The 61,849-nt window shown below is 42.4% G+C and overlaps 2 protein-coding genes across 3 annotated transcripts; one reads left to right on the top strand and one right to left on the bottom strand.

Annotated features, from left to right (window-relative positions):
* Window positions 1–7,439: 7,439 nt before the first annotated feature.
* MBOAT4 (membrane bound O-acyltransferase domain containing 4) lies at window positions 7,440–11,252 on the bottom strand. The gene is made up of 2 exons (XM_008146252.3): window positions 11,050–11,252; window positions 7,440–8,452 (listed from the first exon to the last, which is right to left on the bottom strand). The coding sequence occupies exons 1-2, from the start codon at window positions 11,226–11,228 to the stop codon at window positions 7,489–7,491; spliced, it is 1,143 nt and encodes a 380-aa protein (XP_008144474.2). The 5' UTR covers window positions 11,229–11,252; the 3' UTR covers window positions 7,440–7,488.
* A 4,268-nt stretch (window positions 11,253–15,520) lies between these two features.
* DCTN6 (dynactin subunit 6) lies at window positions 15,521–39,419 on the top strand. Of its 2 annotated transcripts, XM_054720076.1 has the most exons (8): window positions 15,552–15,599; window positions 16,709–16,819; window positions 19,094–19,158; window positions 31,688–31,793; window positions 33,222–33,310; window positions 34,789–34,836; window positions 36,382–36,524; window positions 38,956–39,419. In XM_054720076.1, the coding sequence occupies exons 2-8, from the start codon at window positions 16,803–16,805 to the stop codon at window positions 39,052–39,054; spliced, it is 567 nt and encodes a 188-aa protein (XP_054576051.1). In that variant the 5' UTR covers window positions 15,552–15,599; window positions 16,709–16,802; the 3' UTR covers window positions 39,055–39,419. The 2 variants fall into 2 exon arrangements, with proteins under 2 accessions (XP_008144430.1, XP_054576051.1); XM_008146208.3 differs by lacking the exon at window positions 16,709–16,819 and having other exon boundaries at window positions 15,521–15,599.
* Window positions 39,420–61,849: the final 22,430 nt, after the last annotated feature.

The raw sequence follows: 61,849 nt of genomic DNA, 5'->3' as shown, positions 1-61,849 counted from the left end.
ACACAACTGGATATCCACATGCAAAAGATTGAAATTGAAACCTTACCTTACACTGTATTCAAAAATTAACTCAAAATGAATCGTAGACCTACATGTACAATCTAAACTATGAAAATCTGAGATTTACAAAAGTATAAATCTTCATGACCTTGGATTAGGCAGTGGTTTCTTAGGTATGACAAGCAACAAGCAGCCAAAGGAAAAATATATAAATTGTGCTTCATCAAAAATGTAAGCCTTTTGTGCTTCAAAGGACACTATCAGGAAAGTGAAAAGACAACCTACAGATAGAAGGTATTTTCAAGTTATATATCATAAGGATTACATATCCAAAATATATAAATAGCTCAACAGTGGAAAGACAACCTGATTAAGAAATGGGAAACATCCAAATAGCCATTTCTCCAAAGAAGATATAAATGCCAGTAAGCACATGAGAAGATGCTCAACATTATTAGTCATTAAGGAAATCCAAAGGCAAACCACAAAGAAAACACCATTTCACATCCCCTAGGCCCATGGTTGGCAAACTGCGGCTCGCGAGCCACATTCGGCTCTTTGGCCCCTTGAGTGTGGCTCTTCCACAAAATACCACGGCCTGGGCAAGTCTGTTTTGAAGAAGTGGCGTTAGAAGAAGTTTAAGTTTAAAAAACTTGGCTCTCAAAAGAAATTTCAATCGTTGTACTGTTGATATTTGGCTTTGTTGACTAATGAGTTTGCCGACCACTGCCCTAGGCTGGTTAGAATGAAAAAGATAATAAGTTGGCGAGGATGCAGAAAAATTGGAACCTTCATACATTATTTGGGTTTTAAAATGACTTAGCTGTTATGTAAAACATTTTGCAGTTCCTCAAAAAGTTAAACATAGCCCTAGCTGGTTTGGCTCAATGGATAGAGCATCAGCCTGTGGACCAAAGGGTCCTGGGTTCGATTCTGGTCAGGGACATGTGCCTTGGTTGCAGGCTCCTCCCTGGCCTTGGCCCTGGTTGGGGCTCGTGCAGGAGACAACCAATCGATGTGTGTCTCTCTCATTGATGTTTCTCTCTGTCTTTCCTTCTCTTTTCCACTCTCCCTAAAAAAGCAATGGAAAAATATTCCTGGGTGAGGATTAACAAAAAAAGTAAAAAATTAAAAAAAAAAAGGTTAAACATAATTACCATATGATCCAGCAATTTCACTCCTAGACATAACCCAATAGAACTGAAAATACCTACACAAAAGCTTATACATTATTTATAATAGCTAAAAAGTGAAGTATGTTCTTTTGTGAAGTGTATATTCAAATTTTTGCACATTTTTATTGTGTGGCCTCACTGAGTTGTAAAGTCCTGTGTCAGATTATATGTATTATGTTATTTTACTCCCATTCTAAGGTTTGTATTTTGCTTTCATAATGTCTTTTAAAAAGCAGAAGTGTTTTTTTTCCTTTTGATAAGTCAGTTACCAAATTTTTTCTTTTAAAAGTTGTTACTGCTTTTTCTGAGTTTTAAGCATGCTTTGACTACCTCTAAAGTCATGAAGATTTTTCTTCCGTTTCCTTCTAGAAGTTTTATAGACTTACCTCTTATAGTAAGGCCTGTGATTCATTTCAAGATATGTTTGTGTGTGGTATGAAATAAGAGTTGCTCCTTTTTTTCTCCACATGAATTTTCACTTCCATCACTTTATTGTTAAGACTATCCTTATCCCTTTCAAGCACTTTGGCACTTTTGTAAAAAATAACCATGTAAGTGTGAATCTACTTTTTTAGTAAGCCTGCCTACTCTTCAATTTTTCCAAAATTGTTTATCTATGCTAAGTTCTTAGTACGTTCATATAAACTTTAGAATTAGCTTGTTAATTTCTGTTTTTAAAAAGCCTCTGGGATTTTGATTGGGATTACATTGAATCTGTCGATCAAATTGGAGGAGAATTAAAATCTTAAGTTAACTATTGCTGCATAACAAACCACCCGCAAACCTATTGGCTTAAATCAACCATCAGTTATATAACGCACAAATCTGCAATTTGGGCAGGGCTTAACAGTGAAGGTTCATTTCTGCTCCATGTGGTCAGCTGAGGTGGCTCAATATGGAACTGGTGGATCATCTTCCCAGATGGGCTACCTACATGGCTGGCAAATTGGTATTGGCTGTTAATTGGGAGCTCAGCCAAGATGAGGGCCAGGCGCCTTTGTTTCACTTTCTCTCTATGGAAATTTGGCTTCCTCACAACGTGATGGCCAGACTAGAACAGATGTCCCAAAACTATTCATAAGTGTATGGCAATTTTATGACATACATTGGAAGATATATAGCATCACTTCTGCTATAATCTGTTGGTCAAGCTAGTCAAAAAGTTACCTTCCCCTCGCCCAGTTTCAAGGGAAACAGCCATAAACACTCCATGGGAAAAGTGTCGATGTTATTTTGTAAAAAAAGCATATGGAAAGGAATATATTATGGTATCCATCTTTAGAAAGTATAATATGCCACAATATTGTGTTTTTCAGTTGATGAGCACAGTATATCTATTTTGGTTTTTTAATTTTTCTCAGCAAATATTTTATAGTTTTTACTGTATAGGTCTTATACTCATTTTACTATATCCCAAAATATTTCAGCTTTTCTGATGCCATATTATCATATTCTCTCTCAAACCTAAAGTACAAAGTATGTTTGCATGGTTTCATGTCTTTCCTTGTTCCTGTTTAGGAAACTCTATCCAGGCCTTTAATTTATTTAACTATAGATACCATAAACAGTAGAATTTCAATTCGTGAAAAGTCATGTAAAGCAAACAAAGCAGGGTGAAGAGAAGGGAATGATGAGGTGGACAGAACGTTTATTTTTGTTGTTGTTGTTAATCCTCACCAGAGGATCTTTTTCCATTGATTTTTAGAGAGAGTGAAAGGGAGAGGTAGAGACAGAGAGAAACATTGATGTGAGAGAGACACATGGATTGGTTGCCTCCCACATGATCCCTGACCAAGGCAGGGGATTGAGCCTGCAACCAAGGTATGTGCCCCTGACCGGAATCGAACCTAGGACCTCTCAGTCTGCAGGCTGACGCTCTATCCACTGAGCCAAACCAGCTAGGGCGAGGGCATTTATTTTAGATGACGTCGTTCTCCCTGGTGAGGTGTCACTTGAGCAGAGACATGAGTTATGTGAAGAAGCAGCCACATGTAGATCTGAGCAAGCACATTCTAGATGGAGGAAGCAATTTTCAAAAGCTCAAACTTACTGTCTTAGGGAGATAGAGAGTAGGTCAGAGGTGTATAACTGGTCTGCAGTGAAGAAAATGTCAAAATGTGAAGATGCTAAGATTAGCTGGTGAACTGCATTATCTTTTGTGAACTAGTCTTAGAGATGACGTACCATCACCTCTGTCATGTAATATTTGTCACACAGACCAATGTTGGTTGAATGTGGGAGAATGTGAATTCCAGGAAGAGACTCATTGGGGGTTATCATTAAGGATACTCATCACAGTGATTTTTACAGTTTTTATTCTTTTCATAAGATATTAGGGAAGGGAAATTCCTTAATTTGGCTTCACTCTGCCCTTGGTACCCAGTAGTCTTTTGCATACTTGTTTACATGTAAGTTTTCAAACCTACACAAAAGTAGAATATGTTGAACACCCATGTCCCCATCACTCAGGTTCAACGATTTTTAACATGTCCTGTCTGTTTTGTCTGTGTGTCCCCTATTTGCCATACCCCAGATTACTTAAACACAAGTCCATGATACCATTTCATCTGTGAGTATCCCTAAAATGTGACTATTTTTTAACAAATATTATACCTGAAAAAATTAAAAATAATGCTATAGTATCCAGTTAGTGTTCTAATTTCCCCTATAAATGCCCTTTTACAGTTGGCTACTTTGAATCAGGATCTAAACAAAGTCCACACATTTACATAACTATAAATAGGAAAAAAATAGAAAAATAAAAGGTGCTTAGGTTCACTTATAATTTAAGAAATGAGGAATTTATCTTTGTTCTTTCCTTCTATCCTGAACAATGTGACCTTGAATTCAGATCATTACAATGAGTGTCACCCAGTAGGAGTCAATATAATGTTCTTTCTATAGGAAAATACAATCTGAGTTCCAAACAATTTAGAGGCAAAGTTGTAGAAAATATCCCATTAGTAAGTTGATGCCAGAAAATGCCACCCGTATAGCTTCACACTAGTGAATTCATCTAAGTCACTCAATTTAACATACTCAGGTTGGCCATGCAACTAAACTAAGGTAACACCTGTATTATATACATAAATATATGGCTCTCAATTATAGCTTAACAGGTGGTTCTAAAAAAATAGATGCAGTAAAAACCAAGCGAGGCAAAGATACTTCCTTAGAAACAGTCTGGGATCTCAAGCTATTCTTACACATTGTTCCAGGACACGAGGCCCAAAGCAGATTAATATTATTAGTATTCAACAATTATCATCTGCCAAATACAGGCTGAGAAATTAAAACTATTACTGAGGAAGGGCAAGTCAGAGTAGTTAATGGTGTTTTATTGGTACTAGAGAAATACTCCTTCAGGTTTTTAATGAGCCACAAAAATATGACTTAGTTATTTTTATATGGTGGGAAATAAGTGTAAGAAATTTAATATGCCAGTTGTTTATAAAGAACCTTAGGCACTCAGCAAGTTTATTTCTTCCTGCAAAATTCTTGCTGGATAAGTAAATGCAGGTTGAGAGGAAAATGCCTTACTCTTTCCTGTGCTGAAAAATTGACAAAGCACTTATCTTACCTTATAATAGACAAATATGCAAATTGACCGCACCTTCGCTACCCCCAAGCCACTCCCACCAACGAAGCCATGCCCACCAACCACGCCCACCAGGAAAACGTTGCAGGGAAGCACCTGCTCCGATCACAGGAGCCAGCCAAACCCGCTCCTGCGATTGGGTCGCAGGGAAGCTGGGGTGCGGGCGGAGCCCAAGGCCCGGAAAGCCGCCCGGGGCTTTCCTGGTCTTGGGCGCCAGCGGGGTGCCTGCTCCGATCGCAGGAGCCAGCCGACCTAGGGTGTCGGCTCGCTCCTGCCATCGGGTCGCAGGGACGCTGGGGTGCAGCGGGGCCCAAGGCCCGGGAAGCCGCCCGGGGCTTTCCGGGCCTTGGGCGCCAGCCGGGTGCGTGCTCCGATCGCAGGAGCGAGCCGACCTGGGGGGTCGACTCGCTCCTGCGATCCGGTCACAGGGACACTAGGGTGCAGTTTTCACCTGCACCAGTTTTCTGCCGGCACCGGGACCCTGAAAGAAGGTAGAAGGCGGTGGCCACAGCCAAGGCTTGGGTCCCCGGTGCCGGCAGAAAACTGGTGCAGGCAGCCAGGTGAATGAAGGTCTATTGCACGAATCTTCGTGCAAACGGGCTACTAGTGTAATCATAATGCCTTTGGGTTTAAGAGTAAAGGCTATTTTATCTGCCTCTTGTGTTGTTACACTAGGAAACTTGGGCCTGGAGAGGGGATGGCTGGGGTCACACAGCTGCTTAGTGCTAGTTTGGGACTAAACCACACCCTCTGCCTCCTGGACAGGTGCTCTGGCCACTTCACCACAGGACAGCCTGGCTAGCATCACAATCAACAGTGATTATGAATCAAATACTGAAGTGGTATACCCATTTTACTAGAGCATTTCTTTTGAGATGCTTTGGAAATAGGCGAAGTTGAGAAAGGTCACATAAATATCATCACTACCTCTTCACCCCTTAGTGCCAAACCCTGAAATGATAGGGAACCAAGTTTTCCACACCATCTGTTGTTATAAACATGTAAAGAAGAGTCTGTTGGAAGTGACTTGAATCTGCAGTCTAGTAGTTGGCATTTTAATCCGGATAAATTACTAATGATTGCCATTTGTCCTTTTATAGAAATTAGTCATTGCAGTGCCTATAACCTATTGATCTCTACAGTGCCCCTATGAGTACAATGTCAAGTCTGTTCTTTCACACCTACCGAACCTGCTTCGCCACCAAACTGGTCCTCAGAGGCCGTCTGCTCATTGCCTCCAGGAGATCAGGCACCTAGGCTGAGTAGCATCCTTTGGGCAGAAGTAGAACTTGGCTTTCTTGGCACTTCCCTAGTTGGAAAGATCTAAGACTTGCCAGGACAAACTCAGAACTCTCCATCTGAGGCTCCTTTTCCATGCCGTGGAATTGAACAAGGATTGATGAGTCTACAGGCTGGATGAGTATCAGTGAACTTTCCCTGTGTCTGCTTTATAAAAACTACTTGGGTGGAAAATAAACACGAGTGGATTGTCTCCTTTAGAGAAGTTTAACAGGTGGGGTGGATTGCTAAACCTGGATTACCTATTTAGAGCCACTGGCTGCCTCTTGGTCATAGTAGCAGCCAACAGAGTAAGGCCAGCACCCGGCAAGTGGCTCCCTGTGCATCGGGAGACAGAACTGCCCTGTGAGCCTGGCTTATCCAAAGTAATAGGTCAAGAGATGACATGAAGTTTTCATGGAACATTTACTAGGCAATGCCATTTCAGACTATAGAAATGATCCCTGAAAGAGTATAGTCTTGCCAATGCCATTTCAATACACAAGTGGTCTCTATCATTCCTTGGTCCTCTTGGGAAGGCAAATTGTGTGACTTTCTGTTAAATGTTTTCTAATTAACCTTTGCTAGCATTCTGGGCTTTTCAATATGGCTTGTCCCATTTTCAGAGATTTTTTAAAAACATATATTTTTATTGATTTCAGAGAGGGAGAGGAAGAGAGAGATAGAAACATCAATAATGAGAGAGAATCATTGATTGACTGCCTCCTGCATGCCCCACATTGGGGATTGAGCCTGCAACCTGGGCATGTGCCCTGACCAGAATCGAACCATGACTTGCTGGTTCATAAGTCGACACTCAACCACTGAGCCATGCCGGCTGGGCCTGTTTTCAGAGGTTTCTTAATCTCCAGAATCTCACACAATACTTTCAAACAACTTGATGAGGTCCCTTGTGGGTCTATAAGGGTCCCTATCAAACTCTTCAGGGTAATTTGGCTGATAAAAGGTGGGAGGCCAGCGGTCAGGATAAATCAGTATAGTATGACTTAGATACTGTTTTATTGTTGTTGTCTTGCTAAACATACATTCCAGGATCAAGCAGACCAATAGCACTCAATTTTTGGATATCCATGCATATACCATTTGGCTCACAGTATCTTATGTTTATATGTATTGCTTTAACTTTGCTTCCACACCAAAACCATAAACCCTAAGGGAAGAAACAATGGCTTTTTCTTTTGTGGATCCAGTATAATAGCTGGAAGAAATAATGGCTTTTTCTTTTGTGGATCCAGTATAAGCAGATAATACAAATTTCTATAGCAAGACGTCAGGTATATTAATCCAACATTTTTTTAAAACTTTCATTATAAAAAGGTATAAACTTTCATTTCAAATATTTGCATCATCAACCACCATCTGGCACTTTCTAAATTCTGTTTCATGGGTGTATAAAATGAAGGCTGGGGAAAGATGTCAGTTAACTTTATGCTTTCTCTTTGCTAATAGAAAAAGCAAAATGCAGTATACCATGGGAAAGACACTGTTGTAAGAATCACACAGCAGCCAGAGAGAGGAGAGGCTCCTGCCCTCCACGGCCAGCATTATATAGGCAATGATGAGCTGGGTGTGGGCCCAGGTGAGAGTTCTGTAGAGGAGCCACATCGGCCAGGATCTGATAAACAACTTGGCAAAGGTGTGAATCAGGTAGTCAGCTTTCACCATCACAGCCCAGCATAGGAAACCAAACACCTGTCCTGGATGGAGTCCGTGCCACCAGGCGGAGAAGGCGAATGTCTGCAACAACGGCCAGGCCCTGCCCTGTTGGAATATGAGGCGTCTGAGCCACCGAGCTGTGCTTTGGTTCCATTTTCTCGTGAACAAGGATATCCTGTGGGTTGTTTCCAGCATCCAAATGTCCGCATCAGGGAGGTACCCCTCCTCGCCAGGGCTCTCGCCAAACTCAGATCCAAAGCCCGCGGCACAGAGGAGGGAGTCATCCAGGAGCCAGTGGGAGTAGTAGGTGAGTTTGAAGAGCCCAGCGGTGGACCACATGACATAGATGCACTGGAGTTGATGGCAGTCGGACAGACCCGCTCCTGCACTCACCACCCGCCTCAGGACCACCATTAGGCACTCCAGTCCCAGAATCTGCAGACCCTTCCAGGTGAAAGCCCAGAAAGAGTACCTGGGACACAAAGAGCTGGACCCTTGAACACGAGCCTGAAATCTCTGGAAAGAACACAGAGGGCCTCCTAGGAGACCAGGGAAAAAGAGCAAGTAGCTGAAATAGGGCAGTGCCTGACACAGATGCTCAGACAAAGAGCTGCTGCTCCTGATGTCTCGGGATGCTGCCTCCACCTTCCCCTCACAAATGTCCAGAGAGAGGGATGTGACCCTCTGGGTCAGGAGCATGAGGGAAGAAAGAGTGATGCAGAACCTGAAAGAGATACAGTTTTTCATGTAAAAAACATTCCATATTTATTTTATCCCATTCCAGCCCCTCACACATGACCCTATGAGCAAATGGGGGGTTCTAAACAATTAAGACCAATCTCATGGCCTGGAATACCCCCACAAAGACTCTTGCGTTAATTCAGAACCACAAGCTACTCTGGGAAGAATCAAAAGATAAATGGGGAAATTAATCAGTCAAAGAGGCAGATAAAAGAATGACAAGGAATATTGTGGGGAGGTATTGATTATATCTCTAAGAATGGCTTCTAAAGATCAGGATCAGGGGCCTGGAATAAATTTGCCTTAGAAGAAACAAAAAGTAGTGAAAAGATTATAGAAAATTGAAGATTGTAAAAATGAACCAATCCCTGACCTTTTTAAAAAATATGTTTTTACTGATTTCAGAGAGCAGACGGGAGAGAGAGAGAGAAACATCAGTGATGAGAGAGAATCATGATCGGCTGCCTCCTGCACACCCCTCCTTGGGATTCAGCCTGCAACCCCGACATGTGCCCTGACTAGGAATTGAACAGTGACCTCCTGGTTCATGGGTTGATGCTCAACCACAGCCATGCCTGCCAGGCCAATCCCTGACTCTTGTGATTTGTGCTGAGGAACGGTGAATCAACCTAGAGGTTCAGTGTGTGCGCTGAGTCATTAACAACCGAGGTGTGTTCTTAACCAATCATCTGAACTGTCCTTGCTTCACCATCACAAAGTGGAGAAGATCCCACTGGCAAGATTATTGTGGTGAAAATGAAAATTACAGTGACGTACTTGACAATCAGGAATGCTGTCCTATGGAGAGAAAATAGCATGTTTCCTAATCACTGTTGTTTTTATCTGTATGTCAGGATTTAAGGACAATGATCTCCTCATTTGATTTATTCTAACAATAAGCCAAGTAGCCTCCAAATGCCACCAACCCCTGTTCACTCACTTTCTGGTAAGTGCCGAATGTGTCCCTTACAGATTTACATGTTGAAGTCCTAACCCTGGCAACTCAGAATGTGACTGTTTTTGGAGGAAGGGTACTTAGAGAGGTAGTTACGTTAAAATGAGGTCATTAGGGTGGGCCCTAATCCAATACAACTGTTATCCTTGTAAGAAGAGGAGATTAGGACACAGACACACAGAGGGAAGACCATGTGGAGGCACAGGGAGAAGGTGGCCCTCTGTAAGCCAAGGAGAGAGGCCTCAGAAGAAGCTGAACCTACCAACACCTTGATCTTGGACTTCCAGCTTCCAGAGGAAATAAATTTCTATTGTTTAAGCCACCCGGTCTGTGGCACTTCATTACGACAGAGCAAACTAGTAAACCTTCCATTTCAGCTCTGGCTCAGCCTTGCTTCTGTCAGGCCAGATCCTGCTCAACTTGTTCCTCCTACTGAAATCCTACTCCATCACATCCCCATCAGTATCCACACCCCGCCCCCCCATCCACCTGCCATCTTGCCTTTTCTTCAGAGAAGCAAACCCTGAAGCTTTGGTAAATCAAATAAAGAAAAGGATTCTGCCCTGGCCCGTTTGGCTCAGTGGATAGAACATTGGCCTGCGGACTGCAGGGCCCCAGGTTCGATTCCTGATCAGGGCACATGTCTGGGTTGCAGGCTGTCTCCCCAGTGGGGGGTGTGCAGGAGGCAGCCGATCAATGACTCATCATTGATGTTTCTATCTCTCTCTCCCTCTCCCTTCCTCTCTGAAATCAATAAAAATATATTTTTAAAAAAAGAAAGAAAAGAAAAGGATTCTGGGTTTGGTAGGGTTGGCAAACTGAGTGAATCAATGACAGGTTGGAATCAGAGAGGTGACACATCTCGACAGGTCAAAGCCCCATTTCTCTGACTGACCATGGACACAAAGCAATTGTGCTAACAGAGGGAGCCCGAAAAATAGGCTCAAGATCGCAGAGATATTCTTCCCCCTAATCTTGGTGATGTCACTGACTCATGAAAACACTTCTCTAGGCTGTAATTAGCACCGATTTTTTCTAGATTGGGTGACTTTCCTTCTTCTGAGAGGATGGAAAGGTGAGTCCCAATGATAGTACAACTCTTACACAGCAGGTGCCATGGGAAGGCAGCAAAGGTTTACAGTGGATTTATACCTTCCCTGTCCTGCTAAAGGAGAGGGCAGGCTGCTGGCTGCGTGTCTAAACCACCCACACGAGGTGAGCAAACTGTGCTTAGTCACTTCCAGGCAGCCTCGTCTGTGTGCCCGGGGACTCCTGGGTCAACCTTCTTCTCTGGCACAATGGTAATTACAGCTAAGTGCCAGACTATGCTTCATAGGTGACACCTGGTAGTTATTAATAGTCATATAATTACATTTAATTTATTATCTCTAACATAAAAGGTCTTGCAAGATAGGTGTTTTTTTACACTCCACCACCACCACACACTTTTTTTCTTCTTCTTCAGAAAAAGAAAGAGAAGCTGGGAGAGGTTAAATGACTTGTTCAAGGTCACACTGGTCAAATGTGGAAGAATTTGGATTCAAGCTCATTACCCAGTTCTGCCACCACAGCGCAAACAACCCCCTTGGGCGGTTCAGTACAAGCACATGGCTGAACTGCTTTACCTCATGGAAGGCGGTTCCTGCAGATAATACTCAGTATAGTGCAAACCCAGGTGACATAGCGTCTGCCAGCTCATCTGGAAGAAGAAAGTCCACCTGTGAACCTCCTGTGGGCCGAGTGAGGAGATCAGAACCACAGTGCCCAGAGCAGGGATGAAGACAAGCACAGCAAAGGAACCCATAGCAGCCAAGGCCAGGGCCCCTCCTCCAGCCAGGAGAAAGAGGTGCCTGAAAGAAGGACAGACAGCCCGTGAGACTGACTTAGAACAGTGCGACACATGAGCCGCTTCCGTCACTCTGGGTGACTCAGTTGAAGCAGGCCTCACAGAGCACCTGAAGAAGTCATACTGTTATCCCTCCCAAACCTTCCTTTCGTTCTGAAGGGAAGAACCATGGGAGAAAGAGCCAGAGTCCATATGTGAACGATTACCCTAGGAGACCAATCTTGACTCCTGCTTTAGTGACCCTGGGAGCCTCTCTTTGATGTTCCCCATTCAAGTAGGAACGACACCTGCCCCCTAACAACTCTGGGTGACAGGTCCAGGAGGTTTCCTGCTGGGAACATCTTCGAAATCTACTGGTATGAAAGTGAGGTCAACCTGGTGTTGAGGATCTAGGAAATCTCTCTAGATGTCATCTCATCAAGAAGTACAAACTGGTAGTTACAGGATAGTCATGGGGATGTAAGGTACAGCATAGGGAATATAGTCAATAATATTGTAATAAGTATGTATGGTGTCAGATGGGTACCAGATTTATTGGGGTTCTAACTTAGTGAGTTACATAATGCCTAATCACTGGGTTGCACACTTGAAGCTAATATAATATTGTATGTTAGCTGTAATTAAAAAATTAAAAAATATATTTAAAGTAAAAAAAATGATTCTCTCTCATCGTTGGTGTTTCTATCTCTCACTCCTTCTGCCTTCCTCTCTGAAATCAATAATAATAAAAAAAAGTGTGATTATATTTAATCTGCACTGCAATCTATGCTATTTAACCTACTATAACATTCATAGATGTCTAGACAAAATCAGCCATCACACCTACCTGGCGTGAGTGGAAAATGAATCCATACTGCAGAGATAATTAAACAGAAGTGCAAGGGGAAAAGCAGTCCCTTGGTAAAGTGAGACGGGATGGAGGAAAAACAGCCGAAGCCAACCCATTAGGAACCGGCGCAGATGATCCTGTCCTTTCCAGAGTCCTTAACTGGTGCCTTCCTGCAGCAGAATCCTCAACCGGGCTCTCTGATCTCTTTATAAGGTACAGGAAGGCCTGGGTGAGCAAAAGGCAAACAAAAGCACTAGGGATCGCAGCATAAAAGTTGGTTTTCTGATAAAAGGAACTGCACTATAGAAACCAAAACATTATTTGTGGTCATATTACTTAATAATGACATGTACTAAAAACCCTGCTTTCCAAAGTTCTGGTTTTGTTTAGTTTACATATCACAGTGTTTGTCTTTCCAGCCATCTGACTGTCATATTTTCTTCACTAAGTTAAGGAAAAATCCTATTTTCCAGTTGTGGACAGACAATTCTGCAGACTGGGGGAGGGGAGACAAGAACATGAGTATGAGGAAGGGAGGTGGGTTCTCAAAGAGTAAGAAGATCCCTCCTCCCAACTCCCACTGTCCTCTTTATGTTCTTCTTTCTTTTTTCTTTTTTAAAAATCCTCACCTGAGGATTTTTTTTTTTTAAGAGAGTGGAAGGGAGGGAAAGAGAAAGAGAGAAACATCAATGTGAGAGAGACATATCAACTGGTTGCCTCCTGCATGCGCCCTGACTGGTGCTGGGGGTGGAGCCTGCATCTGAGGTAGGGCCCCTGACCAGATTGAACCCAAGACCCTTGAGTCTTCAGGCCAAACCAGCTAGGGCTCTTTTTATTTCATAGTATCTGTCACCACCCCCTTATAAATCTACTTCTCAGTTTATTGCCTGCCCCCCTGCTACAAATGTGAGCTCTACAAGGAAAAGCCTTTGTTTTCTTTATTGCTGTCTCCCCACCACATAGAACAATGCTAGGCACATACTATGTACTCAGTAAATACTTGTTAAAAATAAAAAGGCAGAGAAACCTCTAACTTGCCTGCTTCTGCGTTAAACCACCTGCCTGCACTATTTCCGTCATCTGAGCCAGCCCTTATGAAGGAGTTCCAGTCCTGTTTCAACCAATGGGACTGAGACTTTCCCCATGCACAGTTCTGACCAATCAGAGTGGCTCCAGGGTTTCATTTTTCACTGAGGACTACCTTTCCCCAGGTGGAGCGGAGCAGAGCTGCCTAGCTGAAAGGGGGCCTGACCTCAGGGCCTCCTGGCCCCCCAGCAGCCTCACGGCCTTGCTATAGCACTACTTAGCTGTTTCTCAGTAGTGCTTTTTTTTTTTTTTTACAGCCATGCTGTACTGCCGTGGAGCTCTATGAAGTTTCCTTCTTCACCGCACCCCAAATTGAGGATTCTTGTTGGCTTTGAATTGGCACCAACTAACTTTGACATAAGGGATCAAAAGTTCCTCATCCCCCACCCTTTTATACTTTCTTTTCCCAAATCACATGTCCAGGATTTTAGCAAAATCTGGTTCACTGACACCAACTATATAATGAAAAAAACTGAAATACAGAGTATGTGACATCTGAGACATAAAGGGTCAAAAGGGAGTGGGCAAAGGACAGGTGGAAGCCATCTGGGGTGGAAAGTCAGCTTGGCTTCTTTGAGAATGAAAGTGTGATTAGAGAAAGAGGAAGAGGAACATGAAATTAAAGAAGAGAGAAGTAGGCAAGTGTAGGATCTAGCCCAGAGATTGGTTATGGAAGGGAGTTCGGATTTTTTTTTTTAATTTTTAAATTGATTTTAGAGAGGAAGGAAGAGGGAGAGATAGAAACATCAATGATGAGAGAGAATCATTGATTGGCTGCCTCCTGCATGCCCCACACAGGGGATCAAGCCTGCAACCCAGGTATGTGCCCTGACCAGGAATCGAACCATGCTGGTTCATAGGTCAAGGCCCAACCACTGAGAGCAACCTAGGCTGGCCTGGGTTTTATAAGGAATAGGAAGTAAAAACCAAACTGGATTTGGTTTTTAAAGGATGATTTTAACTACAGGGTTGGGTGGGGTGTGGGTGGGCATGGTAGGGTGACTTTAGAGGTGAAGGGTGGAGGGAGCAGACAATAGGGGAGCTGAGATTGCAATAGAGAGGTGATAGAGTAAATGATGCAAAGTGGAATGACAGACACCAGATATAGGACCAGCAGAACTTGCTGGTGAATTATATGAATGGAGAGGTGAGGAGTGCTTAGAACACGCATGTCAAACTCGTGGCCCGAAAGCCGCATGCGGCCCACAACGAGTATTTCTGTGGCCCAGTCAATATAACGGTATGTAAGAAACGTTTTAATAAAAATTTTGTAACTTAATTTTTACACTATCCTGTTATACATAATTATTAATAACAAACTACAACGTTCGCTAATGACTGATTACTAGAATCATGATGCATTCATTTCCCTTCCATGCCTTCCGCACAGGCGCACCATTTCTCTCCACTAATACCAGCAGTGAATATTTTAGCAGCCGATTGCCACGTCATTAGTCTTGTACTGACTTGTTTGGTGTGCGCAACAGGAAATATTTCGCTTTCAGAGAACAAGAAAAATAGGTCTATTTGCATTACGCTTATTAATTTGTGCAGTTATTCAGTGTCTGGTGAGTTAATGTTCAAGAAAAATATTAATTTTCATTAAAATGTTCTATTATTTTATGTTAACGATGACTCATTTATTTCAGCCCTTTGTATTCAGCATGTCTCTATCAAAATAAACCTGTGTTTCTATGAAAATTGAAGCTTTTGTTTTTTTTGTGGCCCACATAAACTTAAACCTTGTTTATTTGGCCCGTGTTAGCCTTTGAGTTTGACATGCTTGCTTTACTGAGATGGAGATCAAAGGACCAGCTGGTTGGAGAGAGAGCCAGACATGAATCGAAAGCTCCGTTCTGGACTCTAGGTTTGATAAGACTTTGAGGCAGTAGGCAATTGAATAATTAGGTGTGAAGTTCAGTAAAGGATTAACCCGAGAAAGCCAGCAAGTAAAGGTACTTAATTTATGGGATTGATGAGCTCACCGAGAAAGAGGTTAACTCACTGAACAAGAAAGGGGCCCAAGGGCCTAGCAGGAAGAATCCTAAAGAATGGAAACTGGAAAGAAGACTAAAAAGGAATGGTGGGGTATAATGAGGTCATAATGATGTATCGTGGATTGGATTAAATGACTGTTTTAAATCTGAGCCTATCGATCCCTAGATTGAGTTGAAATCAGCGGGTGGCCATACACCTCCGCCCAGAACAAGCTGACTCACCCAGGCAGCAGAGGAGGGGCGAGCCCCACTCTGGCCCCGCCCCCGCGGGCAGGCCCCGCCCGGGCCCCGCCCCCTCCCAATCCTGCCAGGTTATCCAATCGCTTGTCGAGATCATCGCTTTTTCTCAGGCGCTTGTGTCGATCTGGGTTCCAATTGGAGACGGGGCCAAACCATGGCGGAGAAGACTCAAAAGAGGTGGGTCTGCTGTTTGAGAAAAGCCTGCTCTCAGCTCTCTGCAGAGATGGAACCTGTTCTGATCGCCAGTGGTGGGGACTGAGATGGAGTGTTACCCCCGGCACTCGGCCTGAATGCTCCCTAGAGCCCAGGCCTTGCTTCCGCGGAGGGAGGAGGCGACCGAATAGGGATCGGGAGGCCTGGGAAGAGACGCGGAAGCGGGGCCGGGAAGGGTTTGGTCCTCCATCCCTAGACCACCTCGCCGTCTCTCCCCCACGCGCCTGCGCAAAGGGGTCGGGGTGGGGGTCGTGGGTGAGGGAGGCGGGGGCCTTGAGGGGAGAGGGGTCGCCTCTTCCCTTCCGCTGCGCTGGGTGCAGCAGGTCACCGACGGCTCGGAGCTGCCTGCTCGGGTGTGTGTTCCCAGACACCCACGTCAGGGCGGGCCGCACCCCGCCCCTGCCTCCCTGTCGTGGGCGGGGTGTTGGTGTAAACTGATCCACGGTCACTTGCCCAAAAGGGGCCGCGCGTGGTTGGAACTGAGACATTCTGCCCTGCGTGGACCGGCTGCTTTGTAAACGCGGGGGACAGGAGTGGTGGCTTCGCCGGCAGTCCCATTGCTGGGAGCTGGTGGTGGAGGAGAGGAACAGCTTAGGTGAGACAAACGCTTAGGTGAAGCTGTGTCCAAAAGCCGCAGTGTTACGCACCCTCTGTTTCTGGTGCCATAAATTTAAAATGTAGGTGGTTCTACTTAAGCAGGTAACTTTTTAAAATATATTTTATTGATTTTATTACAGAGAGGAAGAGAGAGGGATAGAGAGTTAGAAACATCGATGAGAGAGAAACATCCATCAGCTGCCTCTTGCACACCCCCTACTGGGGATGTGCCCGCAACCAAGGTACATGCCCTTGACCGGAATCGAACCTGGGACCCTTCAGTCCGAAGGCCGATGCTCTATCCACTGAGCCAAACCGGTTTCGGCCTAATTTTTTTTTTTTATAAGCTACAGAGGAACAGATCTATGACTATTATGTGCATTATACAGTAGTGTACGGTGGAGATGACGGTATTTCTTGTTGACTTATTTTTTTAAAATATATTTTGATGATTTTTTTTTTTTTTTTTTTTACAGAGAGGAAGGGAGAGTGATAGAGATTTAGAAACATGGATGATAGAGAAACATCGATCAGCTGCCTCCTGCAACACCCCCTACTGGGGATGTGGGGATGTGCCCGCAACCAAGGTACATGCCCCTGACCGGAATCGAACCTGGGACCCTTGAGTCTGCAGGCGGACGCTCTATCCACTGAGCCAAACCGGTCAGGGCTTGTTGACTTATTTTAATAGACCTTGGCTAAGCCTCCTCCCTGCTGCCTGCTGCTTCTCTGCCCCACCACTCAGGGGCAGTGTGTCTACCCGGAGATGTTTGGACCATTTATTTATTTATTTATTTATTTAGTTGATATAATGGTGAATTTAATGACTTCCTGCGGCACAGAGAAGTATGCTGATTGTGACACAAACTCTACCTGGGGCGCTTAGGCATAAAACTGAAGACAGAGGGGGACTTGTGAATTGCTCCTGTCTTCACTTGTCCAGGACAAATCAAATGTTAGATAATGCTCTTGTCATAAAAAATAGAGGGAGGCTGAGGGAATGGAAAGTTGGAATGGGAAATAAGGTCTAAAACAAGAGGCATTTATATATAAAGCCTAATTTGTTTGACCAAGGCTTAATCCAATACATAGTTTAGCACACAAACCCACTCTAAATGAAAGGCATTAGAGAATTGCCATTTACAAATGGTGATACATTCACGGATCACATCTCTCAAAGGAAAAATATCCAAAATGACAGGTTCTTTCCAGAAAACTTTCAACAGAAAAGAGATGATTGGTGCTAGGATAGTGATGCCCCACCAGAGAACCTACCAAAAAAGCTACTTGAACTGAGTGGGTTTAGCAAGGTCACAGGACACAAGGTCAATATACAAAATTATTGTATTTTTATAATGTACCAGCAATGAACAACTAGAAATCAAAATTTTAAAAAATCCAAATAGAATTCTAAAGTCAAAATACCTAAAATGGTATTATTTCATAGAAGCTGAGAGTAGATTTAATGCCATGAATAATAGCATTGCCACTAAGAAAAATTCTTTGCATAATGTGAACAAGTTACTTAATGACTGTCAATTTAATGGGAAAGTCATTCGGTACAGTTTATATCAGCACAAGACTTGGCTAGGGCAGCATTTAGCTAGATTCAGCTGTGTCAAACAAAAGATCAGGGCAGAATATCAATATTTGTTTTGAACAGTTTGAACTATAAGTTATATCATTCGCTAAGCAGTTTTATATACAGTTAGAAAATAAATAGGAACATGTATGCATTACACTGATTTTTATATTAATATTACCTTGCTGGTTAAATAATTTGAATATACATTCTTTTCCCCCTTTTTTTTACAAAAGTAGTGGCACAGCATATAAACTGTCCATTTTCTGGCTTTGCTTTTTAATTTTTATTTTATCATTATTATTATTTTTTTAATCCTCAAGGATATTTTTTCCACTGTTTTCCAGAGAGAGAGAGGGGAGGGAGGGAGGGGAAACGGGGGGAGAGAGAGAGAGAGAGAGAGAGAGAGAGAGAGAGAGAGAGAGAGAGAGAAACATTGGCATGAGAGAGACACATTGATTGGTTGCCTCCTGTACACACCCCTACCGGGGCTGGGGAACCTTCAACCAAGGTATGTGCTCTTGACTGGGAATTGAACCCGAGACCATTTGGTCTGCTGGCTGATGCTCTAACCACTGAGAAACTAGCCAGGGCTGGCTTTGCTTTTTTTACTTCATTTAGTCTGGAGATCATTTTAAATCTTTACGTAAAGAATTATTCTTTTTGCCCTAACCAGTTTGGCTCAGTGGATAGAACGTTGGCCTGCGGACTGAAGGGTCCCAGGTTCGATTCCGGTCAAGGGCATGTATCTTGGTTGCGGGCACATCCCCAGTGGGGCGTGTGCAGGAGGCAGCTGATTGATGTTTCTCTCTCATTGATGTTTCTAACTCTCTCTCTCTCTCCCTTCCTCTCTGTAAAAAATCAATAAAATATATTTTAAAAAATAATAAAATATGTTTTTTTAAAAAAGAATTATTCTTTTTTATGATTGTGTGCTAGTCCATAGTGTACTATAATTTATTAACCAGCCCCCTACTAATGGATATCTATGTTTTCAGCTTTTTGGTGCTCTTGTTGAAAGAAAAGGATTCAAGCTTCTTTTTCTCTCAAGCATTGTAATTAATACAGTAAGGGCTCATATATGATTTTAGCCTAATGTATAATATGCCAGCTGAAAAGTTTATATTATATTAAACCGTACCCTCTTACAATTTACTTTGCATTTACTAGTATCCATCAATTTTTTTCTTAGCCTTTTTTCATCACAGTGTAGGATGGCTTCTATAACAATATTTGTAAACCTCACCCATGCTAAATGTTACCTTTTTTCTTCCTTCAGTGTGAAGATTGCTCCTGGAGCAGTTGTGTGTGTAGAAAGTGAAATCAGGGGCGATGTAACTATAGGTAAGAAAGTAGTTTACTAGTGTTGTTTCTCAAGAAGTGATGTGATTTAATTTCAGTGTTTTACAGTAATTAGGTATTTTGTCTTGTTTCGCTGACAAAACAATCTATTTTCTCCCATAAGTGTTTTATGTGTCTAAAAGAATGTAATGTGGTGGAGTCTCTATTTACACTTCTATCTGATAAACTAATGAAGCAATTTAAGTTATTCACTTTACATCTCTTGTGCGCTAGCATAGGGATACAGCAGTGAGTATAGCAGAACAATTTACTGCCGGTTTTGGAGCTTACATTCTACTGGGTGACTGTTAACAGTGTGAACCATGAAGTGTGACAGACTTGGGTGAGCATCCTTGCACTTTACTTGCTGGGTTAACCTGGACATATTGCTTAACCTCAGTAGCCTTCATTTTCCCCATGTGTGTCTCAGCACGGGTTCAGCTGCAGGTAGGGGTGGCTTAAACATGCAGAGGTTTGCCTTCACCGGGTTGCTCAGTTAGTTGAAGTGTTGTCTCATATACCAAAAGCGTCGCAGGTTCAACTCCCGGTTAGGGCATATACCTAGGTCTCTCAGGGCGCATGTGGGAGGCAATCAATCAATGTTTCTCACATCAGTGTTTTTCTCTCTCTCTTTACCTAAAAATTAATAACATATCCTCGGGTGAGGATTAAAACAAAAACATCTAGAGGTATAGGCAATTCAGGGCTTGTCAATTGATTGTCCAGGAGTCCCAACCTTGCAGGCCAGAATGTGATGACTTAAAGTACCAAGTGTGACGTTAAGAAAGGGGAGGAGTGGAGACAAAGGAGTGTACCTCTCAGTTGAGTCAGCTCCCTTTAAAATGTCATTCTGAAAGTTCCACGTAACCCTTCTTGTGGTCTAATGCCTTGGACTTAGTCTTATGGACACATGTAGCTGCAGGGGAGGCTGGGGAATATAGTCATCCTTTTGCTTCCCTAATAAAATAGGATTCTGTTACAAGGAAAAGGGAAGAATGGATATCTAGTGGCAATTACCTGTTACTGTCACAGGCAAAATAAGAGTTCCTACCTCCTCCTAGGCCAGTGGTCGGCAAACTCATTAGTCAACAGAGCCAAATATCAACAGTACAACGATTGAAATTTCTTTTGAGAGCCAAATTTTTTATTTATTTATTTTATTTATTTATTTTTTAAATATATTTTATTGATTTTTTACAGAGAGGAAGAGAGAGGGATAGAGAGTTAGAAACATCGATGAGAGAGAATCATCGATCAGCTGCCTCTTGCACACCCCCCACCGGGGATGTGCCCGCAACGAAGGTACATGCCCCCGACCAGAATCGAACCCGGGACCTTTCAGTCCGCAGGCCGACGCTCTATCCACTGAGCCAAACTGGTTTTGGCGAGAGCCAAATTTTTTAAACTTAAACTTCTTCTAACGCCACTTCTTTAAAATAGACTCGCCCAGGCCGTGGTATTTTGTGGAAGAGCCACACTCAAGGGGCCAAAGAGCCACATGTGGCTCGCGAGCCGCAGTTTGCCGACCACGGTCCTAGGCTTTTGAAGGATTAAATAAGAGAATATTTGGGGAAGTGGTTGCCTGAAAGCCTAACATATAGTGAGCACTCAATACAAGTTAGCTAACATAGCGAACTGATAAATCTTGTCAGTGTAGCCTTGCTAGAGGTCAATTCCAACATTTAAAACAAAGAACAATTCAACCTGTGGCAACTTATATGCACATGACTAAATTCCCCCAGGTTCTTTTACATGTTTTTACTGGATATGGTCCCCAGAGTAGAGGTAACGTGACTTAAGTACGTTTTCAGAGAGAAAATATGCCTTGTTCCCTTATAGTATCTTTCTTTAATAGGAAAAAAAACTTATAAATTTTAGTAAGTCTAACTTTTCAACCAATTTAGGCATCATGTCGTATAAAACTAGTAAAGATTGTTCTAGTTGTTAAGGAACATCATTAGGAATTTGCCAGGTTGGATTTATCTTAAATTGACTGAATTTCAAAGTTTAGAAGGTGACCCTGTTTATTTTCAGTGCTATGTTAACTCTTGGTTAACTCTTCAACCACCTGCAAACTCTGTATGAGGAGAAATTATGAGGCCATATGTTTATCAAAACAGTCTTCTGCATTATTTCTATTCTGGTCTTTGTATGGTTTTCGTCATGATTCGAGGAATAACATCTAATATTAGCTCACAAGATATTCTATAATTAGGAGGAAAATAATACTAAAATAATGTAGTTATTTGTATAAACTTTTCCTTTCATTCTACTTGCCCATTTTAAAGAATAAGTATACATTATCTACTATTGTATGATATCTCTACAGGCATACATGCACAGACAAGTATACCTATATATGTTTGTGTGTGTATTTCAGATTTGAAATAACTCCTGTTTTTTTGCAGAAGCTTCTCTAGAATAGCAGTAAAGGCTTTACCCTGTGAAAAGAAAAGGTCGACCACTGGACCACTGCGTAGGATTGGGGCATGAGGGTCTCAGGAGTCAGCACTCCCTCTTCTGTTTCTCCCTCTCTCTTTTACTACTTTGTGCTCCTCTCCTTTCTTTATCCCTAGTATCCTCCTACTTCCCCTAAATGTTGAAATTATGTAAGTCAATACAGTAACTAAATCTTTCCATATAATAGTTGACCACTAGCTGATAGGAAATCTGATGGTTAAAACATAAAATGACAGTTCAACACAGATTTTCAGTGATGGATTGTAACATAAGAAGTAATAATTTTTTAAACAATGGGTCTAAGTTAATATTTGTTATGTTTACTTTGACCCTTTTTTAGAACAAGAAAATTTGCTCAAATACTTTATAGAAATATATCTACTTTAAAAAATTAAGGAAAGATTCAGAAGTGATATAGTTACCCATTGTCTTATCTTCCACAATTCTGGTCTCATTTTCATTATATGTGTTTCTTATCTTTAATTGTACATATATAAATATGGAAATTTCCCAGAATCTATATTTAGATAGTCATTTCTATCATTGTTATATTTGGTATAAAATATCTTCATCCTTTGGCTACTATTTTTTAAATAATTTTAAAAATTGACTTTAGAGAGAGAAAATAAGTGGGAGAGGGAAAGAAAGAAAGAGAGAAGCATTGATTTGTTGTTCTACTTATTTACACATTCGTTGGTTGCTTCTTTTTAAAAAAAATTTGTTTTTAATCCTCACATGAGGATATTTTTTTAATTGATTTTTAGAGAGAGAGGAAGAAAGTGAGAGAAAGAGAGGAACATCGATTGGTTGCCTCCCATATGTGCTCGATCTGGGTTCAAATCCACAACCTAGGTATGTGCCCTGACCTGGAATCGAACCCCAACCTTTTGGTGTACAGGAAGCTCCAACCAATTGAGCCACCTGGTCAGGGCCATTGGTTGCTGCCTATATGGCCCTGACCAGAGATCACACCCACAACCTTGACGTATCAGGACAATGCTCTAACCAAGGTAGCTGGCCAGGGCATCCTTTGGCTACTATTAATTCATCTTTTTTATATAATACATCAGATTAGAAAGCTCCTGGGCAATCTATATATATAAAAGCCTAAGTGACCGTCCGACCGGTAGCTGTGATACGCAGTGACCACCAGAGGGCAGACACTCAACGCAGGAGCTGCCGAGCTGCCGTGACTTGGCAGCTGCAGTTCTCAGGTGATGCACTGGGAACCAGAGAGGAGGGAGCCCGATTCTGGGGTGCATCACCCGAGAACTGCCCTCTCGCAATCTTGGACCCCTCCGGGGGTGTTGGAGAGCCAGTTTCCGCCCCATCCCCGCAGGCCAGGCCGAGGGACCCCACCAGAGCATGAATCCATGCACTGGGTCTCTACTATAATTATAGAGTTAAATCAAAACACAGAGTAGAGATAAGTTATCTAACTAAAACTCGCTTTCCCTGCCGTGTTTTATTTTTCACTTTATGGCTTTTATTGTTTTTGTTTTGTATTAATTTGCCAGAAGAATTAGTTTATCTTTTTTCTGTTGTGCTGTGGATATGGAGATTTGAGCATTTAATACAGCTGCTTTCTGGGTTAAGTGGCAATGAACTCAAGTGTAGTTTAACTTACAGATTTTTCAGGATGTTATAAATAACTTTTTATCTCCTCATTGGTTATATACTCTTACTATATTATACCATTCTGAAATATTTTGGGGAAAAATTGTTTTCCTTTGCTGTGTTTCAGTGTAGTAGAACCCAATCTTCTATTTCCCTAGAAAATCAGGTATTTGGTTAAACAAAGAAACTAGTCCGAAGCTTTGAAGTATTTTCCTTAACCAGAAACCCCATGACTCGAGGTGGTTCTGGAGCTGCTTCATTAGAGGCTGCTAAGAACAGACCTTGGGAAAAATAACAGCTCTCTTGTTAATTGTAATGTGGGTAAGTACGGTTTCATAACACCAAGCCTGTTTTTAATTAGGCTGCCTTGATTTATGGGCCATGCATTACTTCCTGTAGATTTTATTTTGAATGCTGAAACTATTTCAGAAAAGTACCATTAAGCACAGTCCTGTAGTCCCATAATAGGGTTAAAGGCCATCGTCTCCTGGGTCAGGCCCGGGCTTGGCTGAGACATACAGTGTGAAGGCAGAACTTGGCACCGTGTAAAAGCTCTGTGATGGAAGCACTTTGTCCCACTTTATTCTGTCTTTCTCTTCATTATAGTTTTTAATTTAGATCAAAAGCTTCCCTTTTATTGTGGAAATCTTTTTCCATAAGGCAGAACAGTGGCTTTGACTTGAGAAATTCATGGACTACAAAGCAGTCCTTACAGGTACTTCAACTTACAGGTCAAAGGAATCGTTTTAATTTTCAAAAGAAAGCTTGTGGCTTTTCCAACTATTGATTGACATATGAAAACGAACTCAAAGATTGCTTTCTGTGGCAAGGATAGAGAGGAAAAATGTCCTTAACCATATGAGGAGAATGGAAATTTGATGCAAGGAATGTCTCTCTGGCTATGCTGCATCAAGCCCAGCCAACCATTTAGAAAAATATTTCATCAGCCAGTAGGGCAGCTCCAACTCTAGACACGTTTATCCAAACAAGGAGATAAGCCAAATAGGGCTTCACCACATGTGGTAAGAAAATACACAGACTACTCTGCCAGAAAGAGCCCAAGAAGGTTCACAGCAGCTTTTTTTTTTTTTTTTTAAACTTTCCATGGTGACATTTTTATTTTTAAAGCATTTTAACCTCAAGACCCTTAAACTTGGTTTGAATTCAGACCCATTCTAGGTAAAAGTGCTTCTTGCATTCAGAAAAGCATGGAGCAAACTGTGTCCACAGTTCAGCATGCTGTCGCTGTCCGGGTGCCAGCCTCCAGCACAAAACCACGCGGAGACAGAGTTGCATTGGACGCATCACTCACCTGAGTCAGAGCGTTCCTTTAAGAAGTTCACCACTCCAACATGTCGTCACTGGTCCGAATGTACGACAGTAATTGATACCATATTTACTATCAATTTATCAGCTGGAATAGAAACGCCCAGGAGCCCGGGGTTTGACCGGTGAGAAGCAAACACAGTCTTACATACTGGACAACAGTAAATCCATGCTTGGGTTTGCAATCCTTCGCTCCAACTGGCCCTCCAAAGTCAGTGCAAGAGCTCTGCTCTCTGGGCATGCCACACAGGGCAGACAGGACTGGCCTGACAGTTCTGAGCACAGACATTGCAGACTTACCACAGGGGGTGATGACTGCCACCTGGAGTGCTCACTAGTGCATGCCTATTGGGGGCGGGGAGGAGGAGACAGGGCCTGTGCTCCATGCAAATTATGTTGTACGTGGGCAAATTTGGACTTTCTTTAAAAACAGGAAAGACCATTTAAGCTTTCTCCCAAATATGATAATAAGTGCATACAGCCAGTAAAAAATTAAAAGAAGTTCACCAATCTAATATTTTAGCAGTCACATTTACTGAAGTTCATGTATTCTAACATTTCTAATCTCTGCCCACAAAAGACCTACAAGAGGCTTAGGGGAACGATTCAGTTTTTTGTGGCCCATGGCATTTGCTGTTACTTCACAACTCAAAGTTGGTAGTTTGACCTTTTATGTTATTTCAGCCCGGAAGCACCGGGACTTGTAGTTTGGCAGTGCTGCCACCAGGTGGAGGTAGTGTCTTAAGCACGGATCTCACCCAAGTTTTTGATAAAGCTCTACTCCCAGGGCAAGGCCCTCAGATTTAAAACCAGCTTTCCAGTTATGTACTAACTTATTAATAATGATTAAAAATCATAGTAAGAAAACACCTGGCTAAAATAGTTCAGGTATTTTTAAATATCGTGTAAGAAGACATGACATGGGATTAGTTTAATTTTTTAAAATGTGTGTTTATCTGTCTTGTTTTTTGTATAATTAGCATGTATTATATCATCTTTGAAAGGGGATAAAGCAAATTCTAAAGAAACGCAGGTCCCAGTGGCACCTTTGTCATGTTAGTCCATTCTGGGGAATCTTCTTGCAAGTCTGCTTGTTATCAGAAGCTACCACTTGAGGACCAGCTGAATATCCAGTGCTTCCGGCTACTTATCTCACAGTGGCAAAGGATCTGCTTTTTGTCACAGTCCCGATGATCTCCTCGTCCTGTCCACGATTTTTAGTGCTAGTGTAAAAGATACCCGTATGACTCTTTTTACTATCTTAAAATAAGGGGCAGAAATTTCTCTCCTGGTTAAAAGGAGGCACTGCCCTGATGACCCGAGTAAGGGAGTAGAATAGACCCTTTTCTTCTGTGTCCCTGACCAGGAGTTACTTTGTTGACTATGATAAAGCGATTTGCTAGCTCTCAGTGTCAGATAGGGATGAACCTCTATTTTTTAAGAACTATGGACCAGACCCCATGATCTCCCTTTCAAACATTATTTCCTGTAATTCACACTTCAACCCCATGATGTGGTTATAGATCTCATCTTTTTGTAGATGGGAAAACAGGCTTTTGAGAGATGAAGCACATGGATGAGGCTAGAGTCTAGACTTTCTAGACAAGGGGTGGGGTGCTGGCTGGGGCTTTAATTACAAAGGAAACTCAAAATAGGTTGTGCCCCTTTACCATAGAGCATTTTGAAGTAAAATGTAAATCTAGGATTGTGCAAACTACATGTTTAAATTGGTTCACACAGCTGGAATGTCTTATTTCAAAGAGACCCAGTTTGTTTCAACATTGTTTAACACTTCTCCGCCCAGAGTGATAACATCTAAATGCCCATTATGAAGGAATTGGTTAAATAAATTATGGCATATTCATATGATGTGAAATACTATTCAGCCATTAAAAATGATATCTACTTGGGTGTACTTATATGGGAAATGACCATGACTTATTAAGTGAAAAAAGCAAATTATCAAATAAGTAGTATTCCTTATTTTTTTTTAAAGTATGTGCTTTAATCCATATTTTTTCTCCTTCCAGTTGAATTTACTTTTTACCTGTCTAATGAGATATGGTTTATATACAATAGCACTTAAGTCTGGAATATACCTCAGACTTTTACCTAAGAATAGTTACCTCTAGGGAATGAGATTAGCATGAGAGGATCTTTTCACTATTTGCTTTGTTTGAATTTTTTTTTTAATGAGCATGTATTCCTTTAATAAATTGGGTGTATTTTCTTTTAATCCTCACTCAAGAATATATTTTTTTGTTGTTGATATTAGAGAGAGAGAAAGTGAGAGAAACATCAATCAAATACCTCCCATACATGCCCCAACTGAGGATCAAACCCGTAACCAAATTGTGTGTATTTTTTTTTAATTTAATAAATCTTTATTGTACAGATTATTACAATTGTTTCTCCTTTTTTCCCCCCATATCTCCCCTCCACCCGGTTCCCACCCCACCCCCCATCCTTACCTCCCCTCCGCTGTCCTCATCCATAGGTGTATGATTTTTGTCCAGTCTCTTCCCGTACCCTCCACACAGACACCCCTTTCCCCCTGGGAATTATGAATCCACTCCCATTCTATGCCCCTGATTCTATTATGTTCACCAGTTTATTCTCTTCCTAAGATTTTTAATTCACTTGACTTTTAGATTCACTTGTTGATATATATGTATTTGTTGTTCATAACTTTTATCTTTACTTTTTTCTTCTTTTTCCTCTTTTTAAAGAATACCTTTCAGCATTTCATATAATACTGGTTTGGTGGTGATGAACTCCTTTAGCTTTTTCTTATCTGTGAAGCTCTTTATCTGCCCTTCAATTCTGAATGATAACTTTGCTGGGTAGAGTAATCTTGGTTGTAGGTTCTTGCTATCATCGCTTTGAATATTTCTTGCCACTCCCGTCTGGCCTGCATAGTTTCTGTTGAGAAATCAGCTGATAATCATATGGGTGCTCCCTTGTAGGTAACTAACTTTTTTTCTCTTGCTGCTTGTAAGATTCTCTCTTTGTCTTTTGCCCTTGGCATTTTAATTATGATGTGTCTTGGTGTGGTCCTCTTTGGATTCCTTTTGTTTGGGGTTCTGTGTGCTTCCTGGACTTGTAAGTCTATTTCTTTCACCAGGTAGGTGAAGTTTTCGGTCATTATTTCTTCAAATAGGTTTTCAGTGTCTTGCTCTCTCTCTTCTTCTGGCACCCCCATAATTCTGATGTTGGTACGCTTGAAGTTGTCCCAGAGGCTTCTTACACTATCTTCAACTTTCTGAATTCTCTTCTCTTCTTGCTTCTCTGGAGGAGTGTCCTTTGCCTCTTTGTATTCCAAATCTTTGACTTGATTCTTGCGTTCCTCTAGTCTGCTGTTGGGTCTCTGTATAATATTTTTTATTTCAGTCAGTGTATGTTTAATTTCTAGTTGGTCCTTTTTCATATCCTCGAGGGTCTCATTAAATTTATCGGCCTTTTCCATGAAATTCTTGAAAAACCTTATAACCGTGGTTTTGAACTCTATGTCCATTCGTTTGTTCTCCTCCATTTCTTTTGTTTGTGATCTGTTTCCTTGTCTCCTCATTTTCGCTGCTTCCCTGAGTTGGTAGGGTAGCTTTGTGTACTAGGTGTCCTATTGGTTCAATGGGTCAGCCTCCCAGTTACCTGAGGTGGACACTCTTGGTGCACCCCTTTGTGGACTGTGTGTACAGCCTTGTTGTAGTTAAGTCTTGATTGTTGTTGGTGTCACTGGGAGGAATTGACCTCCAGGCCAATTGGCTGTGAGGACCCACTGTGTCTATAATGGAAGAATTACTGTGCTGGAGACACGTTTATGGGGCAGGACTTGTTCCAGTAGGGCTTTGGTGCTCACTAAGTCTGCCTCCTGAATGTGTCCCTTATGAGAGTGGTTGAAATCTGGTGTCGTCTCACACCGACCACTAGATACACTAGTTTCTGGATCTCCAATGGGGTGTAGGTCAGCTACTGTCTGAGGTCACCCAGCAGGAGCTACAGCAAGAACTACAGTTTTCTCCTCTTTGCTTGGGGTTTGGCGGTTTTGGAGTAGTCTGACTGGAGCTGCAGTTTATTTGGTTAAGCTTCCACAGAACAGGCCATTTATATGAAAAAGCTGCTGTGTGGAGCCTGGGAAGGTTTGTAGAATGTGCGGGGCAGGGTCTCTGGGTGTCACTAGGCTAGGGCGTGGCAAACGGCGATGGTTGCCGCCAGCCGTCTCTGCCTTTCCGCGTTTCCAAGTCCCTGCGTCCCATACTCCAGCACAGTAAACACTGATTGCTGGGCGCACCTCTGCAAAAAAGTCACTCTCACTTTCCGACCCGATGGCCGAGAGTCCAGCTTCTCCCTGTAGGCGTCTGGGTCCCCCGCATGTCCCCAGAAACTGGATTTCAGAGTGATCGGGAGCTTGTCTCCCTTCGGGTTGAAAAAAAGCCGCGCGCCCAGTCGCCCGCCACCAGCCCGATTCATGCACCTCCTTGCCTTAGCTTTTCAGCGTTTGTTCTCCTTTCTCTTTCCTTCTTAGTTGTAAAACCTTCCCTCAGCCAGCCTTCCCGTGGTTCTGGGTGGTAGACGTTTTGTCTTTTAGTTGTAGTTTTGAAATTGTTGTGCGAGGCGGCAGTTTCGTTGTTTACCTTTGCCGCCATCTTGGTTCCTCCACTTCATTCTCTTTCGAATTGTGTGTATTTTTTAACAAAACAAAAAAAGACTCAGATGTTCACAATCATGGTCAAGTTGAGAGGCTTCCCAAGGATCTGAGAGATGCCATCTTCTTTCCTGCAATCTATCCTGAATAGGGAAATTTACTTCAGCAGCTGAAGATTTGGGGAGCCGGGGTTGATACTATTGTAATTACCTAGTTATTAATAACAGGAACGAAGCAAAGGAAAGGCCAGACATTATAGGATTGTTCCCTGCAAACCATTGGGACTGGGCAAAGGGGAGAAAGACACGTGCCCAGTAAAGTTGGGGTGACAAGGAAGGTGCTGTGTCAGTCACATCTGGGAACAGAGGTCACTGGCCAGAATGGGCGTGGCCACAGCAAGTGTGTGAAGAGTTGGGATACTTAATTCCCTGAAAAAGGAGTTCACTGCCTTGTGCCCTTGGCTCTCCTGGGACTCGTGTTACTCGGTGCTGGTGGGGCTCTTTTGCTCCTGCTTTCGCACAGCCGTGTGGACCCCACACACAAGGGACTAACGGACTATAACTAGTCTGATGTTGAACTGGACCCAGCGCCACATAGAAAGAAAACTCTGGACACTGGCTGTGGTTTATTATTATTTTTTAATCCTTACCCAAGGATATTTTTCCATTAATTTTTAGGGAGAGTGAAAGGGAGGACGGGAGGGCGGAAGAAAGAGAGAGAGGGAAACATCGATGTGAGAGAGAGACATCGATTGGCTGCCTCCCACACACACCCGGTCCAGGGCTGGGGATCGAACCTGCAGCCCATTCACATGCCCTTGACCGGGAATTGAACCCATGACCCTTTGGTGCCCAGGCTGACACTCTGACCACCGAATCATACTGGCCAGAGCTGGCTGTGGTTTTAGCTCTATTAAACCCTCAGCTGCACATCTCCCAGGACTGGATTAAGGGAAATGGAACTTTGGAAACCCATAGGTGTAATTCCATGCAAATAAAGCTTTCTACGATATCTCACCCTCCTGTGGGGGCCTCTGGATATGATTATTCCAGTGGAACCCCAAGAATCCCACTCCCACTAGCAACGGGAGGAGACAAGCCACATTTTTCTCCCATAACAGGGTGACAGAAATAGCAAAGCCACTCTCATGTTATATCTTACCAGACCGTGTGTCCTTTGACTGTGCATCCTGTTGTAGCCCCCGCACCCCACCCCTTTGTCAATCTCCAGCTCCTCGTTGTTTGGGGAAAAATAAGCTGCGCTGAGGTTCCTTCCGAGGCTTTGGGCACCTCATTCATTCTAGTGCACTTGTGAGTGAGTATGAAGTACTCCCAGTTTTTAAGATGACAAGCTCAAAGGGCAAAAACAAAATGTCCTTTTGTTTCCGAATAACATATAGCACTGAATCTTGCCTGTCACAAGCAGATAATGATTATTGAATAAATTAGCAATTTATACAATTGAATTTCATGGCCAGTGTCTCCCTCCCCACTTTCTGTCAACACTCTGCCTCTCTCTTTTACTCCCATAATCCGTTACTTCCTGTCTGCTGGTTTACCAATAAAAATAGCTTTGGAATTGGGGATGGGCAGAGCGGGTGTTGGAGGGCGAGACTAAAATGAGGTTGTTTTCTCATCAGTGGTTTCATTATCACCAGCATGGGGGCACTGTGGGTGGATGAGAGCCGGGAGAGGGAGTGTGTTGGCAGTCCAGAGCCTGTGCTTGGGCGGTGCAATGGGGAAGTGGATGTGTGAGAGCCCCTTCCTGCCATTTGAGCTGGGAGTCACTGCCTCAGGTCTCCCGGCATCAGAGTACAGGGCTCCAGTGATCACATTCGGCTCCTTCCACTGTCTCCCTTCAACCTTTTACTGGTTAAAAATCACGTCCTAGACCAGACAACAGAAGCTCTGCTTCCTCCCCATGGGTAAACTTGTAATAGGGATAGTGGCAAAGTAACAAAGCTAAGGTTAGTTTCCATATTTTCTGACTCCCATCCCGCCTGTATTCCCTCTTAATCATTTAATAGACAGACCGACCCTGTAGTACACTAGCCTAAGAAAGTGTTAGGTGGTTCACCTTTATGAAGGAAAGGAAGCTAGAGAATTAACTTTTATTGCCAACTATGTGTCAGAATACCGGGTCTACAAATATTATCTCATCGAATCCTTACAACAAACTGCAAGACCGGTATTTTCACCACCTCCCTTTTGCCACTGAGATAACAGGGGCTTCAAAATAGAGGGCGAGCCAGGGCTGTCTGGCTCCAACGCCCGGGCTGTCTCCACTCACCTTGGTTTGAGATTTGGCACTAACTACTAACGATAACAGCTGCGGAGATAACATTTGCAGCGTGCCTTGTGTGGTGCCTGGCACATACTTTAGAAAATGTTCCTCCCCACAGCCTCCTCCCTTCCCCCCTTAGTCACCTCCTATGCTGTTTGAAGCATAGGTTCCACTGATCATTTCTTCCCACCCTACTTTTAACAGGACCTAGGACAGTGATCCACCCTAAAGCACGAATCATTGCGGAGGCTGGACCCATAGTGATTGGTGAAGGTAACCTAATAGAAGAACAGGCGCTGATCATAAATGCGTGAGTAAGACCCTTGCACATACTCTGAACGAAGTGCCACAGATAGTGTTTTTATTAACTTCAGCTAACTATAGGAACCTTTTATAACTGACTTCTGGAAAGCCCATTGTTTTAGAACTAGAGAAGCATTAAGGGTCATTTGCAACACAAGGGATTAGTAAATGAGGAAAGTAAAGACCCCATGAGTGAAGAGACTGGTCCGAAGGGAGGTAGCTCCTTGGTGGGTTGCGGCTGACTAGACTCTCAATCTGATAATCTTCCCCTTACATAGCACTACCTCCTCTATTCCTTAAGCAAACATTTCCCAGGTACCTCCAATGTCCAAGTGCTATGCTGACCCCCCTGAAGAGAGTCTTTTGGTTGGATTTCTTGGTTCTAGCTGAAATGTTATCGTCATATTCTTTGTAGGGGTTTTATCTATATTTGAAAAGTTGGGGTCCTAGAGGCAATTTTAAAGATTAAAGAAATAATAAAATATTAGAACATATACATGATCTTAGTGAGCTAGAGTGTAATACCTATGAAAATTTCATAAGCATTTATAAAGCTTTCTAGAAAAATCTCGGCAGGAAATTCAAGCTTATACCTAATATATAGCAATAATGTGTGGAATTTTTAACAAAGACCTTGGGAAAATATTTAACTGATAAAGAGATTTTTTTTTTTGCGGGGGGGGGGGGGGGGGGTCTTAAAGCTTACTTAGGATTTGGGAGTTTCTTACTATATTAAGCAATTTCTTTTTAAAATACATTTTGGCACCTTTATCATGAGTCAATAACAGCTATATTCTGCAGAAACTCAGCTGTCGGGGATAAATCACCATTTTAAAATGACTTCCTCCTCTTAGAGCACAAATTGTGTGTGTGTGTGTTTTGTGTGTGTGTGTGTGTGTGTGTGTGTGTGTGTACCCTGACCCAAGACCAAACCCAAAACCTTGGCAAATCCAGATGACGATGCTCTAACCAACTGAGCCACCCAGGTGACCAGGGCTTAGACCACAAACATTTTATGTTCCAGTATTTCAACTAACTATCTAACAGCATAAAACAATTATTTTATGTGAATATCTGTTTACGAATGAGTATTAAGAATGGAAAATGTTCAACTTAGGCATGATTTTGATTCCAATTCAACAAGCTAAAAGTCATAGCCAGTATCTTTCTTACCTTGTCCTGGAGAAGACCCTCTGAGCTTTGAATGTAAAAATAAAAGGAAGGCTATCCTCCTATTTATACCTGTGACTTCTGTACATTTCAGTACTTCTTTTTTAACTCCGAATCAAGTATAAGGAATAAATAATTCACTTGGGTTAAGAAGTTACTTATTTTAAGCTTGATTAGGTAAAATTGAGAGAATGAACCCAAATTCTAAAACTGGAGAATTACATATTCCATTACTGAGTTGATGATTTGTCTCTTCTTTTTATAGTCACCCTGATAATATCACCCCTGACACTGAAGATGTGGAACCCAAGCCTATGATCATTGGCACCAATAACGTGTTTGAAGTTGGCTGTTGTATCCTTTACAATAATTTAGGATAAACCATTCCCGGCTGCTTTTTAATTCCTAAGACTTTGTAGAAATTGTCATAGTTTACCTATCAAATATATTTATTATGTATATATTAATTACATTTTTAGGGGTTCACTATCCAGTTCTTTGAGAAGATATGATTGCAGTGTATCAGAAAAATGATTCCCCTTCTTCTACTGAATAACCCAGGAGAGTAAAGGAAGAATGCCATTTTCAGATGTGCTTGCACACAGGTGTACACACACAAACACACCTTTAGCTCAGCATTTTGAAGGCACCATCTTGTTCTTGTAACTTGTTGACAGGTAGCAATGACTAAGTGACGATAGACACAGAAACAGTAAAACTAGCTTCTGTCCTGATTGAAGAACCACGGTTGTGTCCATTTGACTCCTATATAGCTTTAGGGTGACAGACAGTACATCGTCTGATGCAAGGAAATGGTGGATGGGGATGAAAATATTTCATTCTTTGTTTTTCCCCCTGAGTGTCAGCAGTTCTTTCGCTTGATTTTTTTGTATTCAGAAAAGTTGCTAAAGATTTTTTATGTTGTCAGCAAAATATTATTTTATAATGGAAAATACTTGGGAGGAAAAAAAACTAAATGTTTAACAATAGCAAAATCCTACTTAATAAAATAGTAATATGTAAATTGACCACATCTTCGCTACGCCCAAGCCATGCCCACCAGCCAATCAGGGTGAGTATGCAAATTACCCAACAAAGATGGCGGTTAATTTGCATACGCTGAGGGAGGGAGGAGTGAAGACTGAAGACAACTTAAAAGGAAGATGGAAGAAAAGCAGAAAGCAAGATGGCTGCCAGAGGGACAGCCAGGGCGGGGCGGGGCGGAGTGGGACGGGTGGCAGCGGCACGCGGGTGCAGGCGCGGCAGCCGCTTGCAGGATTTTTCCTGCAAATGGGCTACTAGTATTTACATAAAACATAAAATGGACTATTATGACCATTAAGCAGTCACTTAAAATTATGTTTTCAACAATTTTAATGGTATGTAATAATGCTCATAAATTTAAAGGGACCAAATAAAGTGAGCTGCAAAAGTTTATACAGCTTGAATTTATAGTTTGATTCCCAGTTATATAAAGGGAAATATGCATAATTATATAAAGATATATCAAATCATCAACAGTGTTATCATTAAGTTATTGAGTGATAGGTATTTAACTTTTTAAAAACAATTATGGAAGTATGTTACTCTTAGAATTGGGGCATGAGGTGCTCATTTCTTTAAAAAACATAGAAGTCATTTATTTATACTTAGAGATATTTATATTGAAAGATTAAAACTTTACTTTCAGTCACCCCTGAGCAAGGAATTTTGGCCAGGCTGAGCTTGCATGGCCCTTCCCACGCCTGTCCTCTGCCCCAGGCAGGAAAAGGTCATAGTGAATTAGGGGGGAAAAGGAACATATTTAATATTTACTTAACTCTGGCTTACAGATTCCCAAGCCATGAAAATGGGAGATAATAATGTTATTGAATCAAAAGGTAAGCTATGTTGGCAGTTTTATTGTGAAAAGTGATTACCTCCTTTCTCTTTGTGGTATCTGGAATGCAACCTAAGTAACAGGCATATCTCGCTTTAGTGTGCTTTCCAGATAATGGGTTTTCATTAACATCCAGGCAAGACCCTCCACCAACAAAAAGATTACAGCTTGCTGAAGGCTCAGATGATGATTAGCAATAAAGTATTTTTTAATTAAGGTGTGCACATTTTTTCTTTAGACATAATTCTGTTGCACACTTAGTAGACTACAGTATAGTGTAAACATAACTTTTATATGCACTAGAAAGTAAAAAATTTTGTGTGACTCATTTTATTGCAATATTTGCTTTATTGTGGTAGTCTGGAACCAAACCTGCAATATTTTCAAGGTTTGCCTATACAAACTATGGCAAAGTGGTATGCATGGAAGTGGACTCAAATAGCTGTGAGACTAATTCCATTCTTTGCCTTTAAGGAATCCAATCCAGTAGTGCATTTAATACATTAAAATTAAAAATTCAGCTGTGTATATTTAAATCAGAACTGAACTTTATGGAAAGTTTAAATGAAAGTTTGGAAAAAGATTTCTACCAAATAATGCACTAATGTCAATGATAATTTAGTGGATTAATGTTATTGAAGAATTTTAAAAAATCAGTTTGTCTAGCCATTTGCTTTGTTTTTTAAAAATTTTAAATTTTTTTTATTGATTTCAGAGAGAGAGGGAGAGGGAAAGAGAGACAGAAACATCAGTGATGAGAGAGAATCATTGATTGGCTGCCTCCTGCACGCCCCACACTGGGGACTGAGCCTGAAACCCAGGCATGTGCTGTGACCAGGAATTGAACCGTGATCTCCTGAGCCACTCCAGCCAGGCCATTCCTTTCTTTAATTTCAGGTCTACTACCCTAGCCAATCAGAAACAGATCGAAGATACATATCATAAATGGGGCCAGGCAGGGGTTCATGTAAAGCCACCACCACTACTGGGAAGCAGCTCCAAGAACTTGTCCCACGAAGGTCCAGAAAGACGCTGCACAATGGGACTTCTTTAGGATAATGCTTTATCTTCCTTGGTTCTCATTGGCGTGAAATAAAATGCTTCTCTTTTTAAATAACGAAATTAGACTTTTGTGACTCTACTTAGTGGTTTTATTTTAATTTGGTTGCCAATTATTATTACCATTGTCATTGTCATTTTCTATTTATTATATACTTACTATGTGTCAAACCTGTGCTCAGCCCTATACATTTACTATCCCATTTATTTCTTACAACAAAATGAAAAAAGTTTCCATTTATTGATAAACTTGCTCAGAGAATTTACAGTGACTGCCCAAGGTCACCCAGTAAATCAGCAGCAGAACTCAGTTTTGAATACTAGTCTGGTACGTGCCTCTGTGTTACACAAATTCTGAAATGAAGTGTTTTCTTTAATTTTTTTTCTTAAGCCAGTTTGCATTTTTATACCTAAATCATCGTAGAAAATAAGAGTGTTCTAATCAGTGGATGTCTTAATTGTAATTCTTCCTTTGTTTTTCCTGCAGCATACGTAGGCAGAAACGTAATATTGACAAGTGGTTGCATCATCGGGGCTTGTTGCAACCTAAATACATTTGAAGTCATCCCTGAGAATACAGTGATCTATGGTGTAGATTGCCTTCGTCGGGTACAGACTGAGCGACCGCAGGTACTATAACCTCTTCCTAGAGAGTTCTTTCTAGCGGCTAATTTCCCCAAAATACCACATAATTGTTTTAATGGGGCAGCAAGTCCACTATTTAAAAAAGCACATGATTACAGCAAAACATCATAGAAACATTCCTAAAACTAGAATTTATCTGCAGTGGAATTATTCACTCTTTAATTAATATAAAAAATATGCACAATCTGACAATGACAAACTGATTATAGGAAAAGAAAATTCAGCGATGTTATTCCTAAATGTATTTCCTTATGTATTTTCACTGAAGATTTATCACGAAATCTTAAAATGTATTGATTCCTCCTAAAATATCTATCTTCAAGGGTTAGGAGTGACTACCGAATTTATACTGGACAGTCAGCTGGGGTTCATCGATTAGTTTACTAACAGTGGTTGAAAATAAATACAGTTTGTGAGTATGCAGGCGTGTTTGGATAATTTCTTGGCTTATGAGAAATTATCCCCTCCTAATAATCAAGAGTAACGAAGAGCACGTATTTGGAGTTTCTTGTTAGAGTAGTAGATGGATAAGAAAGGGCATTTGGAACTTCCTTTTGACAGAAGACATTCTGATCGGAATCTGGCGCCTCATTGGTTGGCACACTCAGTATACTTTTTTAGTTACCCAACCTCCTTCCACTCATCCAAAAGAAAATATTTTTCAAGACATTTATCACTTTGCCTCTGATTCTTAGCCATATTTTATCAGAAATTTAAACTCTAGTGTTTTGGGGTTATTCTATTTCTGTAATGTTTGGCTTTTATTATTACTACTAGAGGCCCAATGTATGAAATTCATGCAAGGGGCTCGGCCCTCGCAGCTCTGGCTGCCTCTCGGCCTTGCGACCCCCGCCCACTGGTCATTCCGAAGGTTTTTCTGGAAGGTCGTTCTGCCGTCCTAATTAGCATATTAGCTCTTTATTATATAGGATTATTATTAGAAGCAAGTATTACTTCTGTAGACTGAAAAGGAAATAATCAATCCTGTATTTTTTCACTATCTTTCTACATAACAGCAAAAATGATTAAAGAGAGAGAAATGAAGCTGGGGAAGGGAGATTAGAATTGAGTAAGAATATCTGATATTTAATACACAATGGTATGCAAAACTGTTTTTCAAATTTCAGTTATCACAAAGATCATGTAGAAGTCCTCATTAAAAAATGATTCCCCAGACTCAGTGAATCAGAATGTCTAAGCAAGGGTCCTAAAAAAAATTGTATTTTTCACAATTACCCCTAGGGAGTTTTACAACAGGGAAGCTTGGGCAAAGTTAGCATATGAAGAGTGAAGATCAGATGAGTATTGCAGATGTGTGCTAGGTAGGTCTTGTGGAAAGCTGTGTACTCTGGGTATTTTACTTATGTTGTCTTCTGTAACTGGAAATTTTTTAACATTTTAGAGGCCAGGGTGAAATCTATAAAAGCAGTGCTGAAAACTGAATCATTTACATATTCTTATATATAAAACTAGAGGCCCGGTACACGAAATTCGTGCGGGGGGGTGGGGGTCCCCTCAGCCCAGCCTGTACCCTCTCCAATCCGGGACCCCTTAGGGGATGTCCAACTGCCGGTTTAGAATTTTTAAAAATCACCACACAGCCTGCTTGTTCAGTCGTTTGGTCGTCCCTAAACCAGCAGTCGGACATCCCTCTCACAATCCTGGACTGCTGGCTCCTAATTGCTCACCTGCCTGCCTGCCTGGTCGCCCCTAACTGCCCCCACTTGCCGGCCTGACCGCCTCTAACTGCGCCCCCTGCCAGCCTTGTCGCCCCCAACTGCCCCTGTCTGCTGGTCTGGTCACCCTCAATTGCCCCCCGCGCTGGCCTAGTTGCCCCTCACTGCCCCCCCCTGCTGGCCTAATCGCCTGCAACTGCCCCCCCTGCTGGCCTGGTCACCTCCAACTGCACCCCCCTTGCCAGCCTGGTCGCTCCCAACTGCCCCCCTCTACCAGCCTGGTCACCCCTAACTGCCCCCCCCGCCAGCCTAGTTGACCCAACTGCCCCCCCTGATGGTCTGGTCGCCCCCAACTCCCCTGCTGGCCTGGTCGCCCCCAACTGCTTGTTCAGTTGTTTGATCATCCCTCACTAACCCCCCTGCCAGCCTGGTCACCCATGCAGCCTGATATTCAGTCGTTTGGTCGTCCCTCACTAACCCCCCTCTGCCGGCCTGGTCATAGGCAGTCATCTTGTGAGGGTGTGAGAGTCAATTTGCATGTTACCTCTTTATTATATAGGATATTTTGGCTTTTCTAATTATCAAGTTTAATATATATGTTCATTGTAAATTTTCTTAAAAATGGGGTAAGCAGTAGTAAGTCAGTGATAATCATCTGTAATTCCAATCTAGTGATCATCATTTCTATCTGTACTCTTAAGTTTGCTTTCTGTTAGTTCTTAATGATCTTTTCATTTCAGCCCCAGACACTACAGCTGGATTTCCTGATGAAAATCTTGCCAAACTATCACCACTTAAAGAAGACTATGAAAGGAAGCTCAACTCCAGTTAAAAACTAAGAACAAGTTGTGACATCAAGATAATATTTTGTCTTTGACCACTGTCTTTTGGAAGGGCCACAGTGTTTATGCCCTCTTAGCAGGTCACAGCATAATACAGGTTGATTTTATTTTGTAAAACAAACCTAGAAAGGAAAGTGATGGATTTTCATTGTAACTGTTCTTTATATTTTAATTAAAATGTATTATTTTCCTATATCCCTGTTCCTTTTCTGATAGATTACAGATTTTGTTTCTCTTGTTATATAAAATGTTAGCTACAAATTTTATTTACACAAAAGACTACCCACGATAAGGAAAGACATATTGTTATGTATTTATATTCTGCCACATACTAAACTAAATAAAAAATGTTGATGACAGGACTTTTAGTGAGCATATTTTAATCAATTTTTCTATTTACAAAGCTTTCCCAAAAATAACTCTTTTAATTTTTATTATGTACTGGCTGTATTAAAGCTAATGTGTTTGCCTTTTCCTTTGGTGGATTTGTAGCTTTTTAAAATCAGGTGAAATTTTTAGCAACTATTGAATTAATTCATTTTGTTTCCAAGAAAAAATATGTATTTTTTCTTTTTAGTAAAACAAAAACGGTCAGGGAAAGATATCGTATTCAGTAGAATACAAAGTCAAAGAGAATGATGTCTGATGAAAATGACAAGTGACCATTAATTGTGTGGTTCTTTTTTGGTTTCTGAGGACTATGAAACTAAAAGAGATTTTGATATATTTATGAAATTATTTTGGCATATTACTAATTATTGAGCTCATTATAATTCTATTTAATTACAAAATGGGCAAAACAATGAAGATTTTGTTGTAATTTCAAGTATTTTTAATAGTTCAAGTACACACATTTAATGGAACATACTTTTCAACTTTTGAATCAATAGATATTAACCAATACTATTAAATACTAAGATATTTTCTCTTGAAATTTAATTTTTAAATGTGGATAGTAAAACCTATTTTTGAATTTCTGAAACCGACAGGTACAAATTAGCCTAATTGTTCCAAATTTGAATGAATTGATTTTGCTAAGAATACTTATGACTCAAGTTAGAAAACTGTATGACTATATACAGTGTCTGAAAAAGAACATCAGATAAAACTCTAGTTTTGATAACTGGTATTTATTCATTTTCAGTTCCTGGTGCTCAACTCAGGATTTTGTTGGTCATGAAAATTATGTTAGAGTAAAGATCCGAAATTACAAAACTGCCTTTGAAATGCTATGACAATTCTAAAACACTATGTCTGGGCAAGCTCTGATATGCTAATAAGTAACTTCTGGTCCAAACTATTCAAGATTTTAACCTAGTCTTTAAAGTTGCACACCATCACTTCCTCTTCATTTTATTTGTTAGAGCAGGTCACTAAATCCATCTCACACTCAAGGGGAGGGGATTAGACTTCACCTTTTGAAAGGAGATACATCCAAGAATTCATATTCTAAAACCACTAGCATATACACACACATCCATTTAAACTGGGTTCCTCCCAGTTGGCATCTCTAGGGTCTCCACACGGGAAGAAGGCTGTTTATTAATGGGCATAGCCCATGATATCATCAAAAGTCTTCATCGTATAACCTGTAAACCCTATCTTCTTAAAATCCTGTATTACTCATCCCTAAATATAGGGTGTCCCCCCAAAATGTATATACACACTAAATAATTATAAAGGCAATGTTTATTAAAATAAATTTCATTTTCAAAATTAACCTATCAGCTGTTAAAGTGTGTATACATTTTTTTGGGACACCCTGTATATATTTCATTAAGCATCAGTTTAACTCAGCTTAGTTACAATTATTATAAGTAAAATTTTTGAAGGATAAGAATGCTAAATGAGATCAAGGGAGGAACCAAGATGGCGGCATAGTTAAACAACTAATCTGCTGCCTCACACAACAATTTCAAAAATACAACTAAAAGACAAAAACGTCTACCACCCAGAACCACGGGAAAGCTGGCTGAGTGGAAGATTTACAACTAAGAAGAGAAAGAAGCACAATCGCTGAAAAGCTGAGGTACGGAGGCACGCGAATCGGGCCGGCGGCAGGCGGCTGGGTGCTCGGCTTTTCTTCAACCCGCAGGGAGACTAGCTCCCGATCACTCTGAAATCCAGTTTCTGGGGGCACTCGGGGGACCCAGGCACCTACGGGGAGAAGCTGGACTCTCGGCCATCGGGTCGGAAAGTGAGAGTGACTTTTTTGCAGTGGTGCGCCCAGCAATCATTGTTTACTGCGCTGGAGCGCGGGGCGCAGGGACTTGGAAACGTGGAAAGGCAGAGACGGCTGACGGCAGCCATCGCCGTTGGCCACGCCCCAGCCTAGTGATGCCCTGAGACCCCGCCCAGCCCTGAGGCCCCGCCCTGAGGCCCCGCCCCGCACATTCTACAAACCCGCCCCGGCTCCACACAGCGGCTTTTGCATATAAATGGCCTGTTCTGGAGCAGCTTAACCAACTGCAGCTCCAGTCAGACTGCTCCAAAACCGCCCAAGCAAAGGAGGAGAAAACTAGCCCTTGCTGTAGCTCCTGCTGGGGGACACACAGTACACAAGGGTACACCAAGAGTGTCCACCTCAAGTAACTGGGAGGCTGACCCGTTGAACCAATAGGACACCTAGTATACAAAACTACCCTACCAACTTAGGGAAGCAGAGAATATGAGAAGGCAAGGAAACAGATCACAAACCAAAGATATGGAGGAGAACAAGCGACTGGACATAGAGTTCAAAACCACGGTTATAAGGTTTTTCAAGAATTTCATGGAAAAGGCCGATAAATTCAATGAGGACCAACTAGAAATTAAACATACACTGACTGAGATAAAAAAATATTATACAGAGACCCAAAAGCAGACTAGAGGATTGCAAGAATCAACTCAAAGATTTGGAATACAAAGAGGCCAAGGACACTCTTCCTGAAAAGGCCGATAAATTCAATGAGGACCAACTAGAAATTAAACATACACTGACTGAGATAAAAAATATTATACAGAGACCCAAAAGCAGACTAGAGGATTGCAAGAATCAACTCAAAGATTTGGAATACAAAGAGGCCAAGGACACTCTTCCAGAGAAGCATGAAGAGAAGAGAATTCAGAAAGTTGAAGATAGTGTAAGAAGCCTCTGGGACAACTTCAAGCGAATCAACATCAGAATTATGGGGGTACCAGAAGAAGAGAGAGAGCAAGATGCTGAAAACCTATTTGAAGAAATAATGAACGAAAACTTCCCCCACCTGATGAAAGAAATAGACTTACAAGTCCAGGAAGCACACAGAACCCCAAACAAAAGGAATCCAAAGAGGACCACACCAAGACACATCATAATTAAAATGCCAAGAGCAAAAGACAAAGAGAGAATCTTACAAGCAGCAAGAGAAAAACAGTTAGTTACCTACAAGGGAGCTCCCATACAATTATCAGCTAATTTCTCAACAGAAACCATGCAGGCCAGACGGGAGTGGCAAGAAATATTCAAAGTGATGAATAGCAGGAACCTACAACCAAGACTACTCTACCCAGCAAAGTTATCATTCAGAATTGAAGGGCAGATAAAGAGCTTCACAGATAAGAAAAAGCTAAAGGAGTTCATCACCACCAAACCAGCATTATATGAAATGCTGAAAGGTATTCTTTAAAAAGAGGAAAAAGAAGAAGAAAGATAAAAATTATGAACAACAAATACATATATATCAACAAGTGAATCTAAAAGTCAAGTGAATTAAAAATCTGAGGAACAGAATAAACTGGTGAACTTAATAGAATCAGGCATAGAATGGGAGTGGATTGATAATTCTCAGGGGGAAAGGGGTATCTGTGTGGGGAGTATGGGAAGAGACTGGACAAAAATCATACACCTATGGATAAGGACAGCGGGGGGGGGGGGGAGGTAAGGGAAGGGGGGGGTAGGAACTGGGTGGTGGGGAGATATGTGGGGAAAAAGGAGAAACAATTGTAATCTGAACAATAAAGATTCATTAAAAAAAAAAAGAATGCTAAATGAATGTTGAAAATAATACAAAACTGTTCTTAACAATAAAATATATAAACTTACTGATATTTTTAAAATTTGCACTCCTTTATTAAACTTGTATAGAACCTACAGCATGCCAGGCACTGTTAAAAGCAGTTTATACTTAACTTATTAATTACACATTAACTCATTTAATTGTCTTAACAGTCAGCTATCACTATTTTATAGATGTGGAAATTGAGGCACAGAGAGGTTAAGTAACTGTCCAAGGCCACTCAGCATTTGACACCATCATTCATGATTTTAACCCCATTCAATTCTGCCTTTTGAGCTAAACCTTTTAAGCTAAAGATTTCATAATTCAGTGGGCTTCCTAAATGCTAGTTAGGAAAAGAGCTATGGATTTGCATTGCTTTGTCTTTGCTTCTCTTAAAGTTCTTAAACTGCATGAGACAAAACAATAAGAAAATTGTAAAAGAATTGTTTGGTGTTCCCACTGAATTCAATAAGAATTACCCCAAGGGGTCCTTTGTTAAAGCTATAGGTCTTTCTGCCTAAAACTTTAAACTGGTTCTGTGTATTATTACTAATGAACTGTGGTGGTATATTATGGTGGGTTTTTGTTGTTTTTACTTATAAAAGTAATATAATTTCATTTTAGATAATTTTGGGAGTGGGGAGGAAGTTTTTCCAATTCCATGGCCCACCCTCAAAGCACCACCACTTTTATCATTCTGGTGGCCAATTCTTTGTGTGCAATCCAACCGTTAACGAAGGTAAATGAAGATCTCTTCAGATACTTTAATCTTACAGCTTTGTAATCCCCACTGTAGACCGGCTGTTTTACCACCGGAGAGCCCCAGGACACAGGGTAGGTTTTCCCCTATTGGTTAGCAAATGGGTTCTTCTGGAGAATTTATTATCCTTGGTAATCTGACCCATATTAAGGCTACTTTAGGCTTCGATATTTTATTAAACACAAACTAGGAACAGTTCCTTCCCTGCCTCCTTCAAAGGGAGATATATTTTAATATTTTAGAGCATTTACCAGGAGTAGAGCCAGTGACACTAATCACATCCACATGGAGGCTCAGGCATTACACCCTCCCACAGAGAAGCATCGCTGGTCCTACTAGAGACTCAGCAAAGAAAGGGTCCTTCAAATCCTTTTTGTTAGCATTCCTCCCAAAAGAATTTCAGCACTACCTTCATGTGCAGTTGAGTGCTGAATTTAGATTTTTTTGTTGGAACTCACCTTTCCTATGGTTCAGACCTTTGAACCACTCTCTGTTCTGTGTGAATAATATGCCTGTAGCTCAAGGCCCACCCAACTTTTACAACTAGGAAGTAGGCCAGTTCCTGATGGGTTAATCACTTTTCTCCCTAATTGAATTGTGTGTTTTCCAAAAGCCAGTCATTTGTTCCCAAACGTGTTCATTCAAGTTGTATTTAGTTATTATAGAATTTAAGTCAATATTAGCAAAACCATGTAAACATGAGTGTAAAGAGAATGGCACTCTCTATGAAAATAAGTTGAATGCTTGGAGGAAACATGATAAAGCCAGGTCTTTCTCAAGGGAAAGAGAAAAAGGCTATGGAATTAGGTGTGAGTCGACACGTGTGAAAGTTTGGGTGGAGAAAGGGTTGTGAAAATCTAGAATTCTGTCAGCTTCCGTGGCAGAGTCTGGGGAAGGGGCAGCAGGTGTCATGTCCGGCCATGAAGGTGGCAAGAAGAAGCCTTGAAGCAGCCCAAGGAGGAGGCCAAGGGGATGGTTGAGATAAAGTGTTCCAGAAGCAAAAAGGGGAGCAGAAGAAAACCGAGGAGCTAAAGCGAAGGCCAAGGGGAAGGACCTCCAGGCCACAGGTAGAATGAAGAAGTCTGGCAAAAAGTGAGCTGTTCCTTGTGCCTGAGCAATGGTGACCCTTAGTTCCATTCCTGTTTTAACGTCTGGGTTCCCTGTCGTAACATCTCTTGTCACCTATAGCTGAAGTGTTGTCTTGGAGGCTGTTAGACATTTAAGAATAAACTTAGTATAATTAATAATAATAATAATAATAATAATAATGCAGTGGCTCATCTCTTCAGTTCTTCTCACTCTGCCATTTCAACCTTAGCTGTGAGGTCAGAGTAAACCCAGCCCAGAGTCCTGGCAAAGTGTGTTCTTCAGGATTTGTTCTATCCCGAATTCTGTACCGCCTGGGATTAAATCAACTCATTTGAAAACAAAGCGAAACAAAATCTAGAATTCTGCCCGCAGTTTACTCTACAAACATCTCGAGTCCTCACCCCACTGAAGCTGAAGTGAACAATGCTCCTTGCTGTGTTAAGGGAGGTCTGATGTGCAGTCCCCATTCAAAGAAAAAGCTTTAGTCTGGTATCAAAGGAATGATGGCTGAATGGACTTGTGTATGTTTTAAAATAAAAATAAAGTTTTAAGGATATTTATTATAATTTTGAGATTCCCTACTTTAACTGACCAACTATAGATTTTGACTACATGGGAGAAGAGATCCTCCTTCAGTAAAATCCAGGAGCTGCCAAGCAGACATGGGTGTGGGGCAATGACTTGCCTGAACCATAACACTTGCCAATGGCTCACATAGTTGCAAATGGATAACCTCATATTTTAAAAGTTATACATAGAGTCCCTTATCTCTGGGTTAGATGTGCTTCATTTTTAATACAGCAGATTTTTAGAACTTAATCACCTATAATGTGTCTAAGCCCATTAAATGAAAGAATGGTTTTAGGTCTTTCAACTTACCCTGTAACTGTGCATAAAATGTCTCCTTTCAACTTAGGGCTGGCTGGCATCATTGTAGATGTGTGATCAATATCGTTTAACTGCTTAGAAACCAAGAGGGAAGAAGGGCTATTGTATTCCTTCCTTCTAATCTACAGTAATAAAAGAGTAAGATGCAAATGGACTCTACCCTTGCAACACCCACCAGCCAATCAGGAGTGAGTATGCAAATTAACCCAATAAAGATGATGGGTTAATTTGCATATGCAGGCGCCAAGGGGGCGGGGTGGGACGCAGGCATTCCGCACCACCCCAGCCGCTCCGGGCTCTGGGCAGCGTGGGAAGGTGGAAAGGCAGCTCCAGCCTAGAGCAAAGGTGTTGCCGGCAGCCACGGGAAGGAAGGCCCATTCTTGCATGAATCTTTGTGCATCGGGCCTCTAGTTCTTTATAATTTAAGACAGACTGAAGCCTTCTTAATTAACCACTCTTTATAAAGGCATTCTGAAAATGTATTTCATTAATCAGAATGCTGCCTCTTTCTAAGAGAAATTGGAAGTGGGTTAAGATAAAAAAAAATGCATATGTGTTAAGACTAATAAAGTAGAAAAATGAGGAGAAGCAGATGTGTTCACCCTGAGACCGAGCTAACCACTGTGACTGAGCATCAGGTTTGGCTTGAGGAGCAGGTATACAAAGCAGTTAGGAAACCTGGAGCCTCGTAAGGCTACTACATGGTGGCTAATATTATTATAATTCATAATCACTCATACATTTCTTGTCTCATACCCATGTTATTTCACCACATGAGGTTGCCACTACATCCATTTTTAAAGCTTTAATGTAATTTTGGAACAAGAAGCCATCGGATTGGAATCTTCTGTACAAGTCCAGCACCGAGCTCTACGGGGCTGTGTGTGAGCTCACTCAGGATCATTTGACTCTTGTGTTTCAGGAAATAAAAAAGAATGATTAAACTGGCAATGTGCTTTTGCCATATGTTTAGCTCTTTCATCTCTGACGGCAAAATGTGGAGGCAATAAAGTCCCCCATATTTTGGTCTGAAACACATCTCTGTGACTCTTGGTGGCCATGACAAATAAGAAAAAAGGGTAAGTTAACATTGTTCTCATCACATATAATGGAAGGTCTCAGCTAGAAGACTCAAAAAGTATTTCTAGTGCCGGGTCAGAGAGACTGGGGAATCCAACCAAACAGGATTTTCCACTTATCCCTCATATGAGATGGATGCCCTTGAGAACCAACTTATAGCCCTGTCTGGTGTTGCTCTGGTTAGAGTGTCAGCCCGCACACTGGAGGGTGGCAGGTTCTATTCCCCATCGTCAAGGGCATGTACCTGGGTTGCAGGTTCAATCCCTGGCCAGCCCCACAGGGCAAGTGCGGGAGGCAATCAATTGATGTCTCTCTCTCACATCGATGTTTCCCTCTTCCTCTCTCTCTCCTTCCCTACCTCCCTCTCCCTCTAAAAAATCAATGGGAAAAATAACCTTAGGTGAGGATTAACAAAACAAAAAAAGAGAACCAACTGGTGCAGTCCCTGGGAGTCTCCAAGAAATGCCAAAGGTCTGGAGTGAGAGTCCTATTACTATAGATGATGGTTGGTACCAATGGCACAATTGCAGACCTTAGAAAAACTAGCAGGTTTCATCTGGGCACAAAGACCAACCCTCTTTTTATATGCCCTCCTTTAGCTCTTCCTTTTTGCCTTCTGCCAAACCCTGAGGTGATTCCATTTTTGTATTTGCTTGAGATGCTATTAGAAGGCAGTGTATAAAATCATTACCTCCTCTCAGTGCTCCATAAGTAAATGAATGAGAACCAAAAAGCATCTAGAACAAGAATGACCCTAATGGTTCAAATTCAGTTCAGAAAATATTTTTTAAAGAGTGGAATGGGTTGTCAACATTCTCAAAATGAGACCCCATAGATTTCCCCATAGGCAGGCAGCCTTCTCCTTTGATCATAACTGTTAAAAATCCCTCAGTCTCTATGATTATTGAATTCTCATCTTATCAGAAACTACCATCAACTATTATTATTTAGCAATTCTGTCTTAAAAGAAATTAAGAAGATTTGGGGTGAGGGAAGGAACAACAGATGGAATGCATTCTATTTTCTCAGTTGATAAAAAGGGAAATGAGGAAATGTGGACATGATCAATATCCTAGAAAATACTAATTTCCTAAAAAAAAATTTGTAGGTTAAATTCTTCTTGAAAAATCTGCATTTGGTCTCAATCTACCAAGGTGAATGTAATTTTATTGAATTTATCTCAGGTTCATTACTATTCTGTCCTGCTTCATTCATTCATAGTTAAGAATCTCTACAACTACCTCCCATCCATTGGAATTTTTATGTAAACAAAAAAATAAGCATTATGACTAATAGATGTATCTTTACACTGTGATTATGAAAAGTAGAAAAAGAAAATGATTTGACTTGTAGATCCTTTTATATCATTGTTAAATTCTCCAACCCTGTCCCATTTTTAATTCTTATATTAAAAATCTTCAGATGATTATAAAACTTTATGCATGTATTAAAAAGTCTAATTGTTGGCATATAGGATAGAATTTTAATAGACATGATTCTGCTTATTATGTGAACATAAGTACACAAACTTTTTATCGCATGATTACATATTGTTGCTTATTTCTTTGGTTACGTAAAATTTCCAGCTGACACATGGTAGTTGTTAGAGGTGCTTAACCATGAAGATAGCAGCTGGCTCGCCAGGATTAGAACATGCCAAGCGGTTCTTCTGATAGTGAGGGGAGTGCTTTCCCCCCCTAACTGCTGAGTGTCGTGACCTTCATCAATCAGCCCAACACCCAATCTCTCAGCCAACAAGCACCAGATTCTTAAGAAGCTTTTTTCTTATTTTTCTCCTGGAATGTTCCTACACAAGATCAAAGCCATGTGCAGAAATATCTCTGCATGGTATCGAAGCTGATATTTCTTCTCAGTGCAAAGCAAGAAAGAACAGCCTTTGCCCAGTGATCCAGAGATCTTATCCCAGAGATAAGTGAAGGGAAGTTATAAGTCCCTTCTTGCTTCACCTCTGATTCTGCCGTCTGAGCCCCCCAAAGGTCAAGATGGTGGCCTTCCTTAGAGTCAGGGTTTTATGAGCCAAGAGCTAAGTAAACTGGGCCTGGATTGAAAGAAGTTAGTACACAACAGTTAGGGGCACAATGGTCAGCTGTGACTGCCTCACTTGCAATGCACCCCAGCACGCGCCGCCTCCCTGCCCTGCCCAATTCCCCACTGTGCTTGTTTGCCCCACAGCCCTTACTTGTTTGCCCCAAACCCCATCCCCGTAACAGCATTACTTAACAGCCCAGTTCAGACAGAACTACTCAGACAGCGCCCCTTGGACATCTCCCCTTGCCCTTTAACCAGCCTACTCCATTACACGGCAGGTTCCCAGCCTCTGCCCTCTCCTTGTCCTCTTCAGACCTCATTTTCCACTGCCACCCCTCCTCAGCTGCTCCCTAAATGCTCAGGCTCCTTGGGTTTCTGCCCTGGGCCATCCTTGGCTGATTTCACCTATGCCCGGAGCTTCAACCGCCTCCGGTATGCTAATTATTTGCAGCTCATATTTCTACCCAAGTTATCTCCTGACATCCAAGCTCCAGCTGCCTTCTAGAGAGTTCCACCTTGATGTCCTTCTGGCATGGCTTTCAACGTGTGCTTTCAGCCGATGAGTCTCACGTGTGGAGGTTTGGAGTGAGAGCCCCACTCCATGTAGCAGACTGGTTGGCACCAATGGCACAATGGCAGACCTTAGGAAAAACAGCAGATTCCACCTGAGCACAAGACATACGCCCTCCTTCAGCTCTTCCTTTTTGCCTTCTACCCAGTCTGTAGGTAATTCCATCTTAGATGCATCTGAGATGATAGCAGAAGTCAGTTTATAAAAGTGTTACCTCTCCTCGGGTATCCTATACAGTGCATGGGAGGCACCTACTTTCCCAGACTAGCAACCTTTCTATCATCCTTTCCTCCTTCCTGTACCATCAGTATGCAGCTCAGTTCTATATCTTTCATATCTCTTGACACTGTCCTTTCTCTCCATCCCACTGCCTAAAGCAGGCTTCATCATCTTTATCTTCTAACAGCTTCCAGATTCATTTTTATATTCCCCTCTCTCTAGTCTATCTAGTTATTTTCCAAAAGCGCAAAATGCGTCAGGCCTACGTACATTTCATGACTTCCAGTTGTTTGTAAGTAAAGCTCGAATCCAGTCTGGGCCTTTGCAGTGACTTCTAACTGCCTCTCAGTCACTTCCCCCCCCGCTGTCCCCCCCCCCCCCCCAACCCCACTAGCACCCAGGCCTCCAGCCACTCGTAATTCCTCCCCGCCCAGCACACCATTCCCTGCCACACCATTGGTCAGGCTCCCTCCTCCACTTGGCATGCGCTTGTCTTTCCCTGTCAAACAGCCACTTAACATTCAAAAGCCCAGTTCAGACAGAACTACTCAGACTCCCTTGGGCAGAGGGAGTTCTTCCATGGGCAGTGGACCTACCCCTGGAGGACAGGACTGGGCTGTTCTTGCCTCATCTGCACACCAACCCCCCTCCCTGGTGCGATGCATGGACAGGTCGCTCAGAATGCCCGTTGGTTTTGATCTCACGAGAATCAGAAAGCTGAAAAGTCACAGATCCTATGCCTAACAGTCTCTTTACATTTTAATGATCTCCTCTCCCACAACACATACTACTTAAATGAGAATGTGATGGATATTTATATGAATGGCATCTAGAAGCAAAGAATAGTAGTAAGCTCTTACAAGGAAAGTCTCCCAGTGGGAACCTGCTCCTGAGGTACTGGACATCTCCCCTTGGGTAGTCACAGGGTCTTCACCTGGGCCAGGAGGTGGAAAAGGTGGTGGGAGGAGGAAACCTTATCTCCATTAAAAGGAAAAATGAAATGGTGCTGTAAAACCTCCCAGAGTTCAAACCCCATCCCCGTAACAGCATTACTTAACCCCTCATACGGGTGTACTAGTAAGTATACAATTCTATGAAGCTGATGGAGAAGTAACTGAACTTAATCCACTGCAAAAAGCAAATGAAACTACACTACACGGTGATCAGATAAGGATGCTTGGAATGGGGAGGTCCTGGCAGGCTTTGTTTTGGCCTCTTCCCCTCCCCAGACTTCCTTCTCCCCAGTAACTTAAGGAGAGCCTTCAGAAGCCTTCAGGGTCATCTGGAAGGCCAGGGAGCTGCTGGGGGAAAGGTTGGCAAGGAATGGAGAGAGAGGAGGCCACGAAGAGGAGATGGAAATGTCAGTGGGTTTGGGAAACAGTGTGGTGTGGAGCCTTCTCCTCCCTATCGGGTTCTCCCCTCTTGGAATTCATGCCCTGATCGCCTCTTTCCTGCATCGCTTTCCCTGGGGACTGACCTCAGCATCCCACTGCCACCATCACGCCCACCGTCAGTCTGGTCTCCAGGCTGCTGCCAGAGCTGTGTCTCCTACAGGCTAATCTAACCATGTCTTTCCCCTGCTTCCCAGGGCCCGGTTCTGTTACAGGATTAACCCAAGTGCCGCAGCCAGCATCCACGGGCTTCCAGTCCTAAGCCTGGCCTGCTTCTTCAGCCTCGTCTCCTGACCTTCCCACCTTACATCCCTGTTTTGAGGTCTGTGTGTGTCATCTGTTGCCTCAGTGCACTTGTTTATGACTTCTCTTTGCTTGGGATCTCCTTCCAAGATTTAGATCAGGAGTCTTGTTTTCAAAGAAGATATACACACTGACACATTCAGATACACAGACACACACAGATACTCAGACACACTCACAGACACAGGCACATACAGACACATGTATACACACACACATACACACATTACACCACACTGGGCTAAAACCCTTCTCTGGGCTTTCATAGCACCTTATCTGGACTTTAGTCACTGAACTGACCAGCTTTTACTGACAAGTCTGTCCTATCTCAATGGTAAATTCTTTAAGGTCAAAGATCATGTCTTTTGCAACTTTAAACACCTTACCTTCACCCACATACTATCTATTTCATTGCTTTTCAACCCATGTGCCACAAGAATTTTTAAAACATGCAGTACCTGCTATTTACTAGTAGTTAGGGGCACTGGCCTCTTTTTCCCTTAGATTGTCAAATACAAAATTGACAACAGCCAACACAACTATAGCCATCTGGTGTGGATGAATCAAAACTATACCTGTTTTTTGTCAGATCATCAAAAAATATAATATATTGCCCTAGCCAGTTTGCTCAGTGGGTAGAACGTCGGCCTGCAGATTGAAGGGTCCCAGATTTGATTCAGGTCAAGGGCACATGCCCGGGTTGTGAGCTTGATCCCCAGTAGGGGGCGTGCAGGAGGCAGCCAATCAATGATTCTCTCTCATCATTGATGCTTCTATCTCTCTCTCCCTCTCCCTTCCTCTCTGAAATAAAATAAATTAATTAATACAAATAATATATTTTTTGGTGTGCTGCCAAATTTTAGTAATTACTTTATGTGTGCCATGAGATGAAAAAGGTTGAAAATCGCTGATTTTGTTCACAGTGGACCATCAATAAAGGTTTGCTAAACTGAACCCAACAGTAATTCCAAGGCGGGCCAGAAGGACTGGGAAACAGAATGGCTTTCACAGTGACTAACGCCAAAATTTATTCTCCTCTCCAAATTTGGGGGCAAGGACAGATTGCAGCCTTACATGGCAACTGACAGTCATAGCATCAGCTCACCACCCTTCAAGTCTGAAAACACACACAAAAAATTGTGCTCCTAACACTTAGCTATTGGCTGTTACATTCAAGGCCTTTCTCCAGCTTGAGATATTCAGAAGAATAAACGGAGTCCATGCCACTTCTAGACAGCCAAAAGGAAACGGCAAAGACACTTGCTTAAAGCTTCATTCAGCTCTTACTCCACCCCCATCTATTTCCCACATGAAAAACCCTCTGAAGGCAGAAGCCATGATCGTTTATTCCTTATGTTTCCCACAGCTCCTAGCAGAACACTTTCCATATGAACAGCAAAGTGTTGGAGAAGAAGATGGGGTAGAATAGACACCGGCCCTTTGGATTTTCCAGAAGAAAAAGTCACATGTAACTTGAAAATGTAATAAAACCTTGAAAGTACGTGACACCACTTTATAGTAATTTGTATATAATTTACTTAATGTAATTAAGCATCAATTCCAGCATCACATTAATTCAATGATTCTTTTACATTTTAATTTACTCTATTTAATTAAAATACAATTGTTTTCTTAATTTTTATTTTGATAATTTATTTAATTTTAATTTACTTTAATTATTTATTAGTTAATTTAAGTGTTACGTAATAAGTATGTACTCTACTTGGTGTAAAGTTGGGGAACTCAGTTGTGTTTCTGTTTGTTCCACAGCTGTCTACACAGCTGTGTGGTCCGTTCACTTGGGTCACATCACAGTCGGGAACACAGGCTTTGGACCAGACAGCTCTGGTCAGAATCCCAAGTTTGTTACTTCCCAGGTGTCCACCCGGGGTTAGCCTCTTGACTCTCAGTGTCCTCGCCCGTAAAAAGGAACATAGCACAGACCTCACAGGGAGGGCGTTGAGCACTTAGCCCAGTGCTGGGCCCATAGATCGTGGTCTAGAATCAGTTGCCTTTTTATTGTTGCTGTTGTTATTTCCTCAGAAAATTTAAAATAGAGCAGAGACTCTAAATTAGAGCAGAAAGCTATTAAAATATTGGTGGGTTTGGCAATTGGAAGAGGTATAATGACAGAGGTCACATCTGAACATATATCTGTAAAAAACAAATGAGTAGAGGAACTTGTTAAAGCCCAAGTCAGGCACCTAGGCAGGACTATTCCTCGGCAAAACAGGGCAGGTGGGGTACTGGGAGTCTAGGCCTCCCCCAACCTGCCCACAGCTTTCCCCAATGCGACTTGGTTCAGTCCCAGCTTCTGGTTTCAGCAACTGGCCTCTTGGTCAGTCAGTAGCCCCTGACATTACCCTAGGCCTTCACCCCAAGGATTCTAAAATCTATGGGGAAGTTCCAGGCTGGTCTCCATCCCTTCTCCCCATGCTCCATCCCACCATAGTGGCTGCTCTGCAGGTCTGAACATGCTCCCTCATTTCTCCCATCAGGTCAATTTTATTCCATCGAAACACTTGATTTGGGTCTTATAGGATGAATAGGAGTTTGCCAGTCATAACTAAATGATTGCTTTCTCTGGAAATTATATTCATTTACCCCATTCTATGGACGCCGATCCATCTTCCTAGACATTTTAATGCTGGACCAAGAGCTGGGTGACATACTGGTTCTAGGGGAACAGTCTTGTGGTGTCCGGGCCCCGGGACGGACTCGCGTGTGACCTACAATCTTGGTTTCAGTGTAACATCTTCCAAAGCAATTAAAAACACTTTACTCACAGATTGGCACTGAATTCCCTTCTCTGCACCCAATTAAAAATATAATACAAACAGCCTTATTAGATCTAAAGCAAGCCCTGGATAGAAACAGCCTGTTTAAAAATCAATAAATGGTTCTGAATGGCAGTGGAAAAAGAGACAGGCTCCTCTCTGTCTTCCCTAAAAAGTCAGTATTTATACAAAGCATTATGTTGCCGGCTCCGGAGACGCGGAGGTGCCCCGGCTCCCACTCGGCCGCCTGCACCCTCTGAATCCTGCATGACTTATTTGGCTATAAGTAATCTCCGCTCCAGGCTTGCTTACATTTTTGGGTTTCCCTTTCGCCTGGAATGCATCTCGATGTTCTCATTAGCGCTGTCTGTCTTCCCAGCCTGGGCCCTCGCTCCCCTGTTGTTGCTGTTACTTTCTGTCCTGCCATTAGTAATCTTGACTGCTCCCAGCACGCAGCCAGGCCCTGGTGTGTTCCCCATCACGCTGACACTCTGTTCCCGCCAGACCAGGGCTCAGGCGCCTTACTCCTCCCCTCCCCCACAGCCAGGCCGCCCAGGCCCTTCCTCATACTTACCGCAGGAATTGTTTTAAACGCTTTCTTTAAATATATTGTATGCTTTTTATAGGAGACTATGAAGAAAAATGTTGAGAAAACCCTCATAATCCAGAGTGAAACACTGGGTTACTTTTCTAGCATAATCCTTATTTAAAATACATTTCATTTAAAAAGTAATGTATCTCTCCCTTTTTCTTAATCCTCACCCAAGGGCATGCTTAGAGAGAGGAAGGGAGAGAGAGAGAGAGAAACATCGATCGTCTGCCCTCTGCATGTGCCCTGACCAGGAATCATACCTGCCCAAACCCAGGCGTGCGCCCTGACCAGAATTGAACCGGCAACACTTCGGTGCACAGGACAATCCCCAATCAAATGAGCCACTCCAGCCCCGTGTGTATCTCTTAATGTGATACGATGAGAATGTCACTTAACTTTTGTGGTCTCTTTCCCAATAAGTCATAATCCCAGTCTAATCATGAGAAAAACACCAGGCAAACTCAAATTGAGGGACATTCTACAAAATATCTGACCAGAATTCCTCAAAACTATCAAGGTCATAAAAACAAGACAAGTCTGCACTGGCTGGATGGTTGGTTGGAATGTTGTCCCATTCACCAATAGGTTGCAGATTCAATCCCAGGTTGGGGCGCATAGGGGAGGGAATTAATCGATGTTTCTCACACCTCTCTGTCTCTCTCTCTCTCTTATCAATAACAACATATACTTGGGTGAGGATTAAAAAGAAAGAAAAAAACAACCAAGATAAGTCTGAGAAAATGTCATAGTCTAGAGGCCCCTCCAGAGGCATAATCACTATTTGTAATATGGTATCCTGGACAGGATCTTGGAAAAGAAAAAGGACATTAAAAACTTTAAAGATCCTATCAAAGAATGGGCATTAGTCAAAAATAATGTATCACTGTTGGTTCATTGCTTGTGGCAAATGTAAGATGTTAACCATAGGGGAAACTGGATACTGAATACATGGGAACTCTCTGCATTACCTTTTTAACCTTTCTATAAATTGAAAACTATTTTCTGATTTAAATTTACATTAAAAAGGGCTGCATGATCGCTGGGAGGAAATTCAGACAATACGGAAGTCTATAAAATGAAAGGCAATAGCCCTTTGCTTCCATTTCCCCTTCCCACGGTTGGCACCAGCCTTATTTTCTGGGAATGCTCTCTCTTTATTGCATAGTTGAGCTCATGCTGCAAATGCAATTTTGAATCCTGGCTTTTTGTTTAGCCTTAGAGCATAAGCATTTTCCCATGTTCTTAAGAACTTCTTAAAGACCATTTTATAGGCTGTGTAATACTCATTGCACTGTTTTCTTGCCCAAATTAGCTGTGATCCAGCTCTTACGTTTCCAGGAGATTTGCTTTCATTACCCAGGCCTTAGAGTGTTCCCTCCTGCAAAGAACGGCTCTTCTGCTTTCTCCAAGCTACCAGATCTTCATCCATGTTCTCCCAGGGTCCCCAGAAAGTTCGTTTAGTCCAATGTGCTTCAGCAGAGTTCTATGGAACAGCCTTTCCTTTCTTGATTCCTTCCCTTGCCTTTATCTCTCATGATGTAGGGATTTATAATCCATTGTGATAACCCTGGTGCTGTCATTGCCGATGACTAAAATGTGGAGTGTTTGAACCTTGATGTAGTTGGTTGAATAGTGTCCCTCCCCCAAAAATTCATATCTACTCAGACCTCAGTCTAATCACGAGAAAAACACGAGTCCTTATTTCAAAATACTGGTAGAGTCTTTGCAGATGTAATGCTTTAAGATGAGGTCATACTAGATTAGTGTGAGCCCTAAATCCACTGACGGGTGTCTTAAAGAAGGCCACGTGAAGACACAGGGACACAGAGAGAGGAGAAGGCCATGGGAAGACGGAGACAAAAATTGGAGTCCCGCATCTACAAGCCAAGGAGCACCCAGGATTGCTGGCAACCACCAGAAGGTAGGAACGGAATCTCCTTCAAAGCCACTAAGAAGAGCCCTGGCCTGCTAGCTCATTTGGTTAGAGCATCGTCCCAGGACACTAAGGTTGTGGGTGTGACCCCCGGTGAGGGTACATACAAGAACCAACCAATAAATGCATGAATAAATGGAACAACAAATCAATGTTTCTCTCTCTCTCTCTCTCAAAAAAAAAAAAAAAAAAAAGCCCCTAAGAAGCAGCCAACACCTTGATTTTGGATGTCTGATGTCCAGAACTGTGAGAAAGTAAATTTCTGTTGTGTGTTTGTTATGTTTTTATTGATTTTAGAGAGAAAGAGGAAGGGAGAGGGATAGAGAGATAGAAGCATCCATGAGAGAGCTACCTCCTCATTGGGGAGGGAGCCTGTAACCCCTGACCCGGAATTGAACGTGACCTCTTGGTTCACGGGCCAATGCTGGACCACTGAGTCGCTCCAGCCGGCCTACATGTCTGCTGTTCTGAGCCACCCAGCTTGTGGTTATTTGCTGTTTTGCTTTCCACACTTGGTTTACCCCCGATCAAGGTGGTAACCGAGTTTAATATTCAGTGACAAATTCCAGAGATACGCAATTCCTACCTTTTAAATTGGGTGCCGTTCTGAGCAGCGCGGTGACCTCTCGCGGGATCCCATCCCGTCCTCCCCTGGTCCGGCGTACGTCACGCAGCACGTAGCGGTCTCTGGTATCCGGTCTGCTGTCTCGGTATCGAGGAGCTTCCGTTCAGGTCACCTTTGTTTTATTTAATAATGGCCCCCCAAGCACAAGCGCGGTGATGTGGCGACTTGGATATGCCAGAGAGAAGCCGTCAAATGCTGCCTGGGAGTGGAAAGGTGACATTTCTCGACTTCATAAGGCATCTCATCGCCTCACATCATCACAAGAAGGGTGAGTACAGTGCAATAAGGTATTTTGGGAGAGAGTAGCCACATTCGCATTACTTTTATTTCAGTATATTGTTATGCTTGTCCTATTTTATTATTACTGTTGTTAATCTCTTACCGTGCCTAGTTTACAAATTAAACTTTATTGCAGGTGTGCATGCATAGGAAAAACCATAGTATGTATAGGGTTAGGTACTGTCTGCGGTTTTAGGCACCCACTGGGGGTCTTGAAACGGATCCTCCGTAGATAAGGGGCGTCAGTGTATCTTGCATACGGTGGGCTGTGGCCTCAGAGCGACCTGGGTCTGAGCAGAACTCTGGCGCCTGTGTGGGGACAGGGGCAATGGTGAGGTACCCAGCGGCAGCCACAGACATCACCGGTGCCAGGCTTTGAGCAAAAGTCCAGTCAGACTGCAGTGTTTTGTGTCATTTTCCTTCTCTTCAATCATCCCCACCTGGTGGCCACGTCTTCCTGGTCAGACGGGAAAAAACCACAGTACTATGGACTCTTTTATCTGCGTTCATAGTATTTCTAGAAGATGTATGTTGTCATTTGCCAGAATACGTCCTTAATATACAGAGCTCCCAGATTGAAAATATGTTAATATCAAAGCTTTGGCTATGACAAAATTAATTACTTCAGCCCTTCATTTCTCTTAAATTACTTATAGTGCATTTGCTTTAAGAACACGCATGCACACACACCAAAACCTGAACAGTGATGGCTGTATTTTCCAACTTTTCTAAAATGAGCTTATATCACTTTCATAGAGAAAACATTTTTATGAAATTTCCTTTAAAAGAGGGGTGTTGCATCTGCCACAAAAACTGCTTTGGGATAGAGAGATCCTCCTCAGAGACGAGGCTTAAGGTTGGTGAGAAAAATGTAAGCCATAACGTTTTAATGTGTGAGAGCTGGGGACCACTCAGGCCCAAGGAGTAATTGTCTTTACTTTGCTCTGAGGTCCCATGGGGTCCTGAGGCGAGCCTGTGGTGAGGGATCAATTCTTCTTGTGGGGGTGGGGTGGGGATGGTGCTAGAAAGCCAAGTCTTGAAGGAGTTTAATGACTTGCAGTACAATTATGATTGCATGTGTAGGAAAGACCACAGTATGTATGTATAGGGTTCATAGTATGTATAGGGTTCATAGAATGTATCTGTGGTCATAATGGCAAGAAAAATCACTTCTCAGTCTCTCGCTGGGCTGTTGTGAATGAAACCCGAGGAAGGAGGGTGAGGTTTGTCGGCAGAAGAGAAAGCGCCTGTGGTTCACCACAGGAAGGCGGGCCTCACCTGCGGAGAGGCGCCTTGGGGTCCTCTGGGGGCCCCAGCATCCCTTTCGGTGTTATCCATTGCAGCGGAATCTCAACACTTGGCTTAACACGATGGTACACTTGGATTACCTCATAGTTTTTGTGGGTAGGGAATTTGGGAGTGAGTTAGGAGGGTAATTCTGGCTTTTGATCACTGAAGAGCTTGCAGTCTAGATGTCAGCCGAGGCTGCAGTCGGAGGAGGGAGGATTGGCAGAGCCTGGAGGATCACTTCCCAAAAAGGTCACTCGCACATCTGACAGACTGGTCCTGGCTGTTGGCAGGAGACCTCAGTTCCGTGCCAAGTGAACTCCTCCACAGAGGTCACACACTGTATCATTTCCACAGCATCCTATTGGCTACACAGGTTGGCCCTGTTCTGTGTGGGAGGGGGCCACAAAACTCAGCAGTGAGGATTCCTGGGTGTTGTCTTGGAGGCTGGTTGCCACGCTCTACATTGGGTTCATGGCTGATGAAGTACCTGGGGCTGGGAACTCCCAAAACCCAAGCAAAAATGTATTTTTTCTTAACCCTCAGAGTGAAGCATTCAAAATATGTCCAGCCATATTGGGAACCTGGGAAAGATCCCGAGGATTATCCCAAAGAGGTCAGAACTCTAAGACAAACCTCATTCTACCCTTACTCAACATTTCCCCCCAACTCTTTTTAACCATATGTTTCTTTTGATGTGAATTCTGCATATCATTAAATGCACAAATTTCTTAGGTATACATTTGCTCAGTTTTGAATAATGCCTCATACCTTCATAACACAAACCCCTAGAGAAGTACAGAAAGTTCCCCCACCTCAACAATAAAGATAAATAAATTATATTTTAAAAAGTTACCTCACATTCCTTCCAGTCACACACACACACACACACACACACACACACACACACACACAGGCAACCACTGTTTTGATATCCTTCCACTGTAGAGTTTTATGTGGTTGAGAATCTATAATAATAAAAGCGTAATATGCAAATTGACTGAACGACTGAACAGCAGAACGACCATCCAGTTCACCTTCTGGACTACCGTGCTATGACACCCACTGGTGCCAAGCCAGCCAAGGTGGGTGCGATGTGATTGGTCGGGGGCCCAGTCATCACCCCATGATCGCCCTGCAGAGGGAGGCCCAGGCCACCAACTGGCGGGCTGTGGAGGGTGGGCAGGGCCTACCTCTTTGGGGTGATCCATCACCAGGCTCCTGGACTGTGAGATGGGACAGGCCAGGCCGAAGGACCCCTCCCCTCTGAATGCACAAATTTCGTGCACTGGGCCTCTAGTTTTAAATAAGTGGAATTATACTCTTTTGTGTTTAGTTTCTTCTTCAGTTGTCATGCACCAGTAATTTTTCCCCTTCATTATTTTTAAATTTTAACCTACAGAACTGAAAGATAGCACAATGAACCCTCATATACCCTTGACCTAGAGCCACCAATTAATAAAATGTTGCCATATTTGCTTTCTTTCAGTTTCTCTTTCTCTTTACTGAACCCCTTGAAAATTGCAGATACAAGACACTTCATCCTTAAATACTTCAGCATGTGCTCCTAAGAACAAAGACATTCTCCTTCATACCATTATCATGCCAAGACATTTGATATTGATACAAAAATATATAGTCCATATTCAGTTTCTCCAACAACATTCTTTAGAAAAGCGCAGGTATACATTGTAGGAAATGTGGTAGGGGTTGGAGGTACAGGGTCCGTGTCCTGACCTTGACCCCTCCTCTTCTCTCTCTCTTCCACGTTCTCTCGCCATCCCTTCTCCATGGCATCCAGTGTGCACTCAGTCCTGGCTTGGGTAGTCACCCAAATTCCTTCACCTGCTCAGCTCCTCTGGGCAATTTATTTCAGCAATATTTATAGGAACTTTCCTTCCTTTTCTTTGGTGGCTGACCCCTGCACAGTGCATCCTGCATACTCACATGTCCCCCTCCCCAGGAATGACTTACATGAACCTCTGTGATGGACAGGAAAGAGCTTTTGTTCATTCCTCAAGGTACCATAGACACTGGAAAATAGTTCTCTCTCCTCTTTTTTTTTTTTTTGTGTTCAGGTCTAACTACTTACACAAACCTCCCTCCTCTCATCTCAGCTTTTCCCCCCAAGGCACAGGCAAGTTTTCCTGGGCTAAGAGTACACATATCTTCCCAATACACACACACACACACACACACACACACACACACACACACACACACACGCACGCTATACCAGCAGCCTCACACTCAGGTCTGATTCTCTCCCACTGCCAGCCTGACCCTCTGAGTCTCCAGTAGGGTGAGGCAGGAGCCATGGAGGCCCACCCGGGTAAACGCCATGTTTAGGTGTAGATTCACCGCCCCCTCAGCTCTGCAGCCTCATTGCCCTGAGCCCTTGGTAAGCTAATGGGGCTTCCTCCTCATCCCAAACCCCTAGGAATCCCTCCCCACCTCACTGCTCAGCTGGTCTCGGGGAAGAAATATGCACTTTGCTCCAGACAGTAATTGGTCATTCTCACTATTGGTCATTGTAAGTATTTATACTCAGTTCTGCAGCAGTCCCCTGCACTAGGACATTGACAACATGCAGCGATGAGCCTCTCTCTGCAGCTGAGGGACGGGCCTGGGCATGGAGTTCACGGAGAGTCAGTGATGGGCTGATGGCCTGGCCCATCTGGTAGAGCAGCATGGGATCCCCAGGGAGCCCTGCCCACCTGCCTGCCCGGGAACAGTTTGAGGTTGTGCAAAAGGAGCTGCACATTTACCTGAAGACTTCACTCTCACCTTAGTTACTGCCCATGTCTGAAAGCCTGGCCTCATGAACAAGTGGCAGGAGTCCCTTCTGCTCCTTGTCTGGTGGATGGAAGCAGAGAATGGTGCACAGAGGTGCAGGGCTATCAAAGCAGATGTCAACATTTGGGCAGAAA

The sequence above is a fragment of the Eptesicus fuscus genome, chromosome 8 (assembly GCF_027574615.1).
Source record: "Eptesicus fuscus isolate TK198812 chromosome 8, DD_ASM_mEF_20220401, whole genome shotgun sequence".
NCBI classification, from domain to species: Eukaryota; Metazoa; Chordata; class Mammalia; order Chiroptera; family Vespertilionidae; genus Eptesicus; species Eptesicus fuscus.
The sequence above is the reverse complement of the archived record's forward strand: the minus strand, read 5'-3'. Positions and strand labels throughout refer to the sequence as shown.

What these genes read in the sequence shown, in the direction of transcription:
- MBOAT4 (XM_008146252.3), bottom strand. Translation starts at nt 11,228, where the DNA reads ATGGGTTCCTTTGCTGTGCTTGTCTTCATCCCTGCTCTGGGCACTGTG. An exon ending in CAGGAACCGCCTTCCATGAG is followed by an intron (nt 8,453 to 11,049) that starts GTAAAGCAGTTC and finishes TATCTCTTTCAG; the next exon opens with GTTCTGCATCACTCTTTCTT.
- DCTN6 (XM_008146208.3), top strand. Translation starts at nt 15,577, where the DNA reads ATGGCGGAGAAGACTCAAAAGAG. An exon ending in GCGGAGAAGACTCAAAAGAG is followed by an intron (nt 15,600 to 19,093) that starts GTGGGTCTGCTG and finishes TTCTTCCTTCAG; the next exon opens with TGTGAAGATTGCTCCTGGAG. An exon ending in TAATGTTATTGAATCAAAAG is followed by an intron (nt 34,837 to 36,381) that starts GTAAGCTATGTT and finishes TTTTTCCTGCAG; the next exon opens with CATACGTAGGCAGAAACGTA.